Source organism: Bubalus kerabau, chromosome 19 (genome assembly GCF_029407905.1).
Source record: "Bubalus kerabau isolate K-KA32 ecotype Philippines breed swamp buffalo chromosome 19, PCC_UOA_SB_1v2, whole genome shotgun sequence".
Taxonomy (NCBI): Eukaryota; Metazoa; Chordata; class Mammalia; order Artiodactyla; family Bovidae; genus Bubalus; species Bubalus kerabau.
Window position 1 is genome coordinate 13,820,774 of NC_073642.1, and position 72,089 is coordinate 13,892,862.

A 72,089-nucleotide genomic window follows, 5' to 3' on the forward strand; every position below is an offset into this window, starting at 1 on the left:
CTAGTTGCGGGTGGGGTCTACTCTTTAGTTGCCGTGCTCGGGCTCCTCATTGCACCAGCTTCTTTTGTTCCGGAGCACGGGCTCAAGGAATTCGGGCTTCAGTAGTTGCGGCACATGGGCTCAGGAGTCCCGGCTCCCGGGCTTTAGAGCACAGGCTCACTGGTTATGGCACACGGGCTTACTCGCTCCTCGGCAAGTGGGATCGTCCCAGCTTAGGGATCGAACCTGTGTCTCCTGCACTGGCAGGTGGACTCTTTGCCACGGAGCCACCAGGGTAACCCTTGAAGTCCATATTCTTATAGCAGACTAACGACTTGCTATATTGGTCATTTTCTTGCAAAACATAAATCACTAAGAAATAATTTTTAATAACGCCACCTTTCAGCCAGCAATCACTAACAGCAAACTGCCACCATCCAATATCTGGATCGGAAAGGCAGATCTGACGGGATGTGTTTGAGGATGGTGTGCCAAAAGCAGGGACTATTGAGCTCTTAGAGGTCTCCTGTGAAAGCCAAGTTCTCACTCCAATACAGAGAGTGAATGAAAAGCAATTCATGCAGACAGAATGGGGGGAAAAATCCCATTTTTCTCTCACTTTCTGTTCCCTGTGAGAATCAGAGAGTGCACAAAACCAAGAAAACAATAGACCCAGCTGAGGGGGCATTAAGGCAATTTATTAGGGATATGACATTTTTAATGAGAAACACTTGCAGGAAGAGAACAAATGGGCTTGTTTGGTCAGAAAGATGCTCTTGACTCTTTTCTAAAGTGCATGAAAAAGTAATTTCATTTACGCATCATACCCTGAGCAGTGGAATTTCCTCAGGTTCCAGATGTCTGGCACAGATGCTGAACAAATGGGACCCATGTCCTGTGAGGTTTTTTTTTTTTTTTTTTTTTTTTTTTTTTTTTTTTAAGTAACTCAAGGGAATTTTCTGAGTTTCATGGCCAAGAAAATCATTAGCAAATAATGAGCTGAAGCAAGAAAGGCTGAGGTTGGCAGTATGTTCCTGGACATATAAAATTATTCATAATTATCTGAAGTCGAAGAGGGAGATCCTGTTTTCAACGTAGAGAAGTAAAAATCATGGGTGTAGCTGCCATATCTTACACTTCCTCATTGGCCTCTGAAAATGATTTGGTAAGTATTGTTTTGTCTGGATTTCCAAAACGATTGTTGCTGTTCAGTCACTCAGTCGTGTCCGACTCTTTTCGACTCTGTGGACTGCAGCACACCAGGCTTCCCTGTCCTTCACGACTAACAATAATGTATTTATAGTTTGAAACTTGAGCATTTCAAATGTAGGTTGTTACCATATAGTAGTAACTCAAATGCTTCCCGAAAGGGCAAGGCCACTGTTTCTGCTTCAATTCTCCTTCAATTCTCCTCTGAGGAGCATTCACTGTATTCTCCTCCAGACGGGTGAAGAAGATGCATTCAATGATAGCTTTCCAGAAAAAGAAGGGAATCCTCAAGATACCTCTCTGAGCTGACTATAGGGCTGAGTGAATACAGGTTGCGATGTTCCCTGGAGTCCTACCATCATGGTTAGTAGCTCAGTTGTGTCAGACTCTTTATGACCCCATGGACTGTAACCCACCAGGTTCTTCTGTCTATGGGATTCTCCAGGCAAGAATACTAGAGTGGGTAGCCATTCCCTTCTCCAGGAGATCTTCTCGACTCAGGGAATCAAAGCTGGATTTCCTCCCGGGTTCTCTGGAGAGTCATCAGCAATTTTCTATGAGCTGTTCCAAGCCAAGCTCCTTACCAGCTCTGGCATAGGCCTATATGAGTGGCTTTGGAAGACCATGGTTCACGTAGAGTGTTTTATTTTGCTAGAATCTAAGGGTCAACAGTGTTTAAAAATAAAGAACAAAATAAGCCTTTGATTCAAGGGTCACATCTGTTCATATGACCCAACTCATGGGTGTAACTTCAGTTGGAAGAACTCCTGTTTGGAGAATTAGCAAACATCAGGTGCAGTCTCTGGGCAGGAGACTATGGGCAAGAGGTGAAAGGAGCTTAAAAGCTGATGTGCTGCTACTCATGGGCCAAAAGGGGCCGGTGTCTCCTGAATGTCTCACCAAGGGCTTTGAGCATAAGAGGACTTTGAGCCCCTTGACATTACCAGCATGGCTGTCATTTCACCATCATGACAATTTTTTTTTTTTTTTGATGTGGACCATTTATAAAGTTCTTTTTTTAAATTTGTTACAATATTGTTTCTGTATTTTATGTTTTGGTTTTTGACCACGAGGTGTGGGGGATCTTAGCTCCCCGACCAGGGATTGAACCCACATCCCTTGCATCAGAAGAAAAAGTCTTAGTCACTGGACCACCAGGGAAGTCCCAACAATGATGTTTTTATCAATACTTACCATTTTACCATGCATTAGTCATTATCTGTAACTATGTATAATCTTTAATCCTTACTTCCTGCCAAAGCAGGAGACGCAGGTTTGATCCCTGGGTTGGGAAGATCCCCTGGAGGAGGAAATAGCAACCTGCTCGAGTATTCTTGCCTGGGAAATCCCATGGACAGAGGAGCCTGGTGGGCTACAGTCCATGGGATCACAAAAGAGTCAGACATGACTTACAACAGCATTCTCAGCAGAGCAAATCCATCCCCATATTTTAGGAACGAGACACTGAATCTCTAAAAGGTTAGGTAAGTTGTCCCAGGTCACAGGGGCTTCCGAGGTGGCTCAATGGGTAAATAATTCTTCTGCGATGCAGGAGATGTAGGCAGACATGGGTTTGATCCCCAGGTTGGGAAGAACCCCTGGAGTAGGGCATGGCAACCCACTGCAGTATTCTAACCTGGGAAATCCCATGGACAGAGGAGCCTGGTGGGCTACAGTCCATGGGGTCACAAAGAGGTGGACATGACTGTAACCTCTGAGCACACATACTCACCCAGATCATACATGCAATTAAGAAGAGGAAAGGTGCCATTAGGTCCTCTGCAGTTGATAATCTGTCCATGTATAAATTCATGGTCCACGTTTATAGCATTTGGCTGCAGCAAGGGATGAGGAGAATCTGTAAAATTGGAGAAGCAGGCGTTCAAGCCTGTATTTAGAGATCTGGCTGGGGTGTTTCAGTTCTCTCTGCCTCCAGGAAGTGGTTTTTAAATAAACCTCTTCAAAGCAGTAAATCATCTTCCATCTCTTAAGCAGATGGGTGATAAACAAAGACGGTGAAGTAATGCCCATACATATATTAACCTAGCAGTTGAAACATGTGCAGGGCGGTAGGGGGTGGGGGGGAATCTTTAATCTGTCAATGAGATTGAGTAGGAATGCAGCAAGCCACCACCACCAAAGCTCTTTATTACACTATATCAGGATAGCTCTCACTGTTGTCTGTTTGCTGACAATGTCTACCTGGCGTTGGCTCAGTAATGAGGCAGAAAATGAGGAAGATCAAGACCAATTAACACATTCCCCGCGGATGTTTATTGCTATCACCATGAAGACAGCATCGGAGGAGTTCCCAGCAGCCGTTTGCTCCCTTTTGCAAGCAAAAAGCAGCTCTCTCAGTGCAGAAATCAGGTTGGCCTTAAGCCAAGAAGGGTGATAGTGATAGCGGTTTTAACAACAAAGGGCAATGAGGGCTTTTTATCCTAAAATAACTGAATTCTGATCAATGTTTTTGAATCAGGAAATTAGCCAAGAAATAACAATTTCACTGGTCTCCATCTACCTAGGGCTTATAAATGGGCACAGGGAATGACTTCTCAAGAACTCAAATCTAGAAAGATCATTTCAAACAAAAAACTGCACTATGATAGTAATGGTTATCAGCTATTGAAGACATGCTATGCTCTGCCATCCATGATGTGCATGCTCTACATTTTCCCTAATTGATCTACAAAGAGGTTACTATTGTTTTCCTTTCAACACATTAATAAATAGAGGCTCTGACAATGTATTCCAAGTAATACAACCAGTCAGAAATAGACTCAGAGTTATACCGAGTCTGTCTGCTTCCAAAGCTAGTAATCTTTACCAATGTAATTTTGCAATAAAATGAAGACAATTGACTTGGAGTAATCACCCCAAATGATCAATGACTACCCAAAGAGAACACCTGAATAGCAGAGGTTAAGAATATGAGTTCGGGGGTGAAAATAGGGTAGATTTGAGCAGGCAATGTTGAGGTTTGAATAAAGTAACATAAAACCACTCAAAATAACTCAAGCAAGAAATAGAGAGGAATTGGGGCTGATTTATGGTCCTGAAAGGCAGAGAGTGACTCTTAAAAAGGGGTTGTACCTGGATATAGCGTCTGCCTGCAATGCAGGAGACCTGGGTTCGATCCCTGGGTTGGGAAGATTCCCCTGGAGAAGGAAATGGCAACCCACTCCAGTATTCTTGCCTGGAGAATCCCATGGATGGAGGAGCTTGGTGGGCTACAGTCCACGGGGTCGCAAAGAGTCGGAGACGACTGAGTGACTTCACTTTCACTGGATATAGAAGCCACCGGAATGTGTCTTCACCCTTTCTTTGCTCCGTCACCTGGTCTCGCCTCTGCTGCCTTCTGCTTGTCTGCTCCTTTCGCATTGCCTTTTGAGAGCAACTTCCCCCATAAAGCTGCCTAGCATCTCTTCTTTAAACATCTCCTCCAGAATGACAAAAATCACAGCTTAACGGAGAGTCTCCCAAAAGAGAATTTGGTGAACTCAGAATGAGTTAGGCACCTATGATGTCCTGCTACTTCTTTCCAGTTCCATCCAACTCCCACCATTACTTGGTGGCCAAGGTCCCTTCTCCTGATAGGAGGGTACACCACAGAGAAGAGCAATTCTCATACTGTGGAGCCTTTCCTGTAATTTTGAATCAGCCCATTGGCTCATTTGAGTGGCGCTTCCCAATAATTAAGAGTTTGGGATTTAGAGTCAGAGTGAATAGAATGTATGGGTCTTACTAGTTCAACTGCTTACCAGCTCTGTAGCTGTACAAATTACTTGCCCATGCTGACTCTCAGCTTCCTCCTCTTAAAAGGTGGACCAGTCATCATATCTTCATGGTACTGTGAAAATTCAATGAAATCTAACTGTAGCATGATGCTCTCTGAGTCCTGGCTATTAATGTCTAAAGTTTTAGCAGAATAAACTCTTTGCTAAAGTGAACAAGACTCGGGGAGTGGGGAACATGATCGGCATTTGATGTACACATAAACTGAAATTCTGAGAGTTTCAAAGATTGCCCAATTTTTTGCATTAAATATAAGCAAATGAACCATGACTAGATCCCCAGGTGCTTCAAAAAATACGTGTTTTTCACGTAGGAAACTCTAGCAGAGAGAAATCACCCCTATAGAGGCAGAGGCAAATGGTGAGTAGAACCTGAAGGAAGGGAGGTGGGGTTTATCTCCAGCAAACTCCCAAATAGATTCACACTATTCCAGAATTCCGGAGAAGTCAATGGCACCCCACTCCAGTACTCTTGCCTGGAAAATCCCATGGATGGAGGAGCCTGGTGGGCTGCAGTATATGGGGTCGCTAAGAATTGGACATGACTGAGCGACTTCACTTTCACTTTTCATGCATTGGAGAAGGAAATGGCAACCCACTCCAATGTTCTTGCCTGGAGAATCCCAGGGATGGGGGAGCCTGGTAGGCTGCCGTCTATGGGGTAGCACAGAGTCAGACACGACTGAAGTGACTTAGCAGCATTCCAGAATTCTCTCAGAGGGGAAGACTAGGATATCTCCTTTTCTACTGCTCTTCCATTGTAGGTGTCAATATGAGCCCTGAGCCAAAGGCTATTGGGACAAAGTGATCAGCACTAAAGGGACAAATTGAACGAATTACACAGAATACATTTTTCATGGAGCAGTCAATCGATTCTCATGTCTCATCTTTTCCAAGTGAAGTCCTAAAATAAACACTGAGAAATGAACTCAATAACATTGTACAAATGTAGGGAAATGAAAGAGGGAGGATGTTAGTTCTTCAAACTTTCTTCCAAGCCTGAAGGGGTTTTGAGAACTGTAAAGGAAGCAGTCATATAATTTAAATGGAGTAGTCGCATGCAGGGGGGATCACAAACCTGTCTCGTGTTCATGGTTCTTCCATCCATTTGTTGTGACTCTCGTGCTCTGGAGGAGAACAGAATGAAACACTGGGGAAAGGAAAAGAGGAGAAGATGCTGAGGACATTAGTCAGATAGACATTTGCCCCACACTAACAGTTCAGCATCAACTCAAAGGGAAATTAAACTGTATTTGCTATTTATATATAAATCTGTCATGATTTACCAGATCTGAGAATTAGGAGAAAGCTGTGAAGTGTTATAACTAAGTTCATGGATATGAGTCATTCAGAGTGATGAAATGGAGGATGTTAGGACATTTGGGGATCTGTGGGGACCTCCCTTTTGCATTGAAGGAAGCATTCAAATATCAATGTACTAAAGGTTGTGCAAAGTCAGGCTGGATGCATTCAGTGCCAATAGTCAGATGAGTCCAAATTTGTGGATGGGAAGAACAGTTGGAAGCTTCTAGCCTGGGCAGTGTCCTTCATTCTGGCAGTGTCTGCAGAGTGATTCCAGGGAGAGACGACCAGCCTTCTTCAGGACTAACTGGGGAGTTAGATGGGACTGGCGCCATAGGTTAAGAAGTCTGTAGTAAATGAGAAATCCTGAGAAAAACAGTAACATTAGGGACTATAGATAATAAATGCACAAATATTTTTTGTGCATTATAAACAAAGCAGTAAGTTGTTGCTTAGTCATAAGTCTTGTCCAACTCTTTTTGACCCATGGACTGTAGCCCTTCAGGCTCCTCTGTCTACAGGATTTTCCTTGGAGTAAGTTGTCACTTCCTCCTCCAGGGGATCTTCCCGACCCAGAGATTGAATTCAAGTCTCCTTCATTGGCAGTGGGTTCTTTACCACTGTGCTACCTGGGAAGCCCACAAAAGACAATTAAGGATGCATGAAGTGTAATGCACTTAGAAAGATATGCATACCATGCAAATTCAAAGTTCTACTGTGCTTTGGGTCTTGGCGCTGGGGTCATTGGGTTATTCTGGCTTTCATTCTGGGTACATGGTGGGATAGTACTTCTCTGTCTTCAGCAAAGCTTGGTACAGCCGTGTGTTTTGCCTTGACTAAAAAAGGACTAACATGATGTGCAACACACATGAACAAAGTTTTAAGGGTCACATTTCCCTCTCATTGCTGTGGAGATGGCAGATGTCTATGTTGCAATGTTGAGCACATCAGCTTGGGTCCCTGAGGGATCATGATAAACAAAGCCTCCCTGATGATCTGTACTGGATATCTACAGAAATTCAGTTTTGCTGTGTGATCCATTGGATTTTTAGAATTACATGTTTCTGAAGCATAACCTAGCCTAACCTGACTGGTGCTCTTGCAACTGCTAATATGTCTGGAGGTATTTGGAAGGCTGTTGTAGATTCCTGAAGTACATGAGTAGCTGAAAACTCCCCAGCCTCAGTAGACTTGATGTAGGAGGCAAACAGAGATACTCTAGCTTGCCGCTCACCTTTGTGTTCCTGAATTAAGCTTCCTCTTCACTTATCCTATCTTCTTTCTCTTACTTTTGTCCCTAAGTGACAAAGTGAACAATAGCTTCAAGCTGGCTTTCTTTGTGCGGCCTAAGAGCTGTCCTAATGTGCTCTCTGACATGGAGATTGTCCACAAAAGAATCTGGGAAATGCTTTCTTGACTCTACATGGTTGGGCTCAGAGAACCACAAGAGAGCAGGTCTCCCCTAAGTCAGATCTGAGAGCTCTCTGCTTACAGCATTGGATCAGACATTTAAATACTGGTTCATGTGCAACTCTTTATTTTCAGTAAAGACAATATGAATTATTTGGAAGAGCACTGATTTGGAATCAGAAAATATAGTTCGAATGAAGAGATGTCTTTGCTGAGATTGAATGAGCTCAGGATTTGAAACTGTTTTCTGAAGTTCCTTAGAGGCTCCTAGGAAACAGTTGAGAGGGAGGGAGGGAGCATAATATAGGAAACTTTGGTCTCCATCTACACTCTCCCATAGCCCCTCTGCCTTTATTGTCTTTATTTTGCTTCTCAGGAATATAACCATTAAGGGAAGTGTATTTTGCTCTAATATTTTATGATTTAATTATTTTATCCCAACCTGTGGGAAGCTTTTATTTGACCCCAAGTCAATATACCTTTCTATCCCTTCTTTGGGAGCAAACAGGAACATGGGGCTTTGGAATCAGAACTGTTGCATCTGAATCCCAATTCTCCTTTGGTTAAATTACTTACTGTTTCTCAGTCTATGAAATGAAGAAAATAATACTTTCTTTGTGCATTTTTTTAGATTCAAATTTATGTGATCTGTGAAGCACTTAGCTGAAGTTTGGTGCTCAGCATATATTATTTCACCTTTGCATCTTTCCTCTTAACTTAGTCTTTTTCCAGTATGAGTGGGTTCAGAGGGTCTTAGACTGGCTTTCCCCTCTGCCAGATAAGCACAACCTAAATTACTACTTTTTTCATAACTGAGATAATTAAAAATGCATATTTTTAACAGAATGATCTTGCATTACTTAGGAACTTTCTACTATTTTGCATAGGAATTAATATGTGTATATGCTTTTGAAATCTCACATGCCAGCAAATTTCATCACTCCATAACTGAAACTCTGCCATAATAGGTACTGCTTTTTATGAAAGAGTGGTGGCTCAGTGGTTAGAATCTGTCTGCCAGTGCAGGAGATGTGGGTTCAAACCCTGGGTCAGGAAGATCCCCTGGATAAGGAAATGGCACTCCTCTCCAGTATTCTTGCCTGGGAAATCCCATGGACATAGGAGCCTGGTGGGCTACAGTCCATGGGGTCACAAAAGAGTCAGACACAACTTGGTGACTGAACAAGTTGTAGAAAACCTTTCAGAAGGAATTTCCATAGAAATCTTACATATAAATATATACATATCTCTGTATGTACATATATACATGCATATATTTTTTCTAATAAATTAAGGTTGGTTAGTAAGGAAAAAATTGTAAAACTTCAAAATGAGTCAAAACAAACAAACAAAAAAAGAGTTCTGTCATGCTCACCCATCCAAGTTATCTCAGCTTTTCATTGTCTTTGAACTATTTTACAATTCTCTAAGTTGTAGAAAACTGACGATATTGCAAAATAATTCTTGAAAACCAATTATGTCTAATGGAATGCAACTTACTACTAGCCTACTAGTAGACCAATTTAGCATCAATTTGTACATTTATTTCAGAATTCCCAATTCCCTATATGTGTCTTTGCTGTTTGAGATTTCGTTTCAACCAGAGAAAAGACCCTGATACTGGGAAAGATTGAAGGCAAAGGGAGAAGGGGATGGCAGTGGATGAGATAGTAAGATAGTATCACCAACTCAATGGACATGAATTTGAGCAAACTATGGGAGCCAAGGTCCAAACTAGTCCAAACTAGGGGAGGGGACAAAGGACAGGGGAACCTGACGGGCTGCAGTCTATGTGGTCACAAAGAATTGAACACAATTTAGTGGCTGAACAACAACAACAAAACATTTTACCTGTCTTTATCATGCATTTGTTTTTACAAGAGACACATTTATATCATCTCTTAAAAATAACCCTTTAATAGTTTTAAAAACAGTTTGCTCTTCTTGCTTGACTGGGGAAAGGGGAAGACATTATTATTATTATTTTTAATGCTTTTGCATCTAAAGAGCCTCTACAGATCGCCATTTTCATTTATCCACCTCTAACATGCGTAGAAAATCCCATGGATAGAAGAACCTTGTGGGCTACAGTCCACGAGGCCTCAAAAGGGTTGGCCATACTTCGTGACTAAAAAGCAACAAGCATAGAAAATATAAACCTTGGGGAAAATCTTAAATTGGATCTTTTGGTTTGCAATAAGTATGCCTGAGATCAAGAGAAGAAAGCAATTACCCAATTAAAATATCTGGGAAAATCGTGATTTTAAAAATGTTTTAGTTGTGTGGGTCTTAAAAATCCATGTGCAGAGGGTTTACTTTGTGAGTCAAGTCTTTTTTCCTTATCTGGGGCCAGGCGCTAGATCATTTTCCTATAGGAGCTCTCTGGACCACAGTTGTCTAAGTGGATTAGTGGAGGACATCTGTTTCAGCAGAGCAGGATGGTCCAGTGTGATTTCCTCAAACGAGGCAGGCAGCCAGCCTCTTTGTGAATCTTCTCATCATCAAAGAGTGTCTCTCTTGCTCAATGGTGTGCAGCTGAAGGGATTGTTTGGGAAAAATGAGACCCCGGGGAAAACAAAAGGAAATTCAGCATCGTAAATTAAGAGACATTCATGGCCTTTTAGACCAATGAAAATAAGATAAACTGGGTCATGATAAGAACACAAAAATCTGCTTGGAAAATCCAATATATTCCCAGAAATGCATTTTCTTCCTTTTGTATAGATGATCTAATAGAAGATTGATAGATGAACTAATTCTCCAGTATATGAACAGATATACTAATATAAAACTTCATATAATTAAATGTATTTCTTAAAGGACATAGAAATTTTTAAACAATCACATATTTGTAAGTGGAAAATTACAAGGGTATATGGAAAGAGAACTAGGAAATGGGGTAAAACTCTTTTAGAGGAGGAAATTGTTAGCAAGGAAAAAAATTTCATCACATATTAATTTTTTATGTTAGACCAGAGAAATAACAGCTGTATTCTTAGATGTGATACTTGCATCAGGAGCCCTATATTTCATTATTCTTTTACTTTGTATTTCCTCTGTTAAATCCAGGATGTTAAATTATCTTTAAAATAATTGATTACTAATGGCAACTGAAAACATCTGTAGTATTCTTAGGGATGTATTTAATACAAACAACTTGTTGAGTTTGGAGGCAAATGTGTACCTGTGAAACCATCACTAAAATCTATATCATAAACACATCCATTCCTTCTAAAAGCTTTTCCCAACCTCTTTATTATTTTTATTATTAATTTAATATGTGATAAGAACACGACACAAAATCTACCATTTTAGCAAAATTTTAAGTATATAACACAGTGTTGTTTACCATAGACTTTATTCTGTGCAGTAGATCTGCAGGACATACTAGTTTTGTAAAACAAACTTTATATGTTTGGGTCAGACTATTTCCCATTTCCTTTTCCCATCATCTCCTGACACACACCATTCTATTCTCGGCTTCTGTGAGTTTCACTATTTCAGGTAATTCATACATGTGGTATCATATAGTATATATTTGTCCTTTGGTGTTGATTTATTCCAATTAGTGAAATGTCCCCCAGGTTCACTCCTGTTGTTGAAAACTGCAGGATCTCCTTTCCTTCTTTTTCAGGGCAGAATATTCCATTGTCTGTGTATGCCATATTTACTTGTAACTTTAAAATTTTCTTTTATCGGTGTTTTATAGTTTTTACAAGTTTTTCACCTCCTTTGTTATATATATTCCTAAGTACTTTATTCTCTTTACATTAATTTGACCAGAATTATTTTCATGATTTCCTTTAGGGATACTTTATTGTATTCCTTTTACTTTATTGTATCCCTAAAGGAATACCACTAATTTTTGTGTGTTGATTTTGTATTATGTAATATTACCGAGTTTTTTAGTTCTAACTCTGTGTGTGTCTGTGTGTGTGTGTGTACATTTGTATGTGTGGTGTTTTTAGAGGTTTTTTTTTTTTTAACGTTTAAAAGCATGTCATCTACAAACAGTTTTCCTTCTTCCTTTCCAATTTGGATTCCTTTTATTTTTCTTTTACATGCCTAATTGCTCTGGCTAAGACTTCCAGAACAATGTTGAATAGACGTGGCAAAAGTGAGCATCCTTGCCTTGTTCCAGAACTTAGAGGAAAAGCTGAAAGTGTTTCTCCATTCAGCATGAAATTAGCTGTGGATGTTTCATATATTGCCTTTATTGTTTTGAGATAAGTTCCTTCTATACCCAGTTTGTTGAGAGTTTTTATCATGAAAAGACATTGAATTTTTTACAATGATTTATTTGTATCTATTGAGATAATCGTATGATTTTTATTCTTCATTCTGGTAATGTGGTATACCACGTTAATTGACTTGTGTTATGCTCCAACTAGTGAAGGACAGGGAAGCCTGGTGTGATGTAGTCCATGGGATCACAAAGAATTGCACATGACCTAGCAACTAACAACAACAACGCTCAAATATCCTTCCGTCCCAGGGATAAATCCTAGTTGATCATGATGTATGATCCTTTAATGTGCTATTGAATTTGGTTTGCTAATATTTTCTTAAGGATTGTGTTTGTGTTCACCGGGCATATTAGTCCACAATTTTCTTTTCTTGTAGTGTCTTTGTCTGACTTTGATACTAGGGTGATGTTGCACTCATAAAATGAGCTCAGAAGTATTCTCCCTTCTTCTAATTTGGAAGAGTTTAAGAAGCATTTGTATTAATTCTTCTTTAAAGGTTTGGTAGAGTTCAACTGTGAAGGCATCTGGTTGGGTTGTGCTGTGTTGGGAGGTTTTTGACTACAGATTCAATCTCATTATTGGTATGTTCAGGATTTCCATTTCTTCTTCAGTCTTGGTAGACTGCATGCTTCTAGGAATTTATCTATTTCTTATAGATTGACCAGTTTATTGAAGTGTAATTGTTTACAATAGAACTGTAGGATCTTTTGTATTTCTCTGGTGAAAGCTTTAATGTTTCCTCTTCAATTTCTGGTTTTATTTGAGTTTTCTCAGTAAGTCCTGGCAAGGTTTTGCCAATTTTGTTTATCTTTTCAAATAACCAACTCTTAGTTTTGAATTTTTTTTTCTATTTTCTATAGAACCATTTATTTTGTTCTTCAGATCAAATCAGTCGTTCAGTCGTGTCCGACTCTTTGCGACCCCATGAATCAAAGCACGCCAGGCCTCCCTGTCCATCACCAACTCCCAGAGTTCACTCAGACTCATGTCCATCGAGTCAGTGATGCCATCCAGCCATCTCATCCTCTGTCGTCCCCTTCTCCTCCCTCCCAGCATCAGAGTCTTTTCCAATGAGTCAACTCTTCGCATGAGGTGGCCAAAGTACTGGAGTTTCAGCTCTAGCATCATTCCTTCCAAAGAAATCCCAGGGCTGATCTCCTTTAGAATGGACTGGTTGGATCTCCTTGCAGTCCTTACTTTCATTATTCTCTTCTTTATGCTACTTTTATACTTATTTTATTCTATTTTTTCTTGTTCCTTGAGGTATAAAGTTATATTGTTTATCTTAGATCTTTCTTCTTTTTTTAATATAGGCATTTATCACCCCAAATTTCCCTACTAGTACTATTTTTGCTGCATCACATAATTTTTTGGTGACATGTTGTGGTTTTATTTTCATTTGTTTCAAGATATTTCCTAATTTCCCTTTTGATTTCTTCATTGATTCAATGATTATTCAAGAGTGTGTTTTGAAATTTCCATATATTTTTGAATTTTCTCATTTTTCTTTTGTAATAGATTTCTAGTTTCACTCTCTTAGGTTGGAGAAGATACTTGGGATGATTTTAATCTTCTTAAATTTTTTAAGACCTCTTTTGTGACCTAGCTTGTGATCTATCCTGGACAATGTTCTATGTGCTTGAGAAGAATGTGTGTCCTGTGATTTTGAATAAAATGTTCTATATATGTCTGTTAGGTTTATTTGGTCAATGCTGCTGCTGTTGCTAAGTCGCTTCAGTCGTGTCTGACTCTGTGCGACCCCAGAGACGGCAGCCCACCAGGCTCCTCTGTCCCTGGGATTCTCCAGGCAAGAACACTGGAGTGGGTTGCCATTTCCTTCTCCAATGCATGAGAGTGAAAAGTGAAAGTGAAGTTGCTCGGTCGTGTCCAACTCTTCACGACCCCATGTTCTGCAGCCCACCAGGCTCCTCCGTCCCTGGGATTTTCCAGGCAAGAGTACTGGAGTGGGGTGCCATTGCCTTCTCCATTTGGTCAACAGTGTTGTTCAAATCTGCTGGTTCCTTATTTGTTTTAAAATTATAAGCATGTATGATTGTATAATATAACATGGATATTAAAAAATAACATTAGAAATGTTTAAAGAATTTGATAAAATGAAAATATCTAGAAATTCAATGCTTTACTTGAACCCCAATGTAGTCTTGCAAATTCCTAGAGTGTCCACTCCCATGTGGTGACAACCGTGTTGCACCTTCTTATCAAGAATGTTATTATACTCTCTTGTACATGGTATTTAGTAAAATTGTTTAACTATTGAGTCATCTTATACTGCTATCATCCTACAGGTAAAACTGACAAAGTAAGCACCAATAAAGCACTGGTGACATCAAATTCCTGACCAACATCCTCAAGCAGATCCATTAATAGTGCCTGAAATCATCCATTCCCCTGTGCACATGTGCCTATGTCAGACCTTCTCTCCTCAAATACGCCACACCTTATCCTCTCTCCTCAAGCCACAACACCTCTGCCTACTCTCTACTCTCAAGTATTGACCTTGACTCCTATTTGTCTGAGAAAAAAAATAATAAAAAGGTAACCTCTCTGCACATGTCTCCACCATACACACCCACCTGTGCCCTCAGCCCTCAGACTCTGCTTGTCTTCCAATTAGCATGGGTTCTGTGCTCTTAGCAAAAGCCAACTTATCATAGAAATAAGGATATTTCTTTCACATTTCTCTACCACTAACAAAGAAATTTACTTTCCCTATTTAAAAAACAAAGTCAAAGCAAAAACTCTTGACCCCATTTCTCCCTTCAATGACTGTGCCATTCCTTTCTTCCCCTGTATAATGATGCCTAACATTTATTTTTACTTGCTATTTATACTTTCATCCTCCCACTATCTCTTAAACCCTTTCCAATCAGCTCCTTGCCTCCTAACCTCCCCTGAAAAGGCTCTTGTCAGTTGCACACGTTGGCACATTCCTAATCCTTATCCCACCTGGCGCATCAGCACATTTGACAGAATCTACCATTCTGTCTCTCGCAGTTCTTTCTTCAGTCTACCCGTCTCTGCTGCTGATCCTTCTACCTCACTGTCTGCTCCTCCTCATGCATTTCTTCCTTTCTCAGCTTGTGTTACTTGTCTTGGATCTGTAAAATATCCAGGGTTGCAACCTTTGGGCTTTCTTTCTTCTCTATCTACAGTTCCCTGAGTGAACGTCTTCATTTCGTGGTTTCACATTTTATCAAGTTGCCAGCGTGCTTTGTTCTGGTAAGGTCCCTGGTCTGGCTTGTACACAGTTAACTTCTGTCTTCTTGCATGGCCTTTTCTTGGTTTGTGCACACTCAGAGATCTCTCTGTTCTCTCTCTGTCTCTTTTTTTTAAATAAAACCAAAAAATACAACCATATTAGAACCTCATCTTCATGACCTCATTTAACTTTCATGACCTTCTGAAAGCCCTGTCTCCACAACTGTCACACGGAGGGGAGGGATTCAGTGTATGAATTTTGGGAGGACACGGTTTAGTTCATAGCAGGAACATCTAATCCCAGACTTTCCCTGCTACCTGAGATCCAGCCAAGAATTGGCTTTCGCACCCTCCCCCCCTTTCCCAGGGACTGGAAGAACAAAAGCCCACATCATGGCACTTACCAATGAAAACAGTTAACCTCTCAGAGCTGTGGGACAGAGAGGGGACTGACTGGGGCTGCCAAGGTCAGGGCCTATAGGTATATATGTCACCATGCCATCAGAGCCCTGACCTCTTGCTTCCCTTTCCAGCTGGAACTCTGAAGGTCAAATGCTACATTTATGACAACCGAAAAACTGTGAGAGGTTAAAGAGCTGCTTGGAGCTGTTCTATAGTCTTCTAGTCCACAGCCAGGACCCTCGTCCATTCAGCTGACACACACACAATTCCAACGATAACAAATACCCTTTCAGTGAAAAGTAATAAATCTCCTTTTGTTTAAGAAATAGTCCTTTGGGATCTCTGCTTTTGCTCTCAGCAAACTCATATGAGGAAAATTGAATCCACATGGCCTGGAGAGAAGAAGATAAGCTAAGTAATTAGATGGGACCCAACTGCTTAGCAGCCAGGCTAAAGATAGGAGAGGAGGCTTGTGCTTTGTACTAGAAACTTCATTTTCTCAAAACTACTGAGGACCCAGAGATTGTCCATGCTTTCTTATTTGTGTTTATCTCCTGGGCCTTGCCATACGTATTTCCCAGGGCCCCTGGCCCTATGTTTAATCATCCCAGGGTCTCATTCTCAATTGGCAAACATCTTATTCCAAGTTTGAACCACTGAAAGTTTAATGTAAATGTATTTCCAATAAAAAAGAGGACAAAACTCATAGAAATAAATTGCTAATAGCAGTTCAATATGAAAAAAGTGTTTTAATGACAGTAAATATATACACACACACACACACACACGCATGCATTTTTTAAGAGACCACTTTTTGTGTTCTATAACTCACACACTATATATAGGTTATTTTTGTCACCTTTAAGTTTGACCTACATTTGAATTCTCTAAAGTCTCTTTCTCTTTCAACAGTATAGAAAAATGATAAAGTGTAAGACATCTACAGTGTTATAAGAGCTACTGCTTGCTGACCATTGGACAATTTACTTAAAATCACTGAGTCTAGATTTTCTGGTTGATAAAATAGGTAGGCATAGTACCTACCTAATAAATATTCCCTGAGACCTAGAGTTAATTCATATGTAGCAATTATTATGGTGCCTGCTAGTTACTAAATGCTCAATAAGTGTTGTTATCAAGATTAGTTTCATATTTTCATGAATATATCCCAGACCTGTAAAATGGGAATAATATTTCTACTTACATCACATGTTACTATATGATTACATGAGTATATGTACATATACAAGTATCTAAAATATTTTCCAACTCGTCGTGTATATTCCATAAGAATTAGATATTATCTTTTCCTATCTCACCTGTTTTTGGCCAACCAATTTATTACTTTTAAAGTACCCTTTGAAATTAAAAAATGCTTGATCCTTGGAAGGAAAGTTATGACCAACCTAGATAGCATATTCAAAAGCAGAGACATTACTTTGTCAACAAAGGTCCAGCTAGTCAAGGCTATGGTTTTTCCAGTGGTCATGTATGGATATGAGAGTTGGACTATAAAGAAAGCTGAGCACCGAAGAATTGATGCTTTTGAACCACGGTGTTGGAGGAGACTCTTGAGAGTCCCATGGACTGCAAGGAGATCCAACCAGTCCATCCTAAAGGAAATCAGTCCTGAATATTCATTGGAAGGACCGTTGTTGAATCTGAAACTTCAATACTTTGGGCACCTGATGTGAATAACTGACTCATTGGAAAAGACTGATGCTGGGAAAGATTAAAGGCGGGAGGAGAAGGGGACGACAGTGGATGAAATGGTTGGATGGCATCACCGACTCAATGGACATGAGTTTGAGTAAACTCCGGGAGTTGGTGATGGAGAGGGAAACCTGGCGTTCTGCAGTCCACTGGGTCACAAAGAGTCGGACACGACTGAGCGACTGAACTGAAGTACCTTTTTTCTCTTAGACAATCATAAAAGGAAAATGTTTTCTATAATTAAAGAGCCACTTAAGTTTCTTTTCTCAGATCTCTCCAAGGCACTCAATAATAAATCAATAACTAACACTTCTTGCTTTGGCCCTAATTTGGGAGAATGAGCCCCATGTCCAGCCCTCATTCCTATCCCCATATACTTACTCTGGGCACTGTCTCTCTCACACAGACTATACTAAAATTAAAATGAATTTTTGTGCCTTGAGGGTACAACTCACCAAGTGTAATGGGAAAGACAATTTGGAGAATTAAGAACAGATCATCTACTTCTCTATTAAAATGTCTATGCTTCAAGGAAAAAAAACAAAGTGTATTCATGAAAGAGTTTTAGAGTGCCTCATAAACAAGAATCAACTTTATTTAATCTTTTCAGTTTAACTGACTTTATAGTACTTACTAACTTTTGGGTACTGTGACAAATTGGCTTTAAATTCTTGCAGCTAAAGCAGGCAAATTGGTTATTATTTCTTCTGGAAGACAAATATGGCAGGATTGACTAGGTGTGGCAGATGGATTCTATTAAATTTACAAGTCTAAGTGAAACTGGCTAGTTACAATGGAAAACCTTAATAACTTGAATTATAAATGAGGTTTGATGGTTGTTTCATCAACCATGGATGAAAAGGAATCCCTTTTCATGAATAGAACATAAACAGTCTTGCTGCTGCTGCTGCTAAGTTGCTTCAGTCGTGTCTGACTCTGTGCAACCCCATAGACGACAGCCCATCAGGCTCCTCTGTCCCTGGGATTCTCCAGGCAAGAACGTTGGAGTGGGTTGCCATTTCCTTCTCCAGTGCATGAAAGTGAAAGTGAAGTTGCTCAGTCTTGTCCAACTCTTAGCGACCCCATGAACTGCAGCCTACCAGGCTCCTCCATCCATGGGATTAAAGGATCATTATATAAGGAGCCATGTACTGGTGCATTAGTGCATTTAAACATTGGTTCTACATGTTTGCCACAAACTACAATATTTCAATAGTCCTGAGTCTCTACCATTTTCTGAACGTCCCTGCCTTGACTGGCAGAGTCAGTGAAGGGTGATGATCAGCCATTCTGTCAGATGTTCCGTAGAGTCAGGACTAAGGTCAAGTTTTACCTAAAACCCATGGGTAATTCTTCAAGAGTCTTTATAAGGTAGACCATGAGGTAGAAAACTAAGGTCAGTAATTCAGAAGAGGATTCACTATCATATGTAAAATAAATGGTTAGTGGGAACTTGTTAAATAATACACGTGATGGCATTGTGTGATGATCTAGAGTGGTGGGGTGGGGATAGGGAGACTCAGGAGGGAAGGGGTGTGTGTATATATATTCATCATTATATATATCATATTATATACCTATTATATACCTATTATAATATGATATATATAATGATGAATATATATATATATAATTATGACTGATTCATGTTGTTATACAACAGAAACCAACACAATATTTTAAAGCTGTTTTCCACCAGTTTAAAAAAGAAAAAGAAGGGGATTCTGAATGGATCACTGAGTCAAAGAGAGGAGCAAGACAGGGTGTCAATATCTAACCTAAAATGCAGAGGTAGGGTTCATATGGGGATTCCCAGGTGGCTTAGTGGTAAAGAATCTGCCTGCCAATGTAGGAGATGCTGGAGACATGGGTTTAATCCCTGGGTCAGAAATATTCCCTGGTAGAGGAAAGGGCAACCCACTCCAGTCTTCTTGCCTGGAAAATCCCATGAACAGAGGAGCCTGGTGGACTACAATCCATGGGTTTCCAAAGAGTCAAACCTGACTGAGTGACTAAGCTCACACAGAGCTCATACACTTCGGGATCTGAGGAAGCAGAAAGGAACATGTCAGGCAGGAGGACTGGGTTGTATGAAATATGAGATGTGCTATTGCCTGTGGCTGGCCTCTTGTGTTTTACGTGACTCTCACATGTTTAATAAACCGGAAATAGAATGGAAACCAGCTTGTAATATAGTCCCCTGAAAGGTGGATGTACTGTGTCCATGTTCTAACCAGGAACTCTTATGACCACATCACTGAATTATTTTCAGTTCTATTATATATATTAAGAATCAATTATGGATACACAAAAAAGAAATAAAATTATACATATTGTTAATAACCTCTCCTGTCTTCTTTACTTCAGAAAACATATTTTTCCCAAGCTCCCCAAAGATAAGGACTGTGATATATTCATGTATGTAGACAGCACAGTCTTAAACTGTATCTAAATTTTATTTCTTAAATAAAGAAAAGTTATAGATGGTAGGAATAAGTTATCAGTGCCAGTTTATTTTATTGTGCAAGTTATTATTTTTGGTTGGACATATACTAGAATCTTTGCATGAAACATAAAGCATATATAAAATTCAATATATATAAAATGTATGGTAGTCATTTTTTAAAGAACTATTTTGAAAATAATGTTATAGCTATCTAATAGGTTTCTGCTTCCCATTATAGTCAATCCGTGAACTTGTGTCTGGGGGGCTTAGAATAACTTCTGGCAGAACATAGATTTTGTGGTCTTTGTTTCCTTGGCCCGGAGAAGGTTTTTCTAACTTGTCATGGGAAAGGTTCGTGAAAATGACAACAATAATGTGAGTCCATGACTGAGTGAGATTCCCACATATAGGAAAGAGACATAATGAGGAAGTGACAAGTCATACAGGAAGCTGAGTTAATTGATTGCATTCATGAGGGACAGAGAGTCCATGGGACTCTCCCAGCAAGAATACTGGAGTGGATTGTCATTTCCTCCTCCACAGGATCTTCCTGATGCAGGGATTGACCCTGTGTCTCCTGCATCTCCTGCATTGGCAGACGAATTCTTTACCACTGAGCCACCTGGGAAGCTCATGGGATCAGTACTCATTTGATAAAATTAAGCAAAGAGAGAAAGAGGAGTATGGACTCTCTCTCCTCATTTCTCAGTCCCTTTTTCAGATCACTGAACTTTATGCTATTTCTCCTATACAGCATTTAAATCTTATCAATGCCATCATCTTTAATATACTGATGATCTCATTATCTATCAGCAAGTGTTTCCACAAAATACATTAAAGCAACTGATTTTCCATGTTACCCTTCCCTTCTCATCAGGCCTCTGGGTTCAACTCCCACATTTAAAAGGACATAAAATTCTTTGACTTAATTCCCATTTCTGCCCCATGAATTTTGATTCCCACCCAACTTTTAACATTTATCATGTACTCTGAGCATAAAGAAATTCAACAAAACAAAATGGTTGTCTGAGGAGGCCTTACAAACAGCTGAGACAAGAAGAGAAGTGAAAGGCGAAGGAGAAAAGAAACACCCATTTGAATGCAGAGTTCCAAAGAATTACAAGGAGAGACAAAAAAGCCTTCTTAAGTGAACAAAGTAAAGAAATAGAAGAAAGCAATAGAATGGAAAAGATTAGAGATCTCTAGGAAAATTAGAGACATCAAGGAAACATTTCATACAAAGATGGGCACAATAAAGGAAAGAAATGATACGGACCTAACAGAACAGAAGATAATGAGAAGAGGTGGCAAAAACACACAGAAAACTGTACAAAAAACGTCTCAATGACCTAGATTACCATGATAGTGTGATCACTCACCTAGAACCAGACATCATGGAGTGTGAAGTCACGTGGACTGTAGGAAGCATCACTACGAACAAAGCTAGTGGAGGTGATGGAATTCCAGCTGAGCTATTTCAAATCCTAAATGATGATGCTGTTAAAGCGATGCACTCAATATGCCAGAAAATTTGGAAAATTCAGCAGTGGTCGCAGGACTGGGAAAAGTCAGTTTTCATTCCAATCTCAAAGAGGGCAATGCCAAAGAATGTTCAAACTATAGTACAATTGTGCTCATTTCACATGCTAGCAAGCTAATGCTCAAAATTCTTCAAGCTAGGCTTCAACAGTATGTGAACTGAGAACTTCAAGATGTACAAACCGTACTTAGAAAAGTCAGAGGAACCAGAGATCAAATTGCCAACATCTGATGGATCACAGAAAAAGCAAGAGAATTCCATAAAAACATCTACTTCTGCTTCATTGACTATGCAGAAGTCTTTGACTGTGTGTATCACAACAAATTGTGGAAAATTCTTAAAGAGATGAAAGTACCAGACCAACTTACCTGTCTCCTGAGAAATCTGTATTCAGGTCCAGAAGCAACTGTTAGAACTGGACATGGGACAACAGAATGGTTCAAACCTGGGAAAGAAATACGTGAAGTCTGTATATTGTCACCCTGCTTATTTAACATATGCAGAGTACATCTTGCAAAATTACTGCAGATGATGACTGCAGCCATGAAAGTAAAAGATGCTTGCTTCTAGGAAGGAAAGCTATGACAAACTTAGACAACATATTAAAAAGCAAAGACATCACTTTGCCTAGAAATGTCTGTATAGTCAATGCTTGGTTTTTTCCAGTAGTCATGTATGGAGGAGAGAATTGGACCATAAAGAAGGCTGAGTGCTGAAGAATTGATGCTTCAAATTGTGGTACTGGAGAAGACTCTTGAGAGTTCCTTGGACTGCAAGGAGATCAAACTAGTCAATCCTAAAGGAAATTAACACTGACTATTCATTGGAAGGACTGATACGGAAGCTGAAGCGCCAATACTTTGGCCACCTGATGTGAAGAACTGACTCATTGGAAAAGACCCTGATGCTGGGAAAGATTGAAGTCAGGAGAAGGGAACGACAGAGGATGAGATGGCTGGATGGCATCACTGACAATGAACATTTTTTGAGCAAACTCTGGGAGAAAGTGGAAGACAGAAGAGTGTGGTGTGCTACAGTCCTTGGAGTTGCAAGGAGTTGGACATGACTTATGGAGTGAATATCAACAACATCTATGCAATAGAATACCATTTATAAATAAAAAGGAGTGAAATATTAGTGCATGCTATAATATGTGTGAACCTGAAAACTATTGTTTGCAATTGTACAAAGTCTGGCACAAAAAAATCACGTGTAGTATGTTGCATTTATATAAAATACCCAGAAAATGCAAATTTGTAGAGACAAAAGCAGATCAGTCTTTGTCTGTGGCTTCAAGTGAGATCATAGATTGACTGCATACAGTCTAGGAAGACTTTGGAGGAATACAGAAAGCTGTAAAATTGGACCATATCAATGGCTTCATAGCTCCATAAGTTTACTAAAAATCATTGAACGACAAATTGGATACATTTCACAGTTTTTAAATTCTACTTTTATTTATTTATTTTTAATTAATTTATTTTAATTGGAGGTTAATTACTTTACAATATTGTATTGGTTTTGCCATACATCAACAAGAATCCGCCACAGGTATACACGTGTTCCTACTTTTAAATTCTACATTTCACAGTTTTAAAATGTTCAGCATAAATGATGGTGGATTTTTTTCATTGCAACCACTCAAGGGCACAGGATTTTGGTTTTCCCTGTTTTTTTATTTGATCATTTGGTCAGGTGCTACCTACTAGATTTATCCACTGCAAGATACCTTTCTTTTGCATAATTAACAAGTAATCTAGGGGTGATGTTTTGATACTATGGGAATACCCTGTTCCCAAAAAAATGCTTGCTATTTAATATTTAAAATTTCTTCTTCAAGTTTATTAGCTGGCACCCTTCCATAAAGAAAAGTTCAGTCTCGATTCTATTTTCTTTGCCTATCACAATGGACACCTTTCTTCTTCCACATTCAGTATATTATAATTCATTCTCATGATTCTATCTTATGCTCATATTGTCCTAAATTTGACCAGGTTAGTCTCCTTAAGTCAGCACATTTTCTTTTGTACATGTCTGTATCCATTTTTTTTAATTTATTATTATTTATTTTATTTTTGACTGTGCTGGGTCCTCCTCGCTGTGTGTGGTTTTCTCTAGTTGCAGGGACTGGAGACTACTCTTTGTTGTTGCATGGGCTTCTCATTGTGGTGGTTTCTCTTGTTGTGGAGCATGGGCTTTGGTGTGTGGGCTTCAGGAATGGTGGTGCATGTGCCTACTTGCTCCATAGCATGTGGGATCTTCCCAGACCAGGGACTGAACCCGTGTCCCCTGCATTGGCGGGCAGATTCATAACCATGAGACTACCAGGGAAGTCCTTGCATTAGTTTTTGAAGTACTCACTGCCTTTCATCACAGCAAGATGTTCCAGGATCAAACTATACTTTTCCTGTGCCAGTCCTAGACTCAGTCATTTTTCCATGTATCTATGGTCCCAGAGACAGAGGAGCCTGGTGGTCGCCATCTATGGGGTTGCACAGAGTTGGACACAATTGAAGTGACTTAGCAGCAGCAGCAGCATGGTTGCTTTTGGTGGTTATGGTATTTAAAATCAGATGCCATATCTTCTTGATCAAATTCCCCCTTCACCCAATTAGAACACTAAAGAGTGCTGACTCTATAATAAATATTTCCCATAAGTGCCAGTGAGATGAAATCTCATCATTATTATCTGGGGACACTTGAGAGCCCTGTGACAGATGTGCTGATGAACCAAAAGTGACAAGGAGGAGGACTCTGACTCGAGCTGGCATTGCTCCATTGGGTAGCATTTGTAGGTCAACTATATAGTCAGATTCACTCTCTCCAACCGTAAAAATAATTACCTGCTTCCTGAGAGTTCTGGGAAAATTAATTTGCTAATGACTTTAAAGAGGTTTAAAGATCAAAAGTTCTATGTATATGCTAATATTATTATCTCAAATGGTTCTCTTGCTCTGGACTGAAGCTGAGATGATGGCTAAATCACAGCCTCATTCTGAAACCACATACAATTCACAATCACTTTAATATCCAAGCAGTGCACATCTAAATGGTGGCGCCGCAGCAGGAACACACAGGAGCAGGATAGCACAAGCGGTTCCCTGATTCTTGAAGCCTAGGTGTGCATCTAATTGAACCAACATTCCTTGACTTGCCACCCTGTCTATCCCCTGTGCGTAAAGCACTGGGATTGCCCCCACTCTCAGATGCAATTTCTATTTATTACTCTCTAAGATTAATTCTGAATTTGGGAAAATATCGCTCAGAGGGAAAATATACATATGCCAAGGAGATAATTATGTCATGCTGAAAAGATGCTGATACAGGCAATGAGGAGACTTGGGCTCAAGCCCTGTTAATTACGAGGTCTGACCCTAGGTGAGTCATCACCTCTGTGTGACTCTGGTCACCAGTCACCCTGAGAAGTGGCTGGGGCTGCATAGGTTACTGGTGATGCATGAAGAACTGCAAAAGCCAGGAGGCACCAATGTGTGCACTGTAAAGGGTGATGCTTGGACCTTTATGGGTTGGTTTTTAGCTTTCAACTACCTGTATAGTTTCGAGCATAGATAGAAAATGGAGGCTTGGTACTATCTGAGGTTTTGTAGATTGTATACAAAGATGGTTGTAACAATCCCACTCTTCTCTGTGTGCATACCCCCTTGCAATGTGATCTTGCCACTCCTACAAAAATGAGATGTTTTCTATCTCATGAATTTGGGCTCACCTTGGTATCTTACTTGGATCGAGAGAACATGTTTCAGGAGATATCATGTAACCTCTGAGCCTTGGGCTTAAGAATTTATGGAAGTTTCTTTTCTCACTTGGAATCTGAGACAACTGTCCTGGGAAGGAGTCTAGGAGAAAAGAGCACATGAGAAGACACTTAGCTGTCACAGCTAGTCCTACAGGCCCCCAGGGTTGAGCCCCCTGCTGTATAAATGAGCTGTGGCAAGGCCAGAGAGATCTCACCTAGGAAACTCATGAGAAAAGAAAACTCTTGATAACAGACTCAAACACCAACAACAAATTGTCGTTAAGGGCTGGAGTGGGGGAAATAGAAAATGGAAACCAAAAGTCTCCACCAGATGTTTATTGAACAATTACTGTGTGCAGGCACTTGTCCAAGCCCTTTCAATGTAATAACACCTAGAATGTTCTTAACTATGGGTTAAATACTATTCTTCCATTTAACAGATGGAAAAACTGAGTCAGGCATGGTTTAACAACTTGCCAATAACTTTGCATATGCGAACTAGTGCAGCCAGAATTCAATCCCTTATAGTTTTTTGCTTCAAAGTCTATTTCTTAACCCTTCCACAATATTGCATATTGTGGGCATTTTCCCTGTTGCCTGTAGGGCATCCCTTTGGTTTCTGAACTATTACAGGAGGAATTAGGCATGTACAGCCAAAACCTTTCATACATCAAAGGCTATCCAACAGTCTCATGTCAAAAGAAACCATGAAACCTCTTTTCAGAAGGCTGTTGGACTTTTTGTTGTTATTGCTTAGTCACTAAATCGTGTCTGACTCTTTGCGACCCTGTGGAGCAGCCCACGAGGCTCCTCTGTCCATGGGATTCTCCAAGCAAGAATGCTGGAGTGGGTTGCCATTTCCTTCTCCAGGGGATCTTCTCAAACCTGCATCTCCTGCATTAGCAGGCAGATTCTTTACTGCTGAGCTGTTGGACTATGGGTGTGTTTTTAGATTGTTAAAAGACCATCATCAAGCCTGCTTATCTGTTCTTGATACACACTTCAGTTAGGAGAGGTTATGGGGCTATAAGGTCCAGACATACAGTTCTGGGTAAAAATGGGGATAGAATTTGTATCACCAAATGTGTTTATGGAATTTCTGAGCAGGCCACCTTAAAGCAGTGAGCTGATAAAGCTGGGAACAGCCACACATTTTCCCAGTGTACAGACCAGAAAGGAAGTCACGGCTGTGATGTGATCAGATCTGACAACAGTACAAATGAAGTGCCAAAAGCAATTACCTGCCATACACAAGCAGATAAACAATCCTCCACCCTCCGTCTTGGATCCAACAATCAAGAAAGGGAGAGACTAAGAGAAATGTGGTACTAAAGTGTCAAATCTGGACATTCAAGACAACAATAAAACAGCTCTTGATAAAAAATGAAATCAACTTTGTATTGGCATCACTGTAATGAGTAATCTCTCCCTCTTCATTGAAATGGGCTTCCAAGGTGTCTCAGTGGTTAAAGAATCTGCCTGCCAATGCAGGAGATGCAGGTTCAATCCTTGGGTTAGGAAGATCCCCTGGAGAAGGAAATGGCAACTCACTCCAGTATTCTTGCCTGGGGAATCTCATGGACAGAGGAGCCTGCTGGGCTACAGTCCATGGGGTTGCAAAGAGCGGACCTATCTGAGCGACTGAGTGCACACACACTTCTTTGAAATATCCGTGTATATTAATTTATATTGTGGAAAATTTAACTGCAGAGTTGATCTGGATTGGAAATGTGAAAAGGCTAAAGTTAAAGACCAACCTATCTGGAAAAACTTGCATCGCTTGGGAGTTAGCAATTGCAAAGTGTTTTCAATTTCTTTGTAATATCTCTTATTTTAAATAATAGTGGAACATTTATTGGATGCAGTCTAAGCTTCTGAAAAAATCACTCTAGTTAAAATTTTTAAAGTTTCACCATTTAGTGTTTTCCTTTAATGATTGAAAACACTTTCAAAAATAGAAATTGAAGAGTTGAGCAAAAAATCGATGTGTCAGCAAGACTATTTCCAGCTTGCTCCATACATTGTAATTCTGTATAGTAGTAAGGCAGAGCTATATCACTATGTGAATATGACCATGTGGCAAGATGCTTCCAGCTCAGAAAGGATTCTCTGTGGCAGTAACTCCAGGTATTCCTTAAGAATCGTGGAAAACATGGATGCCAAGGAAAACATTGGGATGACTGAATCAAAATGACAGGAGCCAGAAGCTGTTAAGTGCTCATTTACTACATGGTCAACAAAATGAAAATGCCTCATAGTTCTTAGAATGGCCTAATCAGGTAGGCACACTTTGCGTTTTTGAAACGAAAGAGACTCAGGGAATAAAGAAGTTCTAGAAGCTCAGAGCAGGTACCACTTGGACTCAACACTCCTACATTTTAAGGATTTGTATAGGAAAATAGGTTCTTCAGACCCATCCCAAATTATAGGCTTAGTTCAAAATCCATCCACAATGATCATATCTTGGCTTCTTTGTAATTCCCTTCTAAGTGACCAACAACATCAATTATGGGCCCAGTTGTATTTTGCCTTTGTGAAAGAATAGAGAATTTGGTAGCCAATTTAGTCCACTGTCTTGAGAAAGGTGGAAATAATCTCCTTTCCATATATTGAGCAACTGACAAATCGCTTATGTCTCCTATGTTTTCACTTTTCATTGTTCATTAAAATGTTTTTAATTGAGCACTTTCTAGGTACGAGGTAAAATGTTGTGCATTAGTTAATCAACAAACAAAATGCAAATGCTTCCTGCTTTAAACAAGGAATCACAGAGGCAGATATGGCATATAAATTGGTATAATTCCCACCAAACAGAAATCTATGATATTATAGAGCTGCATCATCCAATATGGTGGCCACTAGCCAAATATTGCTATTTAAATGAACTAAACTAAACTGATTTTGTCACACCAACTACATTTTTAGAGTGTTCAATAGCTACTTGTGGCTCTTGGCTGCCGTAATGGGAAGCACAGATACAGAACATTCCTGTTGTTGCAGGAGATTCTATTGCTCTTCTCAGCTATAATCCCTTAGCTTGTGTTTTCTTCATAATGTGTATAAATCTCTAGTTTACTTGTATTAATTTATATTTCATAGCTATCTATTCCACTAGAATGTAAACCCAATGAAGGCAGGGCTTTGTTCTCTTTTTAAAAATTAACTTTTATGGAATATAGTTACTCTACAATGTTGTGTTAGTTTCTTGCTGTACAGCAAAGTGAATCAGTTATATGTGTGTGTTCGTGTGTGTGAGTGCGCGCATGTGTGTGTGTGTGTGATATCCCCTCTTTTTAAGATTTCCTTCCAATTTAGGTCACCACTGAGCCCTGAGTAGAGTTCCCTGAGCTCTACAGCAGGTTCTGGTTTGTTACCTATTTGTGGCTTTGCTCCCTTTATCGTTTTCCCCCACAGTGCCTAGCACATAGTAAGTGCGCAATGAATTTACTGAATAAATGAAATAATGGACTAACAAACTAATCTGGAAAGGCTTTTAGGAATTCAGTTTTGAATTAACTAGAAGAGGAACCGGGGAAGGAAGAACACTCTAGAGAGGCTAAACGAAGGACCTGATATCCCTCTGAGGAAAAGAAAATGATGCCCTGTCCTTAGAGTTTAGCAGTGAATGAGCAAAAGAAGCAATTGTATGTGAGATGATCTGGTGAGGTTGTGGCGCCTGACGGCAGAGGGTAGGATGTGGTCTTCCTCTTTCCCTATTTCTGCTCTATTGGTCCAGCCTGGGCAATATGGGACTGGACCACAGAGTTCCCATGCTGGGAATATTCAGTTGTTCACATTGCCAGAGGTTTCCTCTAACACCCAGGCTGGCTTGACCTGAGCCTGACATCCTATCCCCCTGCTGCCCCCATCTGACACTTCCTTTGCTCACAGTCCTCGATGTTCTCTGACAGAGCAGTGCTCCTTTGTGGCCAAAATTTTCATCAAAACGGGCCTCCATTTCTTGTTATTACCAGCAACTGCCCAAACTATATTTGAGCTCACTAAGAGCTTTTATACAGCTAACTCCCCATAAAAGTCAACCCCTGGTGCTCACACTTCTAGCTCACGTCCAGCTCTTCCCTGTTTCCTGCCGGTCAGCTGTGCTGAAGTCCCCGCGTGCCTCACCCCTGGGCTTTTCTGACTTATTTCACACGTCCTGCACGTCCGCCCTCAGGCTTCCCAATGGCACAATGAGGGTGCATAGGTGTAACTCAGGTACGTCTCATTACGAAAGCCAGTGAGCTGAAGCTTTCCTTCTAAACTCTGTTCATCTCTTCAGGGCTAAATGAGATGCCTGTGCTCTGAGAAGCTCAAAGAAGTAGCCCCTTGTGCCTAGTGACCACTAAATGATGCTGATTTTAGCTGTAATGAACTGTGTTATACTAACTTACGGGCTTCCCAGGTAGCTCGGCTGGAAAAAAAATCCACCTGCAATGCAGGAGACCCTGGTTTGATTCCTGGGTTGGGAAGTTCCCCTGGAGAAGAGGTAGGCCACCCACTCCAGTATTCTTGGGCTTCCCTCGTGGCTCAGACAGTAAAGAATCCACCTGCAATTCGGGAGACCCCGGCTCGATTCTTCGGTCAGGAAGTTCCCCTGAAGGAGGGCATGGCAACCTACTCCAGTATTCTTGCCTGGAGAATCCCCATGGACAGAGGAGCCCAGTGGACTACAGTCTCTGGGGTCACAAAGAGTTGGACATGACTGAGCGACTAAGCACAGCACATACTTATATTTTTAGTAATTTGAACACTTGGCATAAGAGTGTAAGAAAATGATTTGGAGAAACTCCTCTGGCTTTCCGGCGGTTAAGACTTCATCTTCTAACGCAGGATGCATTCGAGCCCTGGCTGGGGAGCTAGGATCTCGCGTGCCTCACAGACAGGAAACCAAAACATAAAATAGAAGCAATATTGTAACAAATTCAATAAAGATTTTCAAAACTGTCCACATAAAAAGATCTTAAAACAAAGAAAGCGATTTAGAAATATAGAAAACTAGAAGTAAACATATGGCAGAAACTTAATTTGTTGTGTGGATCAATACTTATGTATGTCACATGTGAATGTATGTGTGGATGGATAGATAGATAGTGAAAGCTTCTATCTTTTCTCTGTTCTAAGACGAATGAACACCTTTTTCCCCCACTCAATTTTTCTCACTCTGACTGTTTCCAGGGAACTCTTGGCAGGTCAGCCCTGGGCCTCTTAATAGATTCAAACGAGGTAAGAGCTGGATTTAGGAAGATTAGAAAGTCATTGGCAGGAGATGATAACACACGAGCTTCTACGGAAGGAATTAGATGCGAGAGGGGACGGAGGATTGGAGCAGGAATTTAACTTGGTGGTAAGTATATGTGTGGACGAGGCAGGAGACATGGGTTTGTGAAAAGAGGATATTAAGTTTTGCTTCTTTCTGGAATATTTAAAAATAATGCAGCAAGCATTTATACCTCTTTCAGTTATTTTTCTACGCTGAGCTGATTTTGTTTTTCTAGCTGGGGTACTGTGTTGAGATGGGCTTAGAATAAGCTCTTTACACAGGTGTATTTCAAATGTTTAGCTGATAATTTTGCACTGAAAAATTCAAGGACATAGAAAAGTTATATGCACAAAAATATTCATCTAAGAAAAATGGTACTGATGAACCTATTTGTAGGGAAGGAATAAAGATGCAGACATAGAGAACAGACTTTGGACACAGTGGGAGAAGGAGAGAGTGGGACAAATTGAGAGAATAGCATTGAAACATATACATTACCATGTGTAATATAGATGGCTAATGGGAATTTGCTGTATAACACAGGGAGCTCAGCGTGGTAACCTATGACAACATAGATGGTTAGGATGGGTTGGGGGAAGGTTCAGGAAGAAGAGGATATATGCTTACTTATAGCTGATTCATTCTGTTGTATAGCAGAAGCCAACACAATACTGTAAAGCAATTATCTTCCACTAAAAAAATAAAAGCAAAGTATTCCTAAGGATATCAGAAACCGGAGACATTCATGTTGTCACCAAACAGGAAAAGAAATCCCGTAAATTGTGGTTCTCAGCTGTCTGGAAACATCATCACCAACAACACAGCTCAACCATTCCTGAACGCCTTGTGTGTACCATTTTCAAAGCCCTTCACCTATAATAACTGGTTTAGTTTTCACAGTACCATCATGAGGTAGATGTTTATGATTGCCCATTTTTAGATGGAGATGCTGAAGCATAAACGAGGTAACCAACTCAACCAACGTCACAAAACTAGTGAGTAGCAGAGGACTTCAGAACCAGGCAGTCTTATTTCAGGGTCAGTGCTTCCGATCAATGCATTGTACTGTGGTGCATGATGTGGACATAGCAACAAACAAGGAAAAGTCACTCATGGTAAGTTACATGATGATGCAGAACCCACAATTTTAGGAGATGCTAACATCACAGATGTGCACAGATCTACATGCATGTGAGCTGCATCTGAAAAAGAGACATGTCATAGTGGAATCATGGCTGATCTACCTGATTATTTTGAGCTATCGTAATATTATAATATGATTTTTACAAACAAAAGAACAAAAACTGGGATAATTAAATGCAAATTTGAAAACCTATTTCAATTATTTGCTTTTCCTCCATATACTTTATTTTATGTATGCATTTGAACATGCTTTTCCTTGCTATTTTCCCTCTTTTAAAAAAATCTCTCACATATTTCTTTTGTAGGATTTTTAAAGACGGCAGTTAAATCCACATATAAACATATGGTTATGTCTAGTTACACAATTAATGTTAATATATGGCGTACAATCATCATCTAATTGGAATTATATAGCATGTGGTGACATAATTATAACATGTAATGATGGAAAGATCCTTATTTAAGCCGAGTGAAATGAGTGCACTTGGAGTTGGATGATTCTTAAATTACAATTTTCCAGTTGCTCCAAGAGTCTTTTGGGGACAGGGACCAGCTGAGCTCTGCCTATTGTTATGAAGGAAAAAGAAAACAATTTAAATACATATGATAATAAGGTTCTGTGAAGTGTGATGTTCTTTGTTTTAATCAGAAAAGAAAGGTTAGCCAACGGTTAGACAGTTTGTTAAATAACAATTTGGGCTTCCCTGGTGGCTCAGACTGTAAAGAATCCACCTGCAATGCAGGAGACCTGGGTTCCATCCCTGGATTGGGGAAGATCCCCTGGACCTGAGACAAAAAAAAACAACAACATTACTTCCAGCTGCCCTTAAATCATCTCATTGGTCCATGGAGAGCACCTGCGTTAATCAGGGGGCAGGGCACAGAGTGGAAACCCCCTGCCATCCAGGCTATCTTCACCCACCCCTCACGCCACCCCTTCACTCTGGCCCCTCATGACATATTTATTCCCCCGGGGCCAGACATCCTGTTACAGATGTCTCATCCTTTGCAGAGTGTTCTGCTCCTGGAAAGGGCAGAAAACAACAACGCCAGCTAGCAGCCCTAATTGAAAGACGGGATGTGAACCCCCCTTCACTCTGGAGAAAGTGATGAAAGTTTCCGAGGCTGTGGCTAATGACAGGAAGCGCATAAGTGGACAAAGTATCAGGTATCAAGAAATGAGTCTGGGAGTAATAAAACAAATTAAGGGAAGGAAAAAAATGTAAGCTAAACACGGAAGTGTCCCTTTGAGCCGACCTGTATTAAGCTGTGGAGTCTTCTGCCAAGGAGAAGGCTCAGAGCCGCCCGTGTTCAATAATTGAAAACCCCATAGGTTTACATGTTGGTGACGAGAAATACTGCGTGACCTGCTTATGGAATATTTTTGTTTTGCTCTGATTCGTTGAAAACCTCAAGAACTGCCTCAGCACTGGGGCCTGGAGACTTGGAATGGGTGCGCTTGATTTAGAAGTTGTTTTTGCCTGTGTTTTTCTTTCTTTCTTTAAATGAACTGCCAGAAACTCATTCAGAAAATCCATGGTTCACATAGAACCCTGTTTAGGAACCTCAGACTTCCCTGAAGGGCATCCTCCCCAGAGTCTAAGTGGTGAGGAGGACCACAGCTACCCAGGGTGTTGGAGTCATGGGAGCATCCCTAATCTTCTCTGCTATAATGGATGAGCCAGTTTATCCCTCTAGAGTTTTTCCCCTCATATGTCAGATAGTCAAAGCTATGGTTTTCCCAGTAGTCATGTACGGATGTGAGAGTTAGACCATAGAAGGCTGAGCTCTGAAGAATTGATGCTTTTGAATTGTGGTGTTGGAGAAGACTCTTGAGAGTCCCTTGGACTGCAAGGAGATCCAACCAGTCCATCCTAAAGGAAATCAGTCCTGAATGTTCATTGGAAGGACTGATGTTGAAGCTGAAACTCCAATACTTTGGCCACTTGATGAGAAGAGCTAACTCATTGGAAAAGACCTTGATGCTGGGAAATATTGAGGGCAGGAGGAGAATTCTCGAGGGCAGCAGAGGATGAGATGGTTGGATAGCATCACCAACTCAATGGACATGAGTTTGAGCCAACTCCAGGAGATGGTGAAAGACAGGGAATCCTGGCGTGCTGCACTTCCTGGGGTCACAAACAGTCAGAAATGACTGAGTGACTGAACAACAACAACATATAAAGATGTGAACTAGGCAGTTTCAAAGCTACCGGAGGGTAAAAATAGGCCTTTCCTTCTAGAAGCCCCTATGATTCAAGTCCTGAGCCATCAGAGAGGTGGGTGCTATCTTCAGGGCCCGACTGTAGCATCAGGTTCCACCTCAGCCCTGGGGTTCCAGCTTATGGATACGTTAAGCTCTTCCTATGGCATTTGCTCAATGGACTGGCTTACGCCAAACAATAGACTAGTCCCAAACCAGAAGAAAACGTGGCGCGTGACTTGGGGCTGTGCTGAAACAGGAACTGTCATGACCTCACACCTCAGCAGGTCAGCCTGGAAGCCCCATCTATCCAGGACTAAACCAAACCCAGGGCATGCCATTGTGGTTAGTCATTTTCTGCTTCATCTGGGTGCTTCTAAGCCTGGCCCTGACCACTGCAGATCTCCCCTGGGGTTCTTGGAGGTCAGAAAAACCATTCTGACCATCAGCCAGGCTCCCCTGAGAATGACCAGAAGAGGTGGAAGGGGCTGTCCTCCAGGTTCCTAGGGATGCAAGGGCTAAAGGAGCAGGTGCTCCGAACATTCCTAGGGGCTGCTGTTCCCTGGTTTCTGCCGTGAAGATGACCTTCCTGAGAGGCAGGGGTAAACTGGACGTGAGAAGGGCAAGGATGGGCTAGATCTGCTCCTGGGTTCCCTGGGTGTAGTGGGGTCCCACTTAGTATCCTAGATCAGGCCCTGCATGCATCATAGGGTGAATCCTGGATCCACTCTAGTCCATCCCAGCTTGTTCAGGGAGCCCAGTAGATCTCTCATGTGTTCAATGGGAAGTCAACTTTCCCAGCAACTATTTCCCTTCTCCTGATGTTGTCACCATCCTCTCAGGGCTCCCTGGGTTGTAGTCCATATGCAGACTTGTCCGCTCATGGGTTAAGACACTACCCTTTGTTCCTGCTGCAGCTCCCCCATCGGATATTTGAGGAATTCTGACTTTTTGTGCTTCTCTGACCCTTTGTCATCTGACTGTGGATTTGCTGCAGTGCGGGAGAAGTGGTGCATCATCTAACAGAAACACAAAGAAAGTCACACACCTCGTCCTTTATCCGGATGTTAGTGATGCTCCTCTTTTATGTACTTGTCATGTATTCTTTTTCTTCATTTATTTTTAATTGGAGGATAATTGTTTTGCAATGTTGTTTTGGTTTCTGCCACACAACAACGTGAATCAGCCATAAGTATACATATATCCCCTCCCTCTTGAACCTCCCTCCCACCCCACCCCTCTGGGTTGTCACAGAGCACCAGGCTGCACTTCCTGTGCTATACCAGAACTTCCCACTGGCTAGCTATTTTACATAAGGTAGTGTGTGCCTCTCGATGCTACTCTCTCAATTTGTTCCACTCTCTTTCCCCTGCTGTGTCCACAAGTCTGCACTCTATGTCTGTGTCTCTGGTCCTGCCCTACAGATAGGTTCATCTGTACCATTTTTTCTAGATTACACATATATGTGTTAATATATGAGATTTGTTTTTCTCTTTCTGATGTACTTCACTCTATATAGTAGCCTCTAGGTTCATCCACCTCATTAGAACTGACTCAAATGCATTCCTTTTTTATGGCTGAGTAATATTCCATTGTGTGTATGTATCACAACTACTTTATCCATTCATTTATCAATAGACATCTAGACTGCTTCCATGTCCTAGCTATTGCAAATAGTGCTGCCTACCCACTGGCCATGTACATAAATTTATAAGGACCAGAGCTAGAAATCAGTCTGACTTACACATTTTCCTTCAGGGCCCTGGTATCTCTATTATTTGCACACAGGATTTCTGAAATATGCTCTATGTGCTGGCCCCCCAAGCATGGAAATGCTTGCTGGGCTACCCTATAGCTTTCTGAGCTCAATGAAGAAAACCTGTATATCTCAGCAGAAACGACTTGGGCAGATTCTGGGCCTCCAAGTCCCAGGGTCAAGCAGTTGACAAAACTGTTCCTGTCTGTTGCACTTATTCAAAGATGTTAAAATTGATGCATTAGTCAGGCACAGTAGTCACAGCACACCCATGTGAGGTTCCAAGGTAAAAATGTGAATTTTCAAAATAAGTAAGCTAGAGTTCCCTGAACAACTCTTGGGCCCTTCAGAGTCCTCATATGTAGTCCAAAGCAATGAACACATTGAAGAAGTTACAGAAATAAAAACTTGGTGATGAGTTTTGGAGAAAGCTGTGGAATCTTGTCAACACCTCTTCATGCCACATTCTCAGGCTAAATCAAGAGTGGGTTGCAGGGCACCACCCCCTCTCTAAATTCTTTTTGTTGTTGTTTTTCAGTTAAGTCATGTCAGACTCTTTGTGACCCAATGGACTGTAGCACCCAGGCTTCCCTGTCCTTCACCATTTCTCAGAGTTTGCTTAGATGCGTGTCCATTGAGTTGGTGATGCCATCCAACCCTCTCATCCTCTGTTGTCCCCTTCTCCTCCTGCCCTCAATCTTTCCCAGCATCAGGGACTTTTCCAATGAGTCAGCTCTTCACATCAGGTGGCCAAAGTGTTGGAACTTCAGCCTCAGTCTTTCCAATGAATATTCAGGGTTGATTTCCTTTAGGATTGTCTGGTTTGATCTCCTCGCTGCCCAAGGGACTCTCAAGAGTCTTTTCCAGCATCACAGTTTGAAATAATCAATTCTTTGGCCCTCAGCCTTCTTTGTTGTCCAACTCTCACATTTGCACATGACTACTGGCGAAACCATAGCTTTGACTATATGGACCTTTGTTGGCTCTAAACTCTAGTGGTAGGAAATTCAGCAGACTCCTTGGAGAGCCATACGTGCTCTGACTGCTGGTAGAGCAAGCGGCGAGGAAGAAGAGAAAAATGGAAGAGATAGAAGTAGGTATAAAAAGAGAGAAGATTTCGCATTATATTTTTAAGACTGATTTTTTAGAGTGGTCTTAGGTTCACAGGAAATTTGAGGGCAAGGCACAGAAATATCCCATGTAAAACCTGCCCCACACATTATGCTCTCTCATCATCAATATCCCCCACCAAGGGGTACATTTGTTGCAACTGATGAAGCTACACATCATCACCACCCAAGGCCTCTAGCTCACATAGTTTTAAATTTTGATTGTTTTTTTTTATTATTTTTTAATAAGAATATTATTCTTTTTAAATTTCATATTGAAGTGTAGTAAACTAACAATGTGTTAGTTTCAGGTGTATGAATGATATTGCTTATGTGTAGAGTCTAAAAAAAATTGATACAAATGAACTTATGTACAAAACAGAAGCAGACTCATGGACTTCAAGAACAAACTTATGGTGAACTTTTTTTTTCAGGCAAGGCTTTACAGTGGCCCCTGCCATAGCAGGTGGGGAGTGAGAAGAAACGACAAGTTCCCTCCTCACTCACCGAGGGGCATCGAGCTTGCTTCTTATATGGGGCGAGGGTAGGGGTATATCCGGGAGGTTGGGCTGGAGGGCTGGCTTTAGGTGGTTTGCCCAACCCTCTGGTGGCGGTGAGTGCAGGGGACATGCACAGTACCCTGCTTTTGCTCCCAACTCCCTGCTTTTGCTCCCAACACTGTGTTTTCCCTCAAGGTTTTTCAGAAATAGCATTGGGATTTGTTTGGGTTTTTTTTGTTTTTTGTTTTTTTGTATCTTGATATTTTACATTCAATGGATTTGGACAAAACTATAATGACATGTCTCCCCCATTATAGCATTATACAGAGTACTTTCACTGACCCAACTATTCTCTGTGCTCCATCTATTCTCCCCAACCCCTGGCCACTGCTGATCTTTTTGCTGTCTTAGTTCTGCTTTTTCCAGAATGCCATACAGTTGGAATAAATACAATATGTAGCCTTTTCCGATTGGCTTCTTTCACTTAGCCCTATGCAGTTAAGATTCCTCCACGTTTTTCTGTAGCTTGATAGCCCATTTATTAATATTTTTAGCTTTGAATAATATTCCATTTTGCGGATGGACCACAGTTTATTTACTCATTCACCTACTGAAGGATGAGTTGATTGCTTTTAATTGTTGATAATTATGAATAAAGCTGATAGAACATTCCCTGGGCAGATTTTTGCATAGATATAAGTTTTCAATTCCTTTGTGTAAATACCAAGGGGAAAGCTTGCTGGATTGTATGATAAGAATGTGCTTAGTTTTATAAGAAATCACCACACTGTCTTCGAAGGTGGCTGGACCATTTTGTGAAATCAAGTTCTGACAGATCAATTTCAGAATAGAAACCACATTTGCTACTTGAAGTGACCTGCATGTCTATCTCTTGCCTAAGAACTGAATAAGACACAGAATTTGCCAAGCCAGTGGGAGATGATAAATAAATTATTAGATAAACTAAACTTGTTAAGTCCCTGCTTGTAAGATGTTTGCATCATACAGCATCCACCAAAAACCACTTGTATCCCAGGTCACATGACTAGTCTGGGCAGGATAGACTGGGGTCTTAATTCTGCTCTTGTTACAGTCCTTAGAAAAATGTCTTACCTTTCTAAGACTCAGCTTATCAACCTGTCAAATGGAGATCATAAAGCCTGCTTTTAAGATTATCATAAGGAATACATGGGCTTCTTTTGTGGCTCAGATGGTAAAGAATCTGCCTGCAATGCAGGAGACCTGGGTTCGATCCCTGGGTCGGGAAGATCCCCTGGAGAAGGGAATGGTTACTCACTCCAGTATTCTTACCTGGAGAACTCCATGGACAGAGAAGCCTGACGGGCTACAGTCCATGGGGTCATAAACAGCTGGGCATTACTGAGCGACTAACACTTTCACTAAAGGACTACATGAATCAAATCAGCAAAGCACAGTCACTTTACTCAATGTCCAGCATATAGCTAAGTAGTCAATAAATGCTAACTCTTCTTTATTTTTGTGAAGGGGCCAAAGCATTTTAGGATAAAAGCTGAAAAGTTTTAGAACCAAAGAACTCAGCATGGAGTTTGTTAGAATAAGTAAAGCTTGGGAACCTTTCAGTTGCCTTGAACAATTCGATTGAGCATATGACTGAGAACACGAATAAGCATAAATAGGAACAGAAAGCCAAACTTTGTGGGAAAAAGATGTAGAACACCTCAAAACTGTAACAAGAGCTCAAATTTATTGAGCACTTTATACATGCTACTGTGCTTGTGCTAAGTGGCTTTAGTTGTGTCCGATTCTTTGCGAGCCTGTGGACTGTAGCCTGCGAGGTTCCTCTGTACATGAAATCTTCAAGCCAAGAATACTGGAGTGGGCTGCCATTTCCTTCTCCAGGGGATCTTCCCAACCCAGGGCTCGAACCCACATCTCTTACATCTCTTGCATTGCCTGGCAGGGTCTTGACCACTAGCACCACCCGGGAAGCCCTTACCGATGTATTTACGGTGTCATCACTTTACCCACCTTCTTAGAGAAAGGGATTGAGGCACAGAGCAGCCCAGTCACCTGCCCCAGGCAGTTACTCGGTGACAGAAGCAGGTTTTACACTGAGATGAGCCTGCGCTCTAATCTACTGCAGTGCAGACCTGCCTTTTGAGACACACCAAGCAGGCACTGGCTGGCTCTTCCTAAATTGCCAAATGAACGAGGCCTTGGGAAATTGTTTAGCAGTGACAGTCACGCCTGGGGAACGGCTGCTGAATAGAAATAAGGAGAGCCAGACAGCTGCTTCCTGATCTAATGACCTCCCTTTCTTAGGACTGGCTTCCACATCTATTACGTGGATCAAATTTGAAAGCAGAGCTATGTTTCTTCTGGATGCAGGCAGCTACCTTGAATACAGAAAATACTTGGCTATTTATTGCTGTCATAAATTGCTTGTGGTGTGCTGTGGAAAGCAGAGGATGGCGCCAAGCAGGAATCTATCAATATGGTCAAAAGGTTTCCATCCCTTCCTAGCCCCAGTCTGTACATTGGTTATTTTCTATAATAGCAGGAAAAATAAGTTTAAGCAGAAATTTTTTAAAGGAAGCATAATGCTACTTACTAAATGTAGGTATGTGTGTTTAATATGCTCATTTGATGCTTTTGAATCGCGATGCTGGAGAAGACTCTTGGACTGCAAGGAGATCAAACCAGTCAGTCCTAAAGGAAATCAGCCCTGAATATTCATTGGAAGATTGATGCTGAAGTTGAAACTCCAATACTTTGGCCACCTGATGCAAAGATCTGACTCATTGGAAAAGACCCTAATGCTGGGAAAGATTGAAGGCAAAAGGAGAAGGGGCAGATGGAGGATAAGATGGTTAGATAGCATCACTGACTCAATGAATGTGAATTTATTTTGTATGTTTATTTTGTATGTTTATTATGGGAGATAGAGGACAGGGGAGCCTGGTGTGCTGCAGTCCAGGGGGTCGCAAAGAGTTGGACACAACTTGCTGATGGAATAAAAATAATAGTTGAAAGCCAGACTGTCTTCAAACATACTGTAATCTGTCCTTTGAGGGAAAATTGATACCTATGCATGCCTAGCCATGGAATAGGAGAATTGGCAATGTGATTATTTTATTCATAACTTAGATCATTTATGTAACAAAAAAATTAAAATATTTTAAAACCAACTGGGAACAAATCATGTTTCATAATAGTATTAAAAACTAGCATCTGTGAGTTACACGTCTCATTTAAAAAGGCTGAATCACTGGCTGGCAAATTAAGGGCATTATGTCCTGTGTGGAACAATTTGCTTTGGCTGGTTGATCAGGATTTTATGTTTTAGCCTTATACCAGATTAGTTTTTAATTTTGATCAATCCAACTCTAATATCAACTCTAATCCAACTCTAATAACTTGAATAACACAATCATTCACTCATATATTTTCTAGGTTTTGCTTGTTTTGATAATGATAAAGAATTTAACAAATAAAAATGCCTTTCAAAGACAGGGCTTTTGTTCACAGTCAAAAATATACAAAATTCCAGTTATAAGTCCTAAGGATGCAATGTATAATGTGATAAAAATGGTTAACATTACTCTCTGTTATACATGAATATTATTAAGAGGGTAAATCCTATGGTTTTCATCAGACAAAAAAGTTTATTTCTTTATTATTGTGTCTGTATGAGACAATGAATGTTCACTTAACTTGCGAATAATCACTTCACTGTCATAATCACTTCACAATGTGTGTAGGTCAAGCCAGTAGGCTGTACCCATTAAACTTATGCAGTGCTCTCTGTCAATTATATCTTAATACAACTGGAAGAAAACCCTAAAAAACAAAGAACAAAAACAGGGCTTTCTTTCTTAAGCTATTGATACAATTTTTTTTGTTTGTTTGTTTATGATTCTGACTACATTATACCCATACAACTAATTGATACAATTTTTTGTTTGTTTGTTTGTGATTCTGTCTACATTATATCCATACAACTAATGATACTTGTGGATTCCCCCACTGAATCATTCATTGAACATATATTCATTATGCCAGAAATATATGCCAGGAATTATGTTAGGTCCAGGAGGATAAAATGATGGGCAAAATAAACATACTTTTAAAATAATTCTTATGGCCTAAAGTAAACAATTGGCAAACTTTTCCTGTAAAGGATCAGGAATTTGGGACTCTGGAGACAATACAGCTTCCATCCTAACTGCTGAGCTCTGCTGTTATAGTGTAAGGGCGGCAGTGGGTGATATACTCACAGTAGGAAGCATGTCTGTGTTCCAGCAAAGCTTTGGAGAAACAGGCAAGGGACTGGATTTGGACCTCAAGCTGTAGTTTTCCAACCCCTGGTCTAGGGGGAAAGCTGCATACTTATCAAATAATCAGGCAGATTATTTGCAAAGGTAGGTTTGCAGACTGTAAAACCACATTTGGCCAAGGGCCATGGATGAGAGCTGCATTTGATGGTCAGCATGAACAACAGATGGCTTCCATGTGGACTTAACAGTCAGAGAGGTCTTTCCCGGGAGAAGGGACAATTGAGCTGCCACTGCAATGATGGAGTAGAAGTTAATTTGGCAAAAAGCCAGAGGAGGGAAATGTGCTCCGTGCAGAAGGAACAAGATATGCAACAGCTTTGTCATCCAAAGGTGTTTTAGCTTTGGGAAGTGAAGGAAGGCCATAGTGTCTGGAACATTGTGAACGTGAGGGCCTGAGGTGAAAGACAGAGAGCTGGGCAAAGCTTTTCAGATGACAGCATGGAGAACTATTCCAAGGCCATCGGTGCTTGAGAGTTGTTGTTGTTGTTCAGTCATTAAGTCATGTCTGACTCTTTGCAACCTCATGGACTGCAAAAAGCCAGACTTCCCTGTCCTTCACTGTCTTCTCAAACTCATGTCCATGGACTCAGTGGTGCATCCAACCATCTCTTCCTCTGCTGCCTTCAATCTTCCCCAGCATCAGGGGCTTTTCCAGTGAGTTGGCTGTTCACATCAGGTGGCCAAAGTATTGAGGCTTCAGCTTCAGCATCAGTCCTTCCAGTGAACATTCAGGGTTAATTTCCTTTAGGATTGACTTGTTTGGTCTCCTTGCAGTACAAGGGACTCTTGAGAGTCTTCTCCAATTAGGTGCTTCCAAATGCCAACTCTGAGCTTCACTTGTAAATCTGAACTGGGAACCCAAAGCTTAGTTGTTGCCCCCAAACCCAGGGCAAGGCTGTGTGATTCTGTCATAGGTCTCCTGAAAGTGTAAACTTGATTTTTCCTGACCCTACTGCTCCAAGCTCAGTCGAGTGGGCCCAGGGATGGAAACAGTCTGGGATAAAAAAGAGGTTCTGGGGTAGAAGGTGTGATGCAAAGACTCGGTTGGAGTCTCAGCTCCTGTTAATGTGATCTCCAAGATACCATGGATGGTCATGATGTAACAAATTTATGGAGCACCCAGCTCTGTGGGTTTTACATGGGATTCTGAGAAGTTCCTAGGTTATGCAGAGGTGCTTTGGAAGACCCAGGTAGATGAGGGGGAGACCCAGTGGGCTGCCAGGGCTTTAAATCAATCCATTCCACGTGATCTCTGAAAAAACAGACTTAAATACTGAATGACATTCCAATTTAATAAACGTGTCTGAAGGTAGAAAAAAAATTGAACTCTATTGCTTCATTGCCTCTTACTTTCTAGGGGGAGGAAATCGAGGTCCCATAAGGTTAGACAGTTGGCTCCTTAAGAGCTGACCCTTAGGCTGCTCTCTTTCCCCTTTCGCGTGACTCCAGGCCTGTCCCTCAGCCTGGCTAACACTTCTCCCAGCAACAATTTCTTTATCTGGGAATGACTATTGTAAGACATGCTGCCAAGAGGGTGGAGTAGAGGACAACCTTCAAACTGCCTTTGTTAGCCTGGAAGCAACATGAATAGGAAGGGATATTCATGAAACTTAGTTGCTTTGAGGGCTTGGATGCCTCATCAAACCCTAGTGAAGGTGCAAGAAACAGGACCAGAGATGCTTGGAGTCGCAGGAAGCTCCATAGAAAATTAGAGGTGACGTATGGTCTGTGGTATTCTTCCCCGGTGGTTCAGAGGGTAAAGTGTCTGCCTGCAGTGTGGGAGACCTGGGTTCTATCCCTGGGTTGGGAAGATCCCCTGGAGAAGGAAATGGCAACCCACTCCATTATTCTTGCCTGGAAAATCCCATGGACGGGGAAGCCTGGTAGGCTACAGTCCATGGGGTCTCAAAGAGTCGAACATGACTGAGTGACTTCACTATGGTCGGTGGTGGCTTCCCAGGTGATGGTAGTGGTAAAGAATCCTGCCAATGCAGGAGATGTAAGAGACGCAGATTTAATCCCTGGGTTGGGGAGATGACCTGGAGGAGGAAATGGCAACCCCCTCCAGTATTCTTGCCTGGAGAATCCCATGCACAGAGGAGCCTGGTGGGCTACTGTCCATGGGGTTGCAAAGAGTCAGACACGACTGAGTATATGAGCACTTTACTTACTTTACTTAACTTATGGTCCATGGTGAGAGGCAACAGGAGTGATGGGAAAAGAGGGGAACCAGCCCTCCCTGGGAAACGGAACAGAGACTGGGAAAGAATTTCTCAGGCAGTCATTGACTGCAGTGGCACCTTTTGGAAAATCCTGAGCCTCTGTAGGCTGGGTCCTATGTTATAGACCCTGAACCTGGCCTCTGAAACAGCCAGCCTTCTTCACAAGGCTGCGGTCCCGTCCAAGTAGCCAGCTGGGTACCTGGAGCAACTCAGTGAGCTCTGAACTGTACACTGTAGTTGGGAAATGGAAGCAGGACTGCCCCATTGTACCTCACTCAACAATGGTTTCCTGATTCCTACTCACAAGTGTGGTCCTGTGGTTCAATGTTCAAACTGGAAAATTCCCGTCATTTTTAAAGGATGAGAAATTCTACTGAAATCAGTAGGATTCCATTCTTCTCTGTCTCCTCACTCCATTGGTTTCTTGTCACCCCACATTATAGGTGGCATTCACATCAAGATTTTGCCCATAGCTTCCTCTGGATTTAGTATATTGCTTCCAGATCCATGCATTATGCCTCATAGACCAGCAAAGTCGTGTCTCTACTTCTGAATGTCAGCTTCAGGTCAACCCTGGTGAACAAAAGATCAGACTCCCATTCCTGAGGTTGGGGATCAACTGCCCCAAACCTGGTGGGTTCCAATTTGGAAAGGCACTAAATCTAAGGACAGTTACCTCTGTCTGGGTCTCTTGACCCCTACTGGCAAATGTCTCATTGAACAAGGAGCAGACAGCTCTGACTTTTCCAAGTCCTGTTAGCCAGAAACTGCCTTAAAGCAGGGACCATCAAAGTACACAGGTGGCCCAGTGATTTTAGCTGCTTGGCACTTCAAATTGCTGCAGACTTATTTTCCAGTTCTTCAACTGAGCATATGGGAGACAAACAGAAGATGTCCTAATAGCCTGTCATTAAAATCTCTATCTGTGCGAGCTCACAAAGCCCCTTGTCTCTATTTCAGGCTGGAATTCTGTGTTTCAGCTTTGCTGTTGGCAGCGAGACAGAGTTAGGTCCCTGCAGCTGGTCCTCAAATGTGCTGTACTCTTTTCTCTTGGTCGGGGAATTGAACTGGATTGTCATGATAAAAAGCATCTGGTATTTGAACTCCCACATGGCAATATTATAAAATATCTGTCTGTCAAATTTTATGTAGTTGATTATACATTTATCCATTACTCCCCCACTGCCTTCAAGAAAGGGTTAAAAAAAAATCCATTTGATTGAATTTTAAAATAATCAGCCATGTGGGTGTCCTTTTTAAATTTATGAGACTAATTTCAAATATTAAAGCTTTAGAATAAGGAGAATAAAGACCCTAGTCTGCAGAAAGGAAGAAAGGCATAATGAGAACTGCAGTTTAGAAGAATTTTTAAACTGCTGCTAATGGGAAAAGTGAAATGAGGCAAGTGGGGATAAAAAGCTTGTTTTTGAGACTGATCTTTAAAGAGACTTCTAATGACTATAGAAATGTGTATTCCAGAGACAAGAGAAGTGGATTTATTAATTGTGTAATAATCTATCCTTTTCTATCAGCATCAAACACTAATGTGATATCTGAGATTCATATTCTATCACACCGGAAATAATTTCATTATGTTACTTTTATTTTTTAAGTTTTTTTCTGATTTTTTTTGATGTGGGCCATTTTTAAAGTCTTCTCGAATTTATTACAATATTGCTTCTGTTATATGTTTTGGTTTTTTGGCCACAGGCATGTGGGATCTTTGTTCCCTGACCAGGCATTGAACCCACACTCCGTGCTTTAGAAGACGAAGTCTTAACCCCTCGACCACCAGGAAAGTCCCTGTATGTGGCTTTTAGATACAACAAAGTGTTACACTGTAGAGAAGGAAGTTCACTAGGGGTCTGTTAATGGTTCTCAGTCAAGATGCAACATGGACCAGAGCACAGAGCCTGAATTTTTTTTTTTATGACATTTAAAAACTAGACACTGTTTACCAAGTACTTTGCATGCATTCTCAAAATCTTATATATGAGCATCCTCTTTACATGGAAAGGACTACTGAGGACCAGTCGCTAGTAGGAGTCAAGTTTCAGTAGCTCATGAGAGCGGGTTTTTAATCTTCAGGGATTTTGCAAGTCAATGTTAAATATAGCCATTACTATTATTTTTTAATTAGCTTACTTTTAAAGAAATCATAGTGAATAAGTCAATATTCAAGACTCATTAATTGCTATCTTACTACATTTTATTAATATTTAAAGAACATATATAACTATTGTAATTTCATGATGCAAAGATTATAGATTTCTGTGATAATGTGAATCTTTTCTACATTTGGTGAGGTCATCTTGTTGCTTGAAATAGACCACAATGGGAATATTACACCACAAAAGTCAGCAAATACTATAAACTATAAACAATAGCTTATACTATATACTATAAACTATACTGGGCTTCCCTGGTGACTCAGTGGTAAAGACTCTGCCTGCAATGAGAAGGAAATGGCAACCCACTTCAGTATTCTTGCCTGGAGAATTCCATGGACCGCGGAGCCTGGTAGGCTACAGTCCATGGGGTCGTAAAGAGTCGGACACAACTGAGCGACTTCACTCACTCTCTCATACAGTCCATAGGGTCGTGAAGAGTCGGACACAACTGAGCGACTTCCACCTTGCTTTCAAGCCAAACCAAATCAGGCGTATGTGAGTCTTTTCTCATTTATTTCCCCAAGATCTGTCATGGTCAACCCTCTGCCTCTTTCTTTTTCTAATGAAGTTTAACAAAGCAGAAGTTTAACAATGGCTTTTTAAATAAGCCATTCCTTTGCTCTTTTTAAAGGAATGTCATTTCCAGTCTAAACATGCTCTTTGAGTAATTCCCTACCATAGGAGCTAGCATTTAGAATAGGTGGGTGATCATTTTAACCTATGGCTTCTCCCTTATCATATAACAGCAACAAAATAATGAAAAGAGCTTCTATTTTTACTGAACTTTAAGTTTTATAATGTGTGCTACCACTGCTGTATCTGGTCCTTATAATAGTGGTGAGATATGTAGGATAGATTTCATTTAACCGAAGAGGAAATTGAAGCTTGGGATGATTAAAGGATGTCTCAACAGTTACGGCCCTATTGCATTATAACTCAGTCTTACTTTCTGTCATCACAGCAACATACATGCTGTAGTAGAGATGTGAACAAAATCCCTCAGGTTTATTGAGCAAAGCAAGGCGATAAAGAAGGGATTGTGGAGTTCGAATAAATTGAGCAGCAAAAAGCCCATCAGTTCCTCACTACAGAAATAAGAGCAATTGGAAAGGAGAGAAAAGACATTGGAAGTAAAAGTTTCTTGCTTCCAAGTGATTTTTCTCGCAGAAATAAAATTTTCAGCTAACTGTGGAAAATCCCATTAATTCTTGATTTAAATTCACATCACACATAAGTTGATTCTTTTATGATAGAAACAGTAGAGTGGAAAGTCATTGAAAAGGTAACAGGTATTAGGTCACGTCTATGAGCAGTTACCATGTCCCAGATATTCCACTAGTGTTTTAAGTCCATCACACATTAACTCCTCAGAATATTCCTGTGAGATACTCTCTATGATCATTCCAGTTTGCAGGTGAGGAAACCAAGGCTTAAAGAGATTAAATATTTTGCCTATTATCAGTCAGATAGCAAGTCTCAAACCTTAGGTTTGAACCCAAGTTTACCTAACTCCAGAACTTGTACTTAAAATTCCTATGCTAATCTAGAAAGAAAGTGAATTGCTTGTTGCTTCTTCTGACTCCAGGGGCAGTGTGAGCTCAGGTGTGGGCCCTGAGACATCTGTGTGGAGCTGTGTGTTGGGACCAGTTCAGTCTACAAGAGGAATGCAAGATTTGTGTAGGTTGGCTTTGTTTTCTCAGGCAAATGGCATCATCTTTGAGCCCCAGTTTCTTCATTATGGTATACACACTTTGGAGATGAATCACTGAGTTAAGATGTTGTTAGACGGCTTAGTACTGGAATGCTTGAAGTGCTTGAGAAATGCTACTGCATCCTTGCCCATTTTGGTCTTACTTCATAGGAATGTTCACACCACGAAGGTTCAGGTAAGATATCCTACATGCAGAGTTGGACCTGGAGCCCCATACACCTCCGACAGTTGGTGGAAAGCTGCTTACATGCATGGAAATGGCATTGCATGGTGTGTATGTGGGATCATTCAGAGATAAAATTATGCATTTTTCTTCACTTCCTCCTCTAAGGCCCCTGTGATTCCATTCTCCATGAAAACTTTCATAGCTATGGTCTGAATGCTATTGAAACTCAATATTTCTCACAATTATTTCTCCTTTCCCAAGGAAAATTTCTTCTACTTCATCACTCAAACAGTAAAGAATCTGCCCGTGATGCAGGAGACCCAAGTTCAATCCCTGTTTTAGGAAGACATTCTGGAGAAAGGAATGACTACCCACTCCAGTATTTTTGCCTAGAGAATTCCATGGACAGAGGAGCCTGGTGAGCTACAGCCCAGGGGGTTGCAAAGAATCAAACACAACTGAGCGACTAACACTTTTACTTTCATTGCCTCAAAATTAAAATTAAATCATCCTAGTGTGAAAGAGAAATGAGTAGGAATTTAAATTAACAAGCTGAGATTCAGGTCACCTGGATTATTGCTTCATTTTCTTACTTGATCTTTTGACCTTCAACCTCCCCCAACATTCAGTTTCATTGTCCATGGAAATCCTTCTAAAACTCAAATATCATTTTGCTAATATTGCTTCATTGGCAGATGCTGTCTTCAAGGTAAAGTCCAAACCACACCATCTTTAGAGCTTCAGTATCTTATCAAATCTCCAGTCTGGCTTCCTGACACTTTAATCACATCTATGATTCTCTTCACTTGCACTGAATTATTTGCAGTTCTGCTAATGCAGGTCTTTGCACATGTTATTTTCACCACTTTATTCTTCATACCAGAAGAGTATCACTGTATCCTGGATAAACTCAATAACAGTCCAATCAGTGTATTGAGTTGCTTCATGATTTCTAACAGGTAAGTCTGGAGATAGAAATATCGGGACCATCTCGTAGTAAGTCCACTTCAAACCAGTCACATTTAACTCATCTTTGTTCAGAAACAGGAAATACTCATATTTTTTTTGTAGAGAAGAGACAAGCTGAGTAACCATGTGATTATTACAGATAAGCTACATTGCCAGCTGCCACCACCCAACAAAAAGAGAAAGGTAAAGGAAAAAAAAAAAGAGGAGAAAGATTAACTTTATTATTTAGAGTAGTGAACCAAAATTTGTCTTCAGAATCCAACACTTTTCCTTTTTTTAAAAAAAAATTACTTTTTTACGGTGGGCAGACAGGATCGTTCTGGACTTGTCTAGGCATATCTTACAAAATTATGTGCTGAAGTAGGTACAGCACACATCTCTCTGCTTCTTGGTCTATTTCTGGGTCTATTTCTTCCCATTCCTACAAAAGTAGTTTTCTGGGAATTGCTAATTTACTGAGAATGTTAAAGAGGACAGGACCTATGCCAATGTCTGTCGTATTTTTTCAAATATAGTGGAGAATGGGCTAGAGAAGGTCTTTGATTGAATCCCATTACATACAACCTCCTGCTCTCTACAGACTATTTGTTGAAGGAGGCAGACTGCTCCAGGGGAGGCAGTCCTTGTGGGAGGATTGGGAACCCCATCAGAAAAACTACTTCACCTTGTTTCTGACTAGGATACTTCCTGCCCAGCCTGGAATCGGATATTGCCAAGACAGCTGCAGAAAAGAAAAAAAGAAGAAGAAAAATCCAACTTTTCAAAAGTAAACTACTACTATTTAAATGAGCTTGATCAAGTAGTTGAATTTGGACAGAGATTGAGTTTCCTGTGTAAAAAAAGCAACATGATTGCACAATACATGAGCAAGTCAGTTCCCAATGCCAAAGCACCTCGTGACTAAATTTACTAGCTCTGACTGGGCGGATCTGGGATCTGGGCTGGGCATTAGTTACACCCAGGCTGCAAATGCTTTTAGGAGTTCACCTGGGTGACAACACCACAGTAGTCAGCATGGGGCAGAGTGAAACCTAAAATGCATTTAATTTCCTTTTGTATTTTTTAAACTAGTAAATAGCCAATTTTTATAGCACTTGTATTTGTGCTGATTATAGAAGCATGGCCTGATTTAACAGAAAAGTGGAAAACTCAAGAAAGCATTAATGGAAAAAGCCATCCAGTGACTTACCATTCAAAAATAATGAATTTAATAGTGACTATAAAAAAATAATGTACTTTAGTCCAGATAAGGAAGCATTCTTTTGGTACATATGATATATATATAAATATATATATATATATGACATATATAGCATACATATATGATATATATACCTCTGGCATGTGGGATCTTAGTTCTCCAACTAGGGATCCAACCTGTGCCCCCTGCACTGGAAGTATGGAGTCTTAACCACTGGACCGCCAGGGAAGTCTCAAAGAAAGATACATCTTACCATGCAATAATTGCCCTCCTATTCTAATATTTTGGGAGGCTAGCAGTCATTCAATAAATAATCTTTAAGTTTCTACTGTGCTAGATCTTGTACTAGCTATTGGGAAAATATAAAAGTTAAAGACTTCAGCTTGAACTGCCTCATTTCTTTGTGAGTGAGTCCCAAAATACTCCTTACTGAAGACCAAATTGTTCCAGATGCTAGAGATATAACAAGGGAAAAAAGGAAGACATCCCAGTTATGTGGAGTTAACATGCTGATTGGCCAGATAGAAAATAAATGCTAAACAAAGATACACTGTAATGTCAGGTCGTGACTGGCTCTAGAGAGAAACACCAGGAGAGCAGAAAACGTGGAGGGTAAGTGGCATTTGAACAGAAACAGGGAAGACGTGAGGGAGCAAAGTGTGCAGGAGTTTGGGGAAAGGCATACATAGCATGTTACAATCTGAAGAGAGATATAGACAGAGACACAAGCAATCCCTATGGAAGAAAGAGGAAGGCACGGCAGTGGAAGCAAGAACATACTCACAACACAGCCCTGCAAGAGCAGCCCTTACCTGGTGCAGGAGGAAGAGCTAGGAGGCAAGTGTCATGGCTGGAAAGTCAGTGGAAATCACATTATCATGAACTTGAATGTCAGAGATGAACTTCCTGCAGTAATAAGTTGGTCCACCATTTCTTCCATCTCCAGAATTCTGTGATCAACTTGTTCTGTTTTGATTAAATCCAATTAGAAACAGCATAAATCAGAAGTCTTCATTGTCAAGAACACATTGCAAAGAAGTTTTGAAGGTCAGCATCCTAAAGAAACACTAAAGTAATATTAGTCTTTTCCTGGATTCTTAAAAAAGCAATGAAAGAGCACATCACATATAGGACACCACAAAACCGCTTGCGTTTACAGAAATGTTTCTTTCTTCAGATATCTCCTTCCCCACAGCCTCACACCACAGCAGGGGCTCTGTGCTGCCTCTCCATGCTTCATGGAGGCCCCAGGGACACAGAGATTTAATTCGCATCTGCCGCTTGCCTGCACCTCTTCACGGACGGCATCATTTTAAGTGACTGCCCTCTCAACCTGGCCATTTTCCACTTTGAGAAGTATAATCCTCTTTCACCATGTTTTTTCCAAGAGAAGATATTCTTCTTTTCATTGTTTATTGGTTGGAGGTGGCTCAGATGGTAAAGAATCTGCCTGCAATGCGGGAGACCTGGGTTCGGTCCCTGAGTTGGGAAGATCTCCTGGAGAAGGGAAAGGCTACCCACTCCAGTATTCTGGCCTGGAGACCTCCATGGACTCTACAGTCCATGGGGTCACAAAGAATCAGACACAACTGAGAGACTTTCACTTTGACATAGTTGATTTACAATGCTGGGTTAGTTTCAAGTGTTCAACAAAGTGATTCAAATATATATATATATATATATTCCTTTTCAGATTATTTTCCCTTATAGGTTATTACAAAATATTAAGTATAGTTCCTGAGAACATAAGTCTAGTCAAAAATTTTTCTACTCCACTGAAGAAAAAATTTATCTTTACCAATTTTATATGTTGATAGAAATTTTTGCTGATAGCTTCGTCTAAAATATCTAACCAATAAGACATCTTGTCCCTAGGATTATAATTCAACTTCTCAATAGCCACCATGATTTCTCTCCAACTTTGACTTGAAATGAAAGGACCAGATAGCTCTGTTTGTATTGTGCCTTGCTCTAGCAGGCAGCCCATCAGGTGATTTACACTCTTTGCTTCATTTTGAAAGAGCTGTGAAGGCAGGACCTTGGGTCCCCAGTTCCTAATGGAAGGCTCTGAAGTATGATTCCCAGTTTACAATAGCCAGGACACGAAAGCAACCACAATGTCCATTGGTGGAGAAATCCCGTGTCCTTGACAGCCCTGCTTGAGGCTGGAAGGACACTGGAAAGTGGCTTTGATGGACTGCTCCGGTGGTGGCTTGCAGGAGACAACACCCCCTGAAATGTCTTCTGCATAACCGTCAGCGTAGCGTTAGTGTCAGCATTTCGAAAAAAATCAGCAACAAGAAGTTACAATGTGGTTATCTTTAATCATGTTAACTAAATCAAATGAATTAGACATTTTAACCACAATATTTTAAGGCGAAGAACAACTATCAGGATCCTGTAGCATGGGAGGAGGCAATGGCACCCCACTCCAGTACTCTTGCCTGGAGAATCCCATGGACGGAGGAGCCTGGTAGGCTGCAGTCCATGGGGTCGCTGAGGGTCGGACGACTGAGCAACTTCACTTTCACTTTTCACTTTCATGCGTTGGAGAAGGAAATGGCAACCCACTCCACTGTTCTTGCCTGGAGAATCCCAGGGACGGGGGAGCCTGGTGGGCTGCCGTCTCTGGGGTCGCACAGAGTTGGACACGACTGAAGCAACTTAGCAGCAGCAGCAGCAGCATGGATGAAATGGTAAGGACGTCTAAGACCACCCTCTTGATCTGAATAGAGTCTCTCCTGGGTGTCTGAGGTTTGACTTTCATTCCCAGTCTCTTAAATTGCCTTGAGATCCGGTCAAAACTCCTGAGTCTTCTGCCTCATTATTCTTCTGTCTCCACAATGAAACTTTTTTGTTTCTAAACCTTAAATAGCTTCATTGACTTTCTTATGATTATAAAAAAATAAAGACTCATTATGGAAATTTGAAAACATATAAAACTCTAAAGAAATAATAAAAATACCATTGTCACCATAGACAACAACTGTTAACAATTGGGTATCTGGTGGAGGTGATGGGATTCCCACTGAGCTATCTCAAATCCTGAAAGATGATGCTGTGAAAGTGCTGCACTCAATATGCCAGCAAACTTGGAAAACTCAGCAGTGGCCACAGGACTGGAAAAGGTCAGTTTTCACTCCAATCTCAAAGAAAGGCAGTGCCAAAGAATGTTCAAAGTACCACACAATTGCTCTCATCTCACACACTAGCAAAGTAATGCCCCAAATTCTCCAAGTAAGGCTTCAACAGTATGTGAAACAAGAACTTCCAGATGTTCAAGCTGCATTTAGAAAAGGGAGAGGAACCAGAGATCAAATTGCCAACATCCACAGGATCATAGAAAAAGCAAGAGAGTTCCAGAAAAACATTTACTTCTGCCTCATTGACTATGCCAAAGGCTTTGACTCTGTGGATCACAACAAACTGTGGGCAATTCTTCAAGAGATGGGAATACCAGACCACCTTACCTGCCTCCAGAAAAATCTGTATGCAGGTCAAGAGGCAAAAGTTAGAACTGAGCATGAAACAATGGACTGGTTCCAAATTGAGAAAGGAATATGTCAAGGCTATATATTGTCACCCTGCTTATTTAACTTCTATGCAGAGTACATAATGTGAAATGCCAGGCTGGATGAAGCATAAGCTGGAATCAAGATTGCTGGGAGAAATATCAATAACCTCAGATATGCAGATGGCACCACCCTTATGTCAGAAAGTGAAGAGGAACTAAAGAGCCTCTTGCTGATGGTCAAAGAGGAAAGTGAAAAACTGGCTTAAAACTCAGCATTCAGAAAATGAAGATCGTGGCATCTGGTCCCATCACTTCATGGCAAATAGATGAGGAAACAGTGGGAACAGTGACAGACTTTATCTTTTTGGGCTCCAGAATCACTGCAGATGGTGACAACAGCCATGAAATTAAAAGACGCTCACTCCTTGGAAGAAAAGCTTTGACAAACCTAGACAGCATATTCAAAAGCAGAGACATTACTTTACCGACAAAAGTCCATCTAGTCAAAGCTATGGTTTTTCCATGACTGTGAGAGTTGGACCATAAAGAAAGCTGAACGCTGAAGAATTGATGCTTTTGAACTGTGGTGTTGGAGAAGACTCTTGAGAGTCCCTTGGACAGCAAGGAGATCCAACCAGTCTGTCCTAAAGGAAACCAGTCCTGAATATTCATTGAAAGGACTGATGCTGAAGCTGAAGCTCCAATACTTGGCCCACCTGATGTGAAGAACTGACTCATTTGAAAAGACCCTGATCCTGGGAAAGATTGAAGGTGGGAGAAGAAGGGGACGACAGAGGATGAGATGGTTGGATGGCATCACTGACTCGATGGACATGCATTTCAGCACGCTCTGGGAGTTGGTGGTGGACAGGGAGGCCTGGCGTGCTGAGTGACTGAGCTGAACTTATGCCCCATTTAAGAAAATACATGTGTGTGTAGGGGGGAGTGGTAAATACAGATATACCTTTTTGTAATCGCTAATATTTTTCCATGTCAATAAAAATATCTACATGATGTTTATTTTTCTCTTTAAAATATTTTATGATAAAATATCTTTGAAATTAAAAATTAGTGTGTGTTCATTGTAATGAGTGAGACAATCCAAAGAGATGAAAATAAATAATCTCCTTTAGTTTCTTTATTCCTTGTCTTCTGAATCACAGCAATTAAAAATAAATCCTTGACTTCCAGTTCTGTAGAAACTGGAAGAAATAGAAAATGGATATAGAACTTTCCATCCCTTCCAAAATAAAATAAGAATCTCAGCCTCTGAAAGATAGGAAGTCCCTCTCTCTCTGTATATATATATATATGTGTGTGTGTGTATATAGCTGTTGAGCTTTCAATAACTTTGCAGCTGATATACATACACATATACACACACACATATATGTATATGGGGATTCCCTGGTGGCTCAGAGGTAAAGAGTCTGCCTGTAATACAGGAGACGCAGGAGATGTGGGTTCAATTTGATACTGTGGTGGAGGAAATGTCAACCCACTCCAGTATTCTTGCCTGGAAAATTCCATAGACAGAGGAGACTGGTAGGTCTAATCCATGGGGGTCACAAACAGCCAGACAACCGTAGTGACTAAGCACACATACTTACCTATATATATATATATAACTGTCAATAGCTGTTGAGCTATCAATAACTTTATACCTGATACTGAAGAAATTGGCTCCCTAGGGTCAAATGATGAAGGTTTGCTAAGGCTTACAATTTGATACATGTAGTATCACTCAAGTAATTTGTTGCCCTCAAGTTAAGAATAATAAATGTCCTTTAATTTAAATAACTGATAATTGGATTTATTACAGCCTTCGTTTTATTTTTTTTAAAGATTTCTTTTTATGCGGACCATTTCTAAATTCTCTATTGACTTTGTTGCAATTGTGCTTCTGCCTCATGTTTTGGTTGTTTGCACACTAAGCATGTGGAATCTCAGCTCCTCCACCAAGGATGGAACCTGCACCCCCTGCGTAGGAAGGTGAAGGCTCAATCACAGAACAGCCAGGGAAGTCCCTTCATTTTATGTATGGACACATTCATGTGTGTGTGTGCATGTACATAATATGTATGCCTTTAGAAATACACACCTTTGAATGCTATGTTTTTCTCCAGCTTTGTGCTTAATGAGGCTTCCCTGGTGGCTCAGACAGTAAAGAACATGCCCACAGTGTAGAAGACCCAGGTTTGATCCCTGGGTCAGGAAGATTTTTCTGTGTTTTTCTCCAGCTTTACTGAAGTACAACTGACAAGTGAAAATAAGCATATTTAGGCTGCAAAAAAAAAAAAAAAGAAAAAAAAGAAAGGAAAAAACCATTAAAAATAAATCCTTGAAAATGAAGTTTCTGGAGGAGCTGCCCAAACAAGTCAAATAGTGATAATCGGTTATCTGTGTATGGGGTATCCGGGGCATCCAAGTCCATTTAGTCACCTTCAGTGGCTTTTAGAATGTTAGTTTTCGAATCTATCCTGAGTATGGGATTAGGTCAAGTTGTAGTACCACACAGCTCATCACTCTTACCAAAATTTAGCCATTATTCTTCAGGTCATAACAAGACTTTCTTTCATTTCCAGAATTCTGAAAAAAGGTGATTTTGACAACTTTTGACAATATTCTCATAGCTCTTCTGAAGAGGTGGATTCTTAAGCTCCTTACTCCACCAAAACTGTGGTCAGAAGCCTTCAGTAATATTTTAATAAAAATTAAGATTTTTTTTCAGAATACAGTTGTGTTCCAAAAATTTCAGTATGGGGTGCTTTTCTGTTTGTTACTTTAAATAATTTATATTCATTATTGAACCTGGGCTTTTTAGGGGGAAGTGCTTCAGATTCTCCACGTATATGCTGTCTTGATCTTTATTTTAGTTTTATTGTATTAAGGAAAAACTGTGACTTAGTCTTTCCTTTTGTGTGTTTATTGAAGTTTTCCCTGTGAACACTTCTATGAATAAATAACTTTCTGCACATGTCTCTGGAAAAACAATTGTATATTTTTTGTGTATAAATATGATGACATCGAAATTATCAGTCTATTCAATAGATAGTCTTATTAGCCTCATTTTACAAAAGACAGATGCCGTGCTGATGTCACTTGCCCAGAGTCATATATTATAGAGTAGAGGAGACAGGATTCAAGAGGAGGCATTTCAATTTCTGAGCCACTATTTTATCTGTTACTACATGTTCAGTAAATATTTTTGAATGAATGAGTGATGGGACTTGAAATGGCCAAAAATGGTATGAAAAACTGCTTCGCTCACATTTGGAAAAATGCAGATCAAATCTGGGGTAGATAAGAATTTACATATCAAATTAACTTGATTTTGAAGAAGAGTCTGATATTGAGGATGTAGGTCCATTCAGGACTCGGATGTTTTACTGATCAGAATATAATTTGTTACTGTTTTTTTGGATAAGCAATCCCTGTCAAATTAAAATTTCATATAGGGCAAAAGATACAATGTACAATGTCAAGAATCAGACTATGGAAAATATTTGCCACATTGTTATATATCTGAAAGTGAAAGTGTTAGTCCCTCAGTCCTGTCTGACTCTTTATGACATCACGGACTGTAGCCCACTGGGCTCCTCTGTCCACGGGATTCTCCAGGCAAGAATACTGGAGTGGGTTGCTATTCCCTGCTCTAGTGGATCTTTCTCATCCAGTGATCGGACCCAGGTCTCCTGCATTGCAGGTGGATTCTTTACTGTCTGAGCCACCAGAGAAGCCCATTGTATATCTAAACATTACTAACTCGTAACCTTTCTGAAAGTGATAGTCGCTTAGTCGTGTCTGACTCTGTGACCCCAGGACTGTAGACCGCCAGGCTCTTCTGTCCATGGGGATTTTCCAGGCAAGAATGCTGCAGTGGGGAGCGGTTTCCTTCTCCAGAGGATCTTCCCAACAAAGGGATCGAACAGGTTGCCCACATTGCAGGCAGATTCTTTACCATCTGAGCCACCAGAGTACCAAAAATAAGAATGCAATATATTTGGGTGCTGTTCTCGCAGGCTGAGAGTGTGCTTGATGGAAGGCGGAAGATCCATTTGATTTGCTCATCTATGTTCTGCTAATGTCAGTATATATGTTTTACTGTTTATGCAATCAAGTATATTTATAGCTTCCTTTGTGACTCTAGGCTTCCTGTCTTCCTTAAGAAAATCTTTCTCACCTAACATTTATACACATGACTTAAATGTTCCTCTGCTGGAATATTGATCTTCCCTGGGCAATTCTGGCTTCTCAGACCTTCTGACTTAAACTGAAATCTACAATATTTGCACTCTGGGTCTCAGGCTTTCCAACCACACCACCTGCTTTCCTGGGTCTCCAACTTACAGTCAGCAGGTAATGGGACTTCTAAGCCCCCATCATCCCCTGAGCCAATGCTTTACAATAAATCTGTCTCTCTCTATATATCTCCTATTGGTTCTGTTTCTCTGAGGGCCCTGACTAGTACAGTGACCTACTACATTTCCAGGAATTTGTGAGAGCTTTTCAAAGTCCCCTATGGACATCTTATTCCTCTTTTTTCCTTTTAAGATTTTGGTCAGCCTTTGTCAGTTCCAACTGGAAATTCTGTCTCAGGCAGCTGCAATGGACAATTGCCACTTTTTTTTTTTTTTAATCCAATCAATGAACTACAAATAAGGCTATTCAGACAGAGCAGCTGAATCAGGCCAATTAAAGATAAATCCTGAAAATGAAGTTTTTCAACAAGCTGCCCAATAGGTCAAATAGTGATGATTATCGATTACCTGGGTATGGACGGTCTGGGGCACGCCAAACCCATTCAGGTACCTACAATGGCTTTTAGGATGTTGGTTTTCAAATCTGTCCTGAGTATGGTATTAGGTCAAGATGTAATGCCACACAACTCATCGTTTTCACCAAAATCTAGCCATTTTTCTTCAGATTGTAACAAGACTTTCTTTCACTTCCAGAATTCTGCAAAAAGGTGATTTTGACAGTTTTTGACAATATTCTCATTGCTTTTTCTGAAGAAGTGGATTCTTAAGCTCCTTACTCCACCAAAACTGTGGTCAGAAGCCTTCAGTAATATTTTAATAAAAATTGTTAAGACATTTTTTTTCTGAGTACATTTTACCTGTGTCTCAAATCTTTCAGTCTGGGTTTTTTTTCTATTTGTTACTTTAAATGATTTATATCCATTATTGAACCTGGACTTATTTGGGGGAAGTGTTTCAGATTTTCCATGTATATACTCTCTTGATTCTTTAGTTTTATTGTATTAAGGAAAAACTGTGACTTTTTCCATCTTTCCTCTTGTGCATTATTAAGGTTTTATTTGTGGACAGTTCTATGAATAACCTTTGCACATGTCTCTGGAAAACCAATTGTATGCTTTTTTTGTGTATAAATAAGATGACATCAATATTACCAATTGAATAATATAATCAGTGTGCACTCAGTCACGTCTGGATCTTTGTGGCACCATGTATTGTAGCCTGCTAGGCTCCTCTCTCCATGGAATTTTCCAAACAAGAATACTGGAGTGGGTTGCCACTTCCTACTCCAGAGGATCTTCCCGACCCAGAAATTGAACTCACATCTCTTGCATCTCCTGCATTGGCAGGCGGGTTCTTTACCACTAGTGCCAACTGGGAAGCCCAATACTATCAGAATATTAGTCAAAGACTATACATTGTTGACTACATAATACAAGGGCTTCCCAGATGGCTCAGTGGTAAAGAATCCCCATGCCAATGCAGGAGATGCAGGTTTTATCCCTAGGCCAGGAAGATCCCCTGGAAAAAGAAGTGGCAACCCATTCCAGTATTCTTGCCTGGGAAATGCCATGGAGAGAGGAAATTGGTGAGCTACAGTCCATGGGGTCACAGAGTTGAACATGACTGAATGACTAAACAATAGCAACAAAGTATAAACTTCCCATTTAATTCATAATATAAAAATTTGCTTAACTTTATAGAAAAATTTTCTTTCTGTTTAATACATAAACATGGTAAAAGTTTGTGTCTACCTGAGACATTTTCTTTCATAAGAAGCTCTTGTACTTTTATGTTTCCTGCTTTGGCCCTCAGGGAGTCTCCTTCATGTAATGTGCATCTAATATTAATATTGCCACTCTTGCTTTCTTTTTTTTTAAATTTATTTATTTTAATTGGAGGTTATTTACTTTACAATATTGTATTGGTCAGGCATGTATTTGTGCACCCTTTATTTCCATTCTATTTTGTTCATGGTTTTCTTTTGCCAAAATTTTAACCTATTTTGTTGATAGATTTATGGCTGTTTCAATCATTTTTGTTTTTAACAATGTCATCAAAGAGATGCATATTAAGTAACAAAAAAAAAAAATCTTTAGGTCTTCATAAAGCACCAGATAAAACCAAATCCTGGACTTGCTGTCTCATGATTTTTATATAAATTGAACTCTATTGCCAAATTTAAAATAACCTCGAGTAGAATTGGATTGCAAATTCAAGAAATTAGTGGCCTGCAAAAGAATAGAGCAGTTGGAATGCCTTTATGAAGCTGATAGCCGATATTAAAAATCACAAGTTTTTTCTCAACGTGGTTGTTTTGTTTAAAGCCTGAAAAGTAATCTATTGAGAAAGCTTAAGTATTTTACAAAGGTTATTTCATTTAATTTTCACAAAAAGCCCTCACATGAGCTGCTGCTGCTGCTCTGCTAAGTCACTTCAGTCGTGTCCGACTCTGTGTGACCCCACAGACGGCCTATATTAAATATTCAATAAATGTTAACCAGTTTTATTGCTACCACTAATAGTTTATGATTAAGAGCATCCTGTGAAAAAGGTTGTCATTCTATGTGGAGAGGGTAAGTGACTTGATTTGGTTCACTGGTTGGTTAATTGCAGAATAATTCAAGTTTTGTTCATCTTATTCCAAACCCAATTCTTTCCCTTCCTTGTCTAGTAGCTTTACAAAGGAAAAAAAAAATGTAAAATGTTGAGAAGTCAATGAGTCCCATTTTGCACATAATCACTACAATTACTGAAGAATACGTCTATATAAAGGAAAATACTTCTGATTGTTTATTTTGAATGAGTCTAAACACTGCTTATTCACTCTTCTGACTGTGTATGTACTAATTCCCAGTGGTTATGACAGGACTTCTGTGTAGTATATTGTATTCTGACAATTCGCAGGACTTTTTTAAACAATGAACTCTTCCCAGAGAAAAGACAGTTATATCTATCACCCTAAGAATAAACACACGCTCCTGGGATGGCGGCTACTATTTCCACCGCTTTCAGGAGCCTCCTTGCTCTTCTGGAGCTATCCTAGAGGACGCTTCTCCAAAAAGCCAACTCACTTGCAAACCTTTTTTTTTTTTTGGCTGCGCAGTGTGACATGTGGAGTCTTAGATCCCCTACCCGGAATGGAACATGTAGTAGAAGCGTGGAGTCCTAACCATAGGACCGCTGGGGAAGTCCTCACTTGCGAATCTTGTATAAACCTTCCCTGAGATCTCAAGGTCACCCGAAATTTTATCATTTCTCATTCTCCAAAATGCTTTCCTCATGTTCACAGCAGAGACTTAAACTAATCCTCATTCTTCTACTCTCTCCAAATAAGAATTTCTCTTCCTTCCCACCCCAACCCTTGTCTAATTCCACTAGGCCTGATTTAATCACCCTTATTGGATAAGAACTTCTCTAACCCTTTGAACCCACATCAATCACTGAAGTGTGGAAAAGTCCATATCATATTTTTGTATTCTGTCACCCCAAATAGAGTGCAATCCTCACACACAAGAACTGTCATTATCTGTCATCCCACAAAAATTTGAATTACACACAGTAGTTTCAAAATAAAATTTAAGTTAAAAAATAAGTTTGAAGAGCTCTTGGCATAGTATGATGGTTAAGTTTAACAATGTTCTATAGATTTGGGGTGGTTGTATTTTTGCACACACACAAAAATTGGTTCATGTAGTTATAAAACGCAGTAGAAATCAACAAGAGGAAAAAATTCATATAAACATTTTTTTAACCATATACAAACTTCATTTAAGAATTTAAATATCATTAAACGTCAAATCAGAGCTTTGCCTCCTGACTAATCAGAGTGAAAAGGAGAACTGATACCATTTTCTTCAATTATATACAATTTCAACCTGGCCTTCTACTAATTCTGTGTTGATTATAAAAAATGAGATATATCAACATCATGTTCAGTCACTCAGTTGTGTCTGACTCTTTGTAGCCCCATGGACTGTAGCCCACCAGGCTCCTCTGTGCCTGGGATTCTCCAAGAAAGAATACAGAATGGGTTGCCATTTCATCCTCCAGGGGATCTTCCCAACCCAGGGATCAAATCTGTGTCTCTTGCATCTCCTGTATTGGCAGGTAGATTCTTTACCACTGTGCCACCTGGGAAGCCCACAAAATTACTAACATATTTGTAATTAGTCTATGTAAGTGATTGGCTAACCATATAGATCAAGATATAAAGGAATATAGATAGAAAACACATCATATATACACACCTTCAAAATTATTGTATATTTTAACCCAAGTTTCATTTTAAATTTTAATAGGTTTCTGCTTTCTTTTTTTTTTAATTTTATTTTATTTTTAAACTTTACATAATTGTATTAGTTTTGCCAAATATCAAAATGAATCCACCACAGGTATACATGTGTTCCCCATCCTGAACCCTCCTCCCTCCTCCCTCCTCCCAACCTTAATCAATTGGCTTATAGTCCCAAAACTTTTGTAGTAAAGCCAGGACTTAAACTTCAGAACTCTTAGTTCTTTAGGAAAGTAGTATAGACTAATTATTTGTGAACTCCTGGTGTGATGGCATTAGGAAGTGGGACCTTTGAGCGGTCCTGAAGGGAGACCCCTCAAGAATGGGATTAGTGTCCTTATAAAAGAGACCCCAGAATGTTCCCTCAGCCTCCCCACGTGTGAGGCCACAGCAAGAAGACAGAGGGCTCTGAACTGGAAAGCGGGTTCTCACCGGACACCAGAGCTGCAGGGGTCTTGGTTTTCAACTTTCTAGTCTCTAGAGCTGTGAGAAATACATTTTTGTTGTTTATAAGCCATCCAGCTTATGGTATTGTATTATAGTAACCTCAAGAGAGAGGCAGCCTGATGCAAAAATCTGATGTACGCAGGCTCATTGTAGACTTTTGTATTCATTATTATTTTAAAATATCTACCTATTTATGGGTGCACTGGGTCTTCGCTGGTGCATGAGGGCTTTCTCTAGTTGCAGTGAGCAGGGGCTGCTCTCTAGCTGCAGTGTGCGGGCTTCTCATTGCTATGGCTTCTCTTGTTGGGAAGCATGAGCTTTAGGGCACTAGGGCCTCAGTAGGTGTGGTGCGTGGGCTTAGCTGCTTCTTGGCAGCTGGGGTCTTCCCTAATCAGGGATCAAACCCGTGTTCCCTGCATTGGCAGGTGGATTCTCAACTGCTGGACCACTGCAGAATCCCTTTTATATTTATTATATCAAAGGAAGTCTTTATCTCTTTGCTTTCAGTTGACATGAAAACAGCCCATTCTGATGTTACATCTACTTCTTTTCCTTTGTGTTCTAACAGTAAGAGGAAATATGTACTATTGGTTTCTTTTCAACTGCTCGTTTCTATCCACATTTCTCTGTGTTTGTCCACATTATGTAACCACATTTGTAGATGTCTTCACTGTTTTGACAAGACTTTCTTTCTTTTCGTTCTTTTTTCAAAATTTCTAAATATATCGACATCTTTAAACAACACTATAAAACGATTTTATGTTAATAATTCTACCATTCCAATGTTCTTGAAACATTTGGGAAAATGCTTGGTTCTGTCATGCCTCCAGTTTTCCTCATTTAATCTCATACACAAAGAGTTTTGAACACCTGTTATGTGCCAATTACTGGTAGGAGACCATTTGTTTCAAACACACATGCTTTCCCATGGAAGAGCTTGGCATGTGCTCGTCTTGATGTTTCCAAAACCTTTATCACTGTGGAAATATCATTTGTTCTCAGCCCAGAGAGGTGCTGTGAAAATGCCTTGGTCAAAATATAAAAATCAAAGGTGTTTTGTGCTGCTGCTGCTGCTGGGTGATTATAGGTAACTTGACCATCCTTGCCTGTTCACACTGCCTTTCTAGCTTCTGAAGACGCAGTTTCATTATATGCCTACACTGTCCCATGAGTTAGTGGCTGGAGGTCCTTTTGAGTGACAGAATCCTAGTTGGTCTGATCTGAAGAAACAAACTGTTGGAATTATTAGACTCAGCAATGATAAATCTGTGTGTAACTCTCCATCAAGGACTGGCCCTTGAACTCTCTTTTTACGTGCACTCTGCAGGTCAGATAGGGGATCTAGCAGTAACCAAAGAGCCAGTAGCTTGAAGAGGAGTTATTTAAGCAGCTCTCTTGACGCTACAACAATCTGGGACCCATCTGTGCTGACAACTGAAGTATTCCTTTAGTTAAAAGGAAGATTCTTTCCTTTGTTAAAATGGCAGCTAGTTTGGGATCCTTAATTTATTACCTCCTCCCTCACTCCAGCATACTCAAAAGAGATAAATGATCCCAGTCCCATGTCTGGTGAAGAGTGTGTGCTAAGTTGCTTTAGTCATGTCTGACTCTTTGTAATCCCATGGACCATAGCCTGCCAGGCTCCTCTGTCCATGGGACTCTCCAGGCAAGAATACTGGAGTGGGTTGCCATTTTCTCCTCCAGGGGATCTTCCAGACCAGGGTCCATGGGTCTCCTCATTGCAGGCAGATTCTTTACTGTCTGGTGAGGAGGGAGATGGTCAAATGCTAAGATGGGACCTAAGACCCCAGCAGCAGAGCAGGAATATTCCTGAAATATTGTGTGAAGATTCTTCAGATCTTGAAGTGATTAAATATCTAGTTATTACCTATTGTAAATATTTAAAGTAAATATAAGAATAATCAACAAATATATTTATAAAGTGTAAAAAGCAGAGACATTACTTTGCCAACAAATGTCCGTCTAGTCAAAGCTATGGTTTTTCCAGTAGTCATGTATGGATGTGAGAGTTGAACTAGAAAGAAAGCTGAGCGCTGAAGAATTGATGCTTGTGAACTGTGGTGTTGGAGAAGACTCTTGCGAGTCCCTTGGACTGCAAGGAGATACAACCAGTCCATCCTAAAGGATATCAGTCCTGAATATTCACTGGAAGGACTGATGCTGAAGCTGAAACTCCAATGCTTTGGCCACCTGATGCAAAGAACTGACTCACTAGAAAAGACCTTGATGCTGGGAAAGATTGAAGGCAGGAGGAGAAGGGGATGACAGAGGATGAGATGGCTGGATGGCATCACCAACTCAATGGACATGAGTCTGAGCAAACTCCAGGACATGGTGATGGACAAGGAAGCCCGGCATGCTGCAGTCCATGGGGTCACAAAGAGTCGGACATGACTGAGCAACTGAACTGATAAATAAAAACTACTCTTTAGTTTATATTTTAAATTCTAAATTTAAATGAGGGTATAAGTGCTGTTATGTTTAGGACTCAAGAGTCATACATTTGTTTACAATAATAATAATATTGATGAAGGGACTTCCCTGGGTGGCTTTGTGGCTAAGGCTTCCATGCTCTCAATGCAGGGGTCCTGGGTTCCATCCCTGGTCAGGGAAGCATATCCCACAACTAAGAGTTTGAAAGCTGCAGCTAAGACCCGGCACAGGCAAATAAATAAATATTTAATAATAATAATAATGATGAAAATGTGAAAGTAAAAATTACATAGAGTGAAAAAGAATCAGAAGAGTGCTGAGACTACATGCTTCAGAGAAATGATCCCAAAAGGTTCTTGATCATTTTATGTGTGGCTACTTATTTTTGTTGTTGCTGTTGTTTAGTCTCTCAGTGGTGTCTGACTCTTTGCGACCCCATAGACTAACCCACCAGGCTCCCCTGTCCATGGGATTCTCCAGGCAAGAATACTGGAGTGGGCTAACATTACCTTCTCTGTTAAGTCACTTCGGTCGTGTCTGACTCTGTGAGACCCAATAGATGGCAGCCCACCAGGCTCCCCCGTCCCTGGGATTCTCCAGGCAAGAACATTGGAGTGGGTTGCCATTTCCTTCTCCAATGCATGAAAGTGGAAAGTGAAAGTGAAGTCGCTCAGTCGTGTCCTACTCTTAGCAACCCCATGGACTGCAGCCTACCAGGCTCCTCTGTCCATGGAATTTTCCAGGCAAGAGTACTGAAGTGGAGTGCCACTGCCTTCTCCGTATCTTCTCTAGTGCCACTCATAAAACATTTTAAGTAAGTATTTTTACCATGTAAGTGTTTAAACGATGAGAGACATTTGTCGAGACCATCTTGAGAAATGCCGAGATGCTAAGAGCAGTTTTCTGTCTACGCTAGCACTTTAGAAGGGTTTGGGTTCAGTTTTCCTTGCCAGTGTACTGGAAGGAAGAAAGCTTCTAGGGAGCTGGACTCTCTCTGTGGAAAACTAGACATACTCCAGACAGACGGGCTTTGCTCTACATATAGAGCTGTCTCTCTGGGATTAATTTTTTAATGGGCTCTAGGACTTTTTGACAGTGTGAATTCTCATCTGTTGTTAATCACCATGCAGATTAATGTGTACTTTGACTTCAGTACCTATTTTTCATCTCTGTGAAAAACAACACAAGGGAACGTGGAGCATGAAGGATGGAGAAGGTGGAAAACATTTGGGAGGATTTCTGTGAATTTTTATAAAGTGAAAAAATAACGCTCCAAATGTTATTTTGAGTTATCTTGTATTTGTGTTAGTAAAGGTAGAATAAAATGAGCAGATAATTTTTAGAGCACGCATTTGTGCAGTCTTGTACATCCATGAAATAATGAATATAAGTGGAATTGCTGAGAAGTCATACACTGCACTGGAATTCTGCATTCACTCCTTGATTTTTCTCCATTCTGTAGAAAACTTTATGATCAAACTGGGACAGTACTTGGTTTGGTTGGTGGTGGTTTAGCTAAGTCATGTCTAACTCCTGTGACACTATGGACTATAGCCCTCCAGGCGCCTCTGTCCAGGGGATTTCCTAGGCAAGATTACTGGATCAGGTGGGCGTTTGGTTGTTTAATTTTAAAATTGGAATGAAGTGAGAAATCACTTAAACATGACAAGCTCATGACTTGGAAAATGTGCTTTAAATTAATATATAGCAGTGTACGTATCTTCACAACAGTTTATATCAGGACTAGAACCCACTTGACAGACGTGTGTGGGTGTGTGCATGCGTACATGTTTGCTTCCTTTGGATGTCAGGGTTTTTTGTATAAATTATAGCCAGCATTCATTATTAATATCTTATTCAATCATTAACATCTCCCGTTTCAATTTCTTTAAAAGATATTTGGAATTTAAAGATAGGAAGAAAGCTATCTGGGAGTAGAAGTATTCTAGATTTAAAATTTTTCCTTATTCATTCTCACTTGATAAGATTTTCTTTAATGAACTGCCTCTGGCAGGTTTTTTTCCAAAGCATTGAACTTAGTCTCATGAAAACAAATTTCCTTCCACACTCAACTTTTATCACTTTGAAAACTTATTAAAATCAAGTCATTAGAATAACAAATAACCCTCCACAAACAACCTTGGAAGAGAAAAATCAAAACTCTAAAACTATCTTTTGGTGTGAAAAGCAATGTATTGACATGAAGTGTGCTCTGACCTTCTTTGAAGGATCTGCCTGTCATTCTGGGAGGTGATTAAGTAAAGATCACTTACAAGAGCTTTCTGTCATATGTAGTACCATAATTGAAGAGGAATACATTCATTTTAAATGTAGTTGGTAGGGCAAACTTTATAAACCACAATATCCTATCCTACCAACTGCAAAAGGGGAAAATACTTCCCTTCAAAGACTTTATTATTTCCTCTCCTATTAATTAAATGCTAATAATACTGAGTGGATAAAATCAAACATTTTGCAAAAAGGTATGACAAGGTGACTTAGCACGCTAATTTAGGAGACTATCCATCTAATGTAATTTTGAATAGGTAGATGGTGACTTATTACTAAATGTCAATTATATTATCTCTATAGATAGATTCATCTAAGAGCAGTGCTCATTTTTCATTAAACTATAAACTCTTATTAATGGGAAAGCATGACTCAAATACAAGGAGAGGTTGATATAATGATATATTTAAAAAAAAAAAAAAAAAACTACAGTTAAATTGTGCTAACACCAAGTTAGGGTAAAAATGAGAAAAAAAGCCCAGAGTGTTAGTGGAGAATAATTTGGTAACTCTTCCTCAAGGAAAATCTAGAAATGTTCATTAAAATGTCTACTTAAAATGTCTAATAAAAATGGATAATTAAAAATATTTAATTCTAAAAGTAGAGACAGACTAATATCTCATCAATTTTTAGATCTGGCAAAACATCTGAACTTTATGGCTTGATATTCCCTCTCATGCTTTGTTGGTATTCCATTTAAATATTGTACAACTCCAGAATAATGCTAACTTTATCATCACAAACACTATTGATGTATAATAGTAGCAGAAATATAAGGGAAAGAGGAGATAGATTAATTAAAATGAATATTACAATTTAAAAATCAAGAGAGAAATTTGTGTAGAGACTACATTCCTTGTTTCTGCAGTTGATTCCTCCTTCTGCTCACTCTACGCTCACTGGTATTCAGCCAGCTTCTCAAATGGCCAGAATTCATTGTCAGGTGGAGTCACACAAAACCTACTTTATGGAGGATCATGTTCAATAATTTAGAATCCAGCAGAGTCCAGAAGACAAAAAGTGTGTCACACAAGACCGTTACCCAGTGATGACAGAGCGTTGCTCCCAAACCCTGGATGTTTCTTCCATGATTCAGCCAATAGTACAGGCTTCACAGAGCATCCTGAAGCAGGCCCAGAATCCCTCTCGTCACGGCCTCTACTTAGCTCACAGAGCATCCTGAAGCAGGCCCAGAATCCCTCTCGTCACGGCCTCTACTTAGCTCACAGAGCATCCTGAATCGGGCCCAGAATCCCTCTGGTCACGGCCTCTACTTAGCTCACAGAGCATCCTGAATCGGGCCCAGAATCCCTCTGGTCACGGCCTCTACTTAGCTCACAGAGCATCCTGAATCGGGCCCAGAATCCCTCTGGTCACGGCCTCTACTTAGCTCACAGAGCATCCTGAAGCAGGCCCAGAATCCCTCTGGTCACGGCCTCTACTTAGCTCACAGAGCATCCTGAAGCAGGCCCAGAATCCCTCTCGTCACGGCCTCTACTTAGCTCTAAATGGCCAACCAGCGCTGTCACTAGAACTGAAGCCCTAGACCATCCAGAGAGACTTTTCTTTCTTAGATTCCACTCAAAACTAGGAGGTTTTCCAGACACTTGCCATTGTCAGACAGCACACCAAATTTCCAGGACCCTCACACTTCGCGCAGAGGTGGTAGATGCTTTTTAAAATTTCTTTTATTGGAGTATATAGTTGATTTATAATGTGGTATTACTTTCAGGTGTACAGCAAAGTGATTCAGTTATATATATATACATATTCTTTTTCAGATTCTTTTCCATTATATATTACAAGATACTAAACATAGTTCGCTGTGCTATACAGTAGGTCTTTGTTGGTTATCTAATTTATAGAGAGGAATGTGTGTATCAGTTAATCTCAAACTCCTAATTTATTCCTCCCCTCATTTCCCCTTGGTGATCATAAGTTTGCTTTCTATGTTTGTGAGTCTGTTTTTGTTTGGTAAATAAATTTATTTGTATATTTTTTTTTAGATCCCACATATAAGTGATATTATATGATATTTGTCTTTGATTTATCACACTTGGTGTGATAACCTCTAGGTCCATCTATGTTGTTGAAAAAGGCATTATTTCATTATTAATATGACTGAGTAATAATCCATTTTGTGTGTATATACATACACCACATCCTTTTTTTACAATTTATTTCATTGAAGTATAGTTGATTTTCAAGGTGTTAATTTCTTCTGTATGGCAATGTAATTCAGTTATACACACACGCACACATATACTTTTTCATATTCTTTTCCATTATAGTTTATCACAGGATATTGAAAACAGCTCCTTGTACCACATTTTCTTTTTCCACTTATCTGCTGATAGACACTTATGTTGCTTCTGTGTGTGCATGTGTTAGCCACTCAGTCGTGTCTGACTCTTTGCGACCCCATGGGCTGCAGCTCACCAGGCTGCTCTGTCCATGGAATTCTCCAGGCAAGAATACTGGAGTGGGTTGCCATTCCCTTCTCCAGGGGATCTTCCTTACCCAGGGATCAAACTCAGGTCTCTTCCATTGTGGTCTGAGCCACCAGGGAAGCCCAGGTCGCTTCTAGGTCTTGGTTATCGTGAGGGGTGGTAGCTGTTGGTCCTTCCTCCCTTTCTCCCCTGTCTGCTTCCAATGCAAGAATGTTTCAACAAGGTGCCTAATAGCCCTGCTATAATTTCCTACATACTATCAGCATGATTTCACCAATTTACCATAAAAGTGTGACAGACTGTGAGATAGTGAGTGTATCATAGCATCCCGTTTTAGAGACAACTCATCTGTAAATGAAGAGGGTGAACACACTAATGTTCTTGTCAGATGAAAGTAAACTTCTAGTGCCTTTAATTGTAAGAATGGAGACGTATAAAAGCATTTGGCAGATCAGAAGCTGCATGCCAGGTGCAAGGGGCTTGTGGATTGTATTTTTTACATACATAGTTGATGTTTTTGGTCAAAGTGTGAATAGTGGTCGCTTCTGTGCAGAAGCTTTAACGGCCTATAATTTGCCATTTTCTCTTTTTACTACCTCCTTTTATGGTAGCATATGGAAAGATGATTTACTGGCCGGGTTACCTGAAAGGAAACTTTTCTATAAATGAAGGAAGGAAGGAGTGAGGAGGAAATTGTTTCTCTAATGAGTTCAGAGGACTTGCTTCTTTGACCAATGAAGACTCAAGTGTGTGGATGTGTGGATGTTTCAGAGGTGTTTGAAGATTTAGCGTGCCACTAAAACTCTGAATACTCCCAGATTTTCCCAATTTATCACTGAGAGCCCATCTTACTCTTTATCAGTTATAATAATAATGTTCACATAAAAGATTAGACCTGGTTTTCATTTCAATGAATGTTGTAATTCAACAGCTAACAGGTCAATCTCAGAATGCATTTTTGATGATCTCAAAGCTTGAGGCTACATGAGTTATAGGAGTTTAGTAGCATTGTCTGAGAATTCATGAGATTTGGCCTATACTTTGAAATAACTATTCAAGTTGTGAACTTCTTCACTTTCAGATACCCAAAGTTATCCAGAAACACCCATCCTACTCTGTCACTCCCCCAATTCCTCAATTTCTTCTGAATTTTATCTTTTTACATTGCAGTAGTCAACCAGTTTTCCAGTGACTAGCCAAACAATAAGTTCATGGGTCCTAAGGACCCATTTGAAAAAAAATTTCCAAATGTGTACATGAAGGAGCGTGGATTAAATAGTATGCACAGACATTTCTTATCCTTCCTCAGAAATCCTAAGGAGCTGAAAGAAAAGTAGGCTCATGCTTCAAATAATGAGTGAGCATTCCTTATGTGCCAAGACCTCTAAGATCTGTGTTCTTAAAGACAAACATGATGTTTCTCTAGGTCAATCCATAGAAAACATTTATTCTTCGTTGTGCTAATTATTTAAATATGATAATGTTTTCATTTTAGATGCAGGAAAACAAATATCACAAAGCTGGACATGTAAATTCCAGTAGAGATTTGGATTCAATTTGTGTGTGTTTTTAAATTTGTTTCATCTGACAATTCAAGAATTTCCATGAACCTGCAACAAGCAAAGTAAATAAATAATCTAAATAAGGAATACACTTAGAATATAAGGAAATAGATTTAGAATATAGGGAACTATGTCTCCGGAGGGCTGTATAAGATATTTCAGTGTCTATATCTTTGCAGGTTTCAAAAGTCAACGTACAGTCATAGTACCATGGCCATAATTTTGCTGGAGTTTTCTTACATCAATAAAAACTTACAAGGATGAACTTTCAATTTGATTTCTCTTGGTCAGATGATCATTTCCCAAACAATTTAGCACTTCTTTATACTTTATAAGATTCATCCAATTTCCAATGAAATAACAATTTCAATGAATTTGTGAGCTGACATTTCCATCCATATGCTGAGATTTCATTTCTCCCTGACATTTAGATGTTCCTTTGGTGAGACTATATAAACAAGGCAAGGGTTCACAGCCTTAATCCAGGAAGGAAGGGAAAATACTTCAATGAAGTAAAGGTCATTACCTTTAAGCTAAAATGTGTTATACTGAGCTTAATTTTGCAGAAATCTGTGGTTTTCAAAATGTCTTTCTACATTTCAGATAAAGCAACAAACCAGAGTAGAGAACCTGCCAAGCGTCAGGTACTCTGCCAGGTATCGGCTTTGCTCACAGAACTGCATGTTGCAACTCCGATCCTCCTTCCCACTCCCTCACCATCAAACTAGAAAATTCCCTTTGGTTACTGTGGAGAGTTTACAATGGGAAAGGCTGGAGCAGGGATACAAGTATAGCTGGAAACAAATTATAATGGTTGGCATGACTGTGGTAATAATAAAAATAAATGGAAGGGAATAGATTCAAGAAATATTTACGAGAGAGAGATGATAGCCATTGGATTTATTCTGGAAATTTGTGTAAGAGGCAGGACTAAGTCTAGACTAACTCTCAGGTCAGTTTTGGTTTGCTTTTTAGAGTTTGCAAATGGGTTAAAAATTATGCCATTTCTTATTCATCTTTAGGCAGGGTAAGTTTGAAGGACAGTCAAGAAGATATGCCTAGATAGCAGCTG

The 72,089-nt window shown here is 40.2% G+C and overlaps 1 long non-coding RNA gene across 1 annotated transcript; it reads right to left on the reverse strand.

Annotated features, from left to right (window-relative positions):
* Nucleotides 1-6,334: 6,334 nt before the first annotated feature.
* LOC129634411 (uncharacterized) lies at nt 6,335-39,654 on the reverse strand. The gene is made up of 3 exons (XR_008705615.1): nt 39,583-39,654; nt 21,630-21,706; nt 6,335-6,650 (listed from the first exon to the last, which is right to left on the reverse strand). It is a non-coding gene; the product is annotated as an uncharacterized LOC129634411 (long non-coding RNA).
* Nucleotides 39,655-72,089: the final 32,435 nt, after the last annotated feature.